This window comes from Helianthus annuus, chromosome 10 (genome assembly GCF_002127325.2).
Source record: "Helianthus annuus cultivar XRQ/B chromosome 10, HanXRQr2.0-SUNRISE, whole genome shotgun sequence".
Taxonomy (NCBI): Eukaryota; Viridiplantae; Streptophyta; class Magnoliopsida; order Asterales; family Asteraceae; genus Helianthus; species Helianthus annuus.
Window position 1 is genome coordinate 105295954 of NC_035442.2, and position 72089 is coordinate 105368042.

Consider the following 72089-nt stretch of genomic DNA (forward strand, 5'->3'; position numbering starts at 1 on the left):
GGCCGTGTCCAGCCGACATGGGGCCGTGTCCAGCACGCTGTCGTTTTCTATAAATGAAGCCAAGAATTCTTCACATTTGGACCATCTAGGGACAGAGATTTGAAGGAATCTTCTCTCAACCATCCTAGGTATGTTCTAAAAGAAGGTTCCAACAACCATCTTGTCCTTTCCTCTTTTATCCATTTCCTTATTCTTCATCTTTCTCCAAAAACCTCCATTAAAGTTTGAAGTTTCAAGCTTTATGGCAAGGATTATTGAGTTTTGTTCAAAGAATCTTGTTGAAATTAAGTTGTGTAACATTGTTTTAAGCTACTAATGTTCAAAAAGGCTTCACAAGTTAAGAAAATAACTTAGAACTTCAAGATTCCTTGTTTCAAAATTCTGCAGAAAGATGAACACGGGGCTGTGCTCATTGAGCATGGGGCCGTGTCCAACCACTGTTTCAGCAAAATAAGCTATTTTCAGTTTATTTTCGTAGAATGTCAAGTGAAAACAGCGAAACATCCTCCGTGCATTCATCAAACAGTCGAAGAGGGAGAAGGCCTTCCATTGAGGCTACACTTGTACACTATGTCATAGCGTTAAGGGAAGCTCTCGATGAAATGACTTCAGTGGAGGAGGTCCTAATTGACCGTATCAACTATCTTACGGTGGGGCTGGAGAATAGCTTTCAAGAAATTAACATCTTGTACCAGAGGTTAAATATTCTTGTAACACCTCCGATGGAACCCGTCCTCCCTCAAGAGGATTGGAACCTAGCGCTTGGAGTTAACAACCCTACCGGGTGGGACGACATTCCAGCGGAACCTCCCGTTGAGCATCTACAAGAAGTCCCGGTGGAAGTCGCAACTCCTCAAACCAACGCTAACGAGCCCTCTTTTCTCCTCCCAAGGGAGATAGAGGAGTGGCTCGCCGACATATAAGGAGACCATGCTCGGAAGAAGGAGTTCTATAAAGCCACATCCAACCAAGACTATTAGCTTCTTGGAAATTTTGCTAATTAAAATAACTTGTAGGCTAGGACTCCATGGTTTATGCTTCTTGTGCTTTCTTATCTAACTTAATAGCATTTTAGGACTACGTATCTCTCTATGGTTTTTAATGAAATGATGGCTTTAAGGTTTGGATGGTGTTGTAATAAATAAAACACACTCGGGATGGTAAAGGATAACAAGGGAAACGAGAAACATGGCCCCATGCACAAAAACAGGGCCATCCGACAACAATTTCTTCATTACAGTAAGCTCAGCACGGGTCGTGTCCAGCCAACACGGCCCCGTGCTGAACGTCCTGCAGAAAATTGCCCAGTTCAGGTAACTGGACATGGGTCGTGTTCATTGAACACGCCCCCGTGTCCAGGCTTCTGTTTCTTTTCTTTAATTCTTGTTACTGGCACCTGAACACGGGGCCGTGCCCGGTCACCACGGGGCCGTGTCCAGACTGCCAGTAACATAAAATTTTGCTTTTAACACCATTTTACACATTCAATCAACCTAAAAACTTGTTTTTGGGACACATTGAGGACAATGTGTAATTTAAGTGTGGGGGGATGCTAAAACCTTGAATTTTGCAAGTCCTAATAACAAGCCTTACACAAAACTCTATTGGAACCGCTAATCACCCCAAATTTTTTCAAAAATTTTCAATTTTTTTTACTTGTCTATGTTTAAGTTGGGAATTCAAATTCTAACAAGGTTATATTTTTATAAATTTACAACCGATAGCGTCGTGATAAAAAGAACCAACATAAGAAAATTATGAAACGGCATGACAAACTTAGTTAAAATTTGATTATAAATACTTGACCACATAAAAACCCATTCCCACAAAAGTGAGTTTTGAGCCTTTATTGAGCATACAAATATACATCTTTACACTAAATGCTCATTTTTCGTTTCTTGTGTGAATAGCCGCTTGGTTCTTACGACTCTAGAACTTGCCACGACAATTCATTCCCGGTCCTTACCAACTTAAACCCAAGTAAGTAAATGATGGAGGCATTAGGACTAACCCTTTTTCTTTCAACACCATTATTTTCATTTTTTTACCTACCCAAAAATTCCCCCTAGTTAACCCCTTTGAGCCTAAACCTTTTCATTTCTTAACCCAAAAACCCTTTTACCCACCAAAACCCCTTTTTCATTTTTAACCTTTTATTTTAGTAACAAAGCTCGGTTTTCGCGTGACTTTCTTATCGAAAAAAAATATATATATATATATATTTGATGATGAAGTTGGAAATAAACAAACAAAGCTCCTAAAACAAAGGCTTGTTTGAATAAATACTTCATTAAAAATAAAAAGTCACAAAAACAAAATGTTTTACGAAAATCGACGCTTTTTACGCCTTTCGCCCTTTTCTACTAACCACTAACCCAACCACCCACCTTTAACCCAAGCCTAACCCTTCACCCAAAAAATCCTCTTGATATTTACAAAGGTATAAAGTTAAAAAGGAGGAGGATTGATTGCTTGGCAAGCTTATGGTAGGAATAAGTTTCATGCCGCTCTCGAGTGATTCACTAAAAATACACCTTCGGCCGAGTGTGATTGATTTCCTCCGTGAGGTATGTGAACTTGTATATAAATGTAATTTTAAAAGGTATGTTATGACTTAATAAATAATTTATCTTATGAAATGTTTTTAATAAATCATGACAAATAGGATTGTAAATAAATAAAAATAAAACCTAGACGATCTTGGAAAATCCCGACACTCTATGACAAGCCCAAAAACGTTCTCTTCTACCCATTCCATTTGGGAGTGAATAAAGCCACATTATAAAGAGTTTTGCTTGAGGACAAGCAAAGATTCATGCGTGGGGGTATTTGATGTGCACAAAATGCAACATATAAATTACATCAATAATGGCTTAAAACTAACCCTTTTTTTAGTACTAATGTTGGAAAAAGTGTGCTTTTGTTTTCCCTTTGCATTTTCAGGATTAAATGAGCTCAAAATAACAAAAGAAGCAAAAAGACAGCAAAATCCAACATAATTACAAGAAAAGGAACAAAAGTGATATGCCGACCCTCCCGACAGCAGCTTCCCAAGCAAAACAAAGAAATCAGAAGACTGAACACGCCCCGTGCTCAACGAGCACGGGGCCGTGCCCAAGAAGCAGCAGAAAAGACAAACCTATAGACGCTTCTACTGCCCACCACGGGGCCGTGCCCAGTGGACACGGGGGCGTGGTCAGAATGTTGCAAGCGCATTTATTGTAATTGCGAATTACAATTAATGAAGAGAGAGAGAGTGTCAGACGGACACGGGGCCGTGCCCAGGCTTCTGTTCAGCCTATAAATAGGAGTGCTTGGAGCCATTTCAACTCATCCCTTGGCACACCACCTCTCTCACACTTCACCCACCACCCACCACCATCACAACACCATCATCCACCACCATCATCCATTGTCCATCATAGAGTGTGTGAGTCGTCTCGGGATCCAAGATTGATCGTAAGAGTTCTTGACAATCAAAGGCCATGTTTGCCCAAGTCTCTTACATCACTTGGTGAAGACAAGTGTTTAGTGTAATACTTTTATTTTTAATCTTTTGCACTTTTTAATTGGTTTTGTATTAATGACTTTAATTACTAGTTTCTTATGTTGAAGGTGATTCTTCCTTATCGTTTGTCCGTGGTGTCTTGGCATTATTTTACTGTCTATATAAAATAAAAGATTTTCACCATTCATATCTCCACGGTCTATATGGAGGTATGTTGGCTACCTGGTCGGGGGTTAAGTGAACGGTTTGGTAAGAGTCTTGCCATTGTTCAGTGTATAGATCCTGCAAAGGACCTGGGTCAAATTTAGTAGGATCTCCTTCAATACCCAAAGGTATTGGATGGCGGGGGTCCAAACTCTTTGATCCCCTCATAAGTTAAACTACTATTAAAACTTTAACCCAGCTACTTAGGACTGTATCCCTGCTGACTTAGACTACTTAGCTGAGGGTAACGTCACCTTCAAAAGAGGGGCCTACAACATTATGCATTAATAACTTAATTAATTATCTTTCAATAATCCAACCCTTTAGGATTGTATCCTTGCTGACTCAAACTACTGGGTTGAGGGTAACGTCACCTTTAAAAGAGGGGCCTACTACAATAACTAAGATAATCTCTTAAACAAGTGCAAAAGTGCGAAAATAATCAAAGGTTACACTAACACACGAGTCGGATCCAAGTGATTCATCTTGTCTATCTGTTTTTATTTTTATTTTCTTTTTCAGCATTTTAGTTAGTTTTATTTTCTTAGTTTAAAATCTTTTTCTAACATTTTGATCTGATTAGACGTTGAGGATAAACCGGTACTAAAAGCTCTTGTGTCCTTGGACGACCTCAGTATCTTACCAACACTATACTACGTCTACGATGGGTGCACTTGCCCATATGTGTGTTTAGTGTTAGTAAATATCGTGTTTTATAAATTTAAAACTTGGCTAAAAAGTGTAAAAGGGCTTAAAATATATACCTAAAACATAACACACTTTGCACGCATCAATTGCTTACTAATTAGTGGAAGAATCTCGTTCCATATTTTCTCCTTTTGCTAGTTCTTGAAGAATCTCGTTCCGTATTTTCTCCTTTTCTAGTTTTCGAAGAATCACATTCCGCATATAGATGTCAATCATAGTTACACAAGGCAATTAAACCTTACAAACATAATCTAAAAACTTATATAATATGCTTCATATATTAAACATAAAATAAGTAAAATATATTCCTCCATTCATTTGCTTCACTTGACCTAAAAGATGATAACTTTCACCAAGGAGTTTATAATAAAACTTCAAGCATTCTGAACCCTAACTACAAACAACCCAACAAACCCTAGCTAGAAACGATTCCCATAAACTAACTTATACGCGATGAATCCTCTGTTAATCAACTTATTCCCACCGACGTAAAGTTCACCGTTATCTGCTCCATGTATTGAATAGTTGATATGATTAGACCATGAAAGTACTCCATCCAGTAGTTAACAGACGATCATCACAAATTTCAATATCATTTTGGTGAATTTCTGAATGTTTGAAACCTTCCTCTGATTCGGAAGACGATAACTCGTTATATGTATTTTTATGTACCTAAATAATACAACAAACGCTATCTAAACAATTACTAAAACATATTAAACGGTTGTTCGGTATTACAAAAAAACATATATAGGACTCAAGCTGTTGTTTACTATTTTAGATTAGACCAAATTGTACCTATAAAGTCAACCCAAACATCCATTATGGATATATAACACTACACTTAAGCCCCCCATGTTACGATAGGGGCATAAAGCCATGCTAACTAGCACAAATGCCACACTATCAACAACGAACCTGACAATTGGTAAAAAAAAGACGTAAAAAGGTTGAACCACACACGCACGTTACCCTGTGTTAACTTGCAAAAATTTAGAACGAGAGGTAAAGAGAAACATAAAAACATTGAACCGCACACGCAATTTGTGCCTTGTTAACTCGCAAAATTTAGAACGAAAATTTGCGAAAGATGAAAAGTATAGAGGAACAAAATTGAAACTAAAAAATTGTGAGTTTAAATTGAAGAAAATGGATAATTTGGGTTCTGTTGTTTGTGAGTTTACTTAAGGAAGGATAAGAACAAAAAAAAAGATATTTCTCTTTTCTTTCATTTCTCTTCTCTTCTCCTCCTATCACTTTTTTCCAAATTGGAAAGATGAAATTCAGCATTAAACTTCTCTTCCTTTCTCTTCTTTGCATTTATCTAAAAATAAATTTTTTGGGTAAATTATACTTTTCGTTCTTTGTGTTTGTAGCGAGTTGTAATAGATAGCCCTTACCTTCAATAATTACACTCACAATGTTTTATTTGTAAAACCATTACACCCTACGCCCTTTATTATTAATCAGGTTAAAATTTTCAGTTAAGTCTATTCATACAAGGGCGTTTAGTATTTTTACTTAATTATATATAGTATTAAAAATCATAGAATATGACATTTAAAAAATTATGAAAACAAAAATATATACCGTCCCTGCTTCTCTCTCTCTCATCTCTGGTGAGCCAGCGAACCGCTCCGGCGAGTTCCCACGGTGTTTACCTAACAACGGATAACCTACAGAGAGGTTAAAAGGGTATAATTAGTCTTCCAGGCATACAATTTTAGTTCTGCATACAATTTTAGTTCTGAATGAATTCTATACGAATGTCTTTATGAAGATCAGATTTGTTATGTTCCAACTTTGGGACAACACACATCAGTTGCTTCTTGACGGAGCCAAATCATATTTCATGTTGTTTAATACGTGATCAGTAAACCATCAAGTACACACATGTCAAGTAACATTGCCAAAATATATTAAGCCACCTAATTAACAGAATCACCAACAATGCCTAACCTAAAGAGAGGTTAAAAGGGTATAATTGGTCTTCCACAACAAACGCATACGATTTCTTACCGGAGCTTCGTCGGAGAACCTGGACGCACCACCGGAGCTTGTGGCCACCATGTTTAGCCCTGCCGCTTCTTGGTGTCACGGTTACAACCAGATCCGAAGGTTGTGACCCGAAAAACAAACTAGGGCTCGAACTCCACTCTAACCACCTATCAGATTTCAACTCACCCTCAAACATTACTTAACCACCATCGCATACCACCACTACACACCCACACACGACTGCACGAGCCAAATCCCACTCCATCGCACACCCCTCCTCCTCGTCACCATCACCCCTGAAACCCTCGCTCCGCCCCAGCCGCACCCCAGTGCCCCTGACCAGTGGTGGACCCAGGATTTTATTTCAATGGGGTCCATTTTCGGGTCGGTCCTCGTTCGGGTCGAGTTAAAGTGAGGTTTGAACTAGATTTAAAAAAAAAATAAGAAAAATGGGCTTATAAAGGATTGAACCCATGACCTCTTGGTGGAAAAGAGGGAGATTTACCACTACACCAGCTTTCTTTTTATTTCTATGGTGTCCACCTAGTTGTATTTATGGGGTCCATATACAATTTAATATACCGAATCTACAATTTTTTTTAAAAAGATTGGGGTCCGGGGACCCCGGTGGCACCAATGTGGGTCCGCCCCTGCCCCTGACATACCACAGCCACTAGCTGGGACCACCACCAAGTGTGGTGGCCGGCATTTTCTAGAGAGAGAGATACGAGAGAGAATAGAAAGGGGATATAGGTTTGGGACGTGTTGTGAAAATGAAAATGAAAAAAATATATTTTAAATGTATAGTAAACTTACTAACCTATCCTTGTGCAACACATATGTTATATTTAATTGAAAATTTTAACTAGGTTGGAACCAAAGGACGTAAGGTGTAATGATTTTTATAAATAAATGATTGTGAGTGTAATTATTGAAGTTAAAGGCTATCCATTGCTACCCGCTACAAACATAAAAGACGAAAATTGTAATTTACCCAAAGTTCTTTAAAACACAACCCTTTTTTCTTTCCTTTCACTTCTCTCTAAATAAAATATCTAGAACACAACTAATTTTTTCTTTCATTCCAATTCCCTCAAATGAAACTTGGAACATAGCGTTAAAGTATTTTTTTAAGACTAAATTACAAAAATCAACCTTTATGTTATACCCAAATTGCACTTCGTACATTTCACTATGAAATCGGCAAAAACCAACATTTCTATAAAAGCAAGGCCATAAAGTAAGTGAAGTTGCAAGCCTAAGCCAAGAAGGTACGAACGAAGTGACGGGCCCTTTTAGAGATAGGGGGCGGCTTTCTTGTGTTCATGTTTTGCTACAAGTCCAACCTTTAACACAAACACTGATTGTTTCCTGAACCATAATCTTCCGCTGTTTCGTTGAGGTGGTATGGTGATGTTTACTTTTGATAATCTCACTTGCAAGTTCATAATTTCACTCACCTCTATCAGTTTACTTTTTATAAACTAGAAATTCTCTGTTTGTATATTGATTTTTATTGACAATTTATATTTGTATGATTGTTAGTTTTACAAGGATTGAGTGTGTCCACATTTCACGAATTGTGCCATAGTGCCAAGAAAGATGATAGAGATGATTGTGAATTTGGTTTTGGAAAATGGGTGGGGCATGATGTATTATTTTTAGATTTATGTTTTATCAGTTATTATTTATTATATATATTGCTATCCATGTTAATTTAATTTATAAGTTAATAAAAAAAGACATGGTTAAAAAGACCAAAATACACTCACATGCAATGCATTTGAGTTGCATGTGAGGGGTGTTAACCAGAAAAATAAATGGTGTTTGTGTTAAACGTTGAACCTGTAGCAAGACATGAACATAAATGTTGGTTTTTGCTAATTTCATAGTAAAATGTATGAAATGCAATTTGGGTATAACATAAAAGGTTGATTTTTGCAATTTAGTCTTTTTTTAAACACCTTAAGGATGAGACGCAATACACCAATGCATAAAAAGAAATTACAAATTGATACTAGTGAGAAGTTATCTATTAAAATGAATAACAGAAAAAGGCAAAAAACTGAAATAAATCAAAGGGGCTGTTTGACAACATCTGAATGGTTAAGTGCTGAACCAGTAAGAGGTCTGAACCATTAAGTGCTGAACCAGTAAGAGGTCTGAACCATTAAGAGCCTGTATAATGGTTAACCGTTCAGAGGCAAATGTCTGACCAATTCAGATTAGAGGTCTTAACCATTCAGACTCTGTATAAATCTTAACCATTTAGAGGCAAATGTCTGAACCATTCAGACATCAGCTCGTGAAACAAACAGTTTGAACCATTAAGTGCTGAACCAGTAAGAGCCTCATAAAGAGGTAAACAAACAGCCCCTTAAACTTTTACCGAAAGTGTGCAATCAAAATAAGAAGGCATTTGGGAGTAGTATCCACATATGTAAAAATTTGTCATTCTCAAAGAAGTAAAGGATTTAATCACACTAATGAATACCAACTAGGTTTATCACCCTAGTCGCGTTGCAGCGAACTTCTTTTGTTATTTAGTCTGTGTTTACATGTGTTTTAAAATCACTACGAGCGCGTTGCACACGGAACCACTAACAAGAATAAAAAGAAAATGTAAAAAACTGTAAAAAATAATCTAAAGAAAATCAACCAAAAAAGTTGTATGTTAATGATGTTGTTTTGTATGAAACCCGTGGTCAGAGCTGAGCAAATAATATTCGGTACCGGTACCGAATTTCCCAAACAGAAGGATCCTAAGTACCAATTCGGTACCGACTTTTGGCGTTTCTAATACCGGTTCGCTATCGATTTTTACCTTGATATACCTGTACCGACGTACCGTAACCGGTATTTTCGGTATCGGTTGCCACGGAGCTCTGATCAGGGATGAGCAAATGGTACCGTGTAGCAGTACCGAATTTCTCGAACTAAAAGATTTTCAAACTCAATTGGTATCGACTTTTGACGTTTTCTGTATCAGGCTGGTACCGATTTTTACCTTCATGTACCGATAATGAACCGGACCGTATCGGTATTTTCGATACCAGTATTGATTGACACCAAGCTTATCCAACTTAGAAAGTAAAGAAAATAATAATAATTATTAATAAATTAATATATGATTATAATATATTATAATAACGGTTCATTTCAATAGTAATTTTAATTAATAATTAATAATTAATAATTAATATCTAACTTATAATAAAATACTTCAAATAATGCCACATGGCATTCTCTCCTTCAACCTCATAAATTATTTTTATATTTGTTTAATAAATTCCTTTTAATATTAATATTAATTAATAACAAACATATAGATATCACTTATTTTTATCCTTATCTTTATCTAATATTAATAAATAACTTCAATTTTGCAATTTAGACCCTTTGTTTTTTTTTTTTTTTACTTTTAACCCAAGGTTTTCATCTTTTGCAATTTAATCCCAACTCTTTTTTATTTTCAATTTTGTTCCACCATACTTTTCATCTTTCCTAAGTTTTTCGTTTCGTTCTAAATTTTGTGAGTTAACGCACCGCAACGTGCGTGTGGAGTTCAACATTTTTTCGTATATTTTTTTCCTGTTTGACTGGCCCATCACGTCACATCTATTTTTCTGCGTTTGACAAGTTCGTCCAACACGCGGGTCCTGGATGAACTTGGTTATTTTTTTCTATGTTTTACGTTTCGGTTTAATTTTTCAGCAACGAGCATGCGTGATTCAAAGATTTTACGTCTGCTTTTCACTCGCCGTTATTTTTTTCCGTTTTTATTTATTTTGTTTTTTCGAGCTTTTCCGGTGTTGGTGGTCGCTGCAATGGTATAGTATTGCTACTATTTAACACAATTTTATGACAACCGCTGCAACGCAGGGGCTTAATACTAGTATAGTAATAATGTCTAACTGCTAGAAGTAGATTACATTGTAAATTAAATAAAAACCTAAACTCTAAAAATAATTTATTCGAAAATTCAAGATATAGCTACAATACAATATTATAATTTCCACAAAGATAATGATACAAATTTTGATTAGGTCATGAACAAAAAGAATAACATAACATAACTATAATCCAATTCCAATTGCAAACCCACCCAAAGCACTGTTAAATTGACCAACACAACAACATATTATTACGTTCAAGGTAAAACTCCCACTCCAAAATCCAAATCCCCCCCATCTTCCTCATCAAATTTCATGCTTTTCGATCCTCAATCCGGATAACAATGCTCCCAAATCACACGCCTCACAATCCTCCAATCAATATCCTGTAAAAAAAACCCTCGCAATTTCACCTCTCTCCTTGATTCTTCGCTCCACTCGTCATTGGTTCGTTTTCTGTTACAAAACCTATTTGATTATTTATTTTTCAATGAATTGTTTCGATGTTTTCTTGTTATGTTCGTAATTGTTAGAAATAAAGTATGGAGATTGAGGAGAAGGGGTATTTTGTTTATTAGGGCACGGTTTGGGGTTTAGAAATTGGTTAGAGAATTGGAGGTTTAGCTGTGAATTGATTGCTATCGGTTTCGCTTTCGGTTTCTGATATGAGAATAGTTTTGGAGGTTAGCTTCTGATTTGATCTGGTTATTGACATGATTTTGTTGTAATTGGTATATAATTGTTGGTTTAGCATACCTTTTTGACAAAATATCATGTGCATGAGCTAGGTATTATAGAAAGAGTAACATAGATAGCTTGTTATTATGTTTTTGCAAAGAGGTATCCGGCTATGTTTCTTCTTTTGTAAATAAATGTGGTTAATTATCTTTGAGACACCCCAAAACTAGGTTTATTTATGGCGATGATCGGAAATATAAAAAGTTGTGTGAGTTTGTAAGAAATTATGTATCAAGGTGTATAGCTAAAGTGTTAGGTATGAGGTTCAACTCTAATAACTGATAATGTTTATCTTCTTGGAACAGAAGAGTAGATGTTTAGTTTAACATCGTTATGTAAGAAAACGAATATTTGCAGTCTCTGTTAAATAATGAGTTATGATATATCATAGTTCTTGTTATTAATAACTTTGTTGTAGGAGTTGTTTAATGGTTAGTTTATCCATACAAATGTCTTACACAAACTACATTATGAAAAATGCATGATAGATGTTTACATGGTTTTCAGATATATTGTGGATTCTGTGCGCAGTACGTATTCTTTGTTCAGGGTGGTAAACTGATGGAAAACAGTCCTTGATACTGTATTGAGCACCATCTTTGTCGGTAGAGAGTCTGATATGATTCCTCGATTTCCGGTGTCTAAAACTCCTGGCATTAGCGGAGACAGTATGGAAATTGACGGTGATCCTTTTCATCACGCAGTAAGATTATCTTTTTATAACTGCCAATCTGTTTAATGTAATGCATTTGTTCTAATAGGTTGTATACTATGTCTATATAATATAACATGATATGATATGTATGTGTGTATTCATATGTAAATGGATGTCTCTCTATTGATACTTAACAGGAGGCGGTTCCAAAGATACTGGATGCTGACGTGGAGTTATCTCGCCATCGCATATCCGTATTTCTTTCTACACATACTGCATACGAGTTGCTACCAGAATCTGGCAAGGTTTATTGTCTGAACCACCCTCATTATCAAGTTATTTTGACGCGTTTGAATTGCTGCTATCGTTGTTGATTGTTTACCCTTTGCATTCTGTAGGTTGTTGCCTTGGATGTCGCCCTACCAGTTAAGCAAGCTTTCCACATTCTGTATGAACAGGTAACACTGCATGAATCGTCTTTTTGATTCCTACATAGAACATGCTTTTTTAAGTTATGCCTGCTATATAGAAGTTAACCTTATGACTATATTTTGGTATGATGGGATCAAAGAAGTGTCGGTTTCTTACACATTAGGTGTAATGAAGTTTAAGTGCGCATTAGAGCTTAACCAACTTTCAGTTGGTTAAGTTCGTTGCTCTATTTTACAACTGGACCCTATGCTACTAAACAATTACCATCAGACCTCTAATCCTAAATTTACCATACCAGATCATGTATTACATCGTTTGTTAAAGTAATTATTGCCAACATACCATCCTTAACATTTATACAGGATCAAACGTTTCTTTGAATTTCTTTTTTATATATGCGTAACGCCGCACATAAAAATAGTGCTGGAATATATGATCATCAGATCATGTGAAGTGTAACAAGACCACAAATTAACTTTTATTCATTACATTACTGGTATTTTGTCTGTTTGGTTTTTAGGCTTCATGTTATGTTTGACTAGCGCTTGCTACTGTCATTAATCACGTACATGAGAATAATGAACATCGAATCTGATTGATTTGTGTGTGCAATGAAAAATTACATTTGCATGTTGGTAAAAGATGAATATACAATTGAGTACTAAACATACAAACTTTTGTAATCATACAATCAAATACCATTCTGTCAGTTGCGACCATATCTCATGATTTCATCATGTATTAGTAACATTTGCATTCATTTGAGTAAATTTGATAGTTATATTAAAATTTAAGCATGTGGTTTATCTAATGTTGGTTGATCAACAGGGAATATCAGTTGCCCCCCTTTGGGACCATGACGTTGGTCGATTTGTTGGAATACTCAGTCCATTAGACTTCATCTTAATACTTAGAGAGGTATACCCTCTCGGATTAACTTGTTATGCAATTGCTCGATTAACTTGTTATGCAATTGCTCATTGATCATTTACTGTTGGAAATTTGGTTACCAACACTGAAATTTGACTAGAGTCTTCAGTCTAGTTATACAATGTAAACAGTTTTAACGCGAACCCTGATGAGATACATTATAATATTAGTATCTGATATTTTCACATGAATTGGATCCTGTTGCATTAACAAAGTGTATTTAATTGTTTTAATATTCAGTTGGGGAATCATGGATCAGACTTGACTGAAGAAGAGCTTGAAACCCATGCTATATCCGCTTGGAAAGAGGGGAAGTTACAGCTTACCAGGAAATTTGATGGTAATGGATCATTGCATCCAAGACGTCTCATTGATGTAAGTTCCTCTTTTTTTTAGTGTAAACTGCCATTTTCGTCCCTGTGCTTTGGTCGTTTTTGCCACTTTCGTCCAAAAGTTTTTTTTTTCTCGCATTTGGGTCCTTGTGCTTCAAAAAGTTTCTGTTTTCATCCACTGCGTTAACCCCATCCAATTGAACTATAATTTTGAGGAGTAGAACCATAATGTGGGACGAAATCAGTCGCTGGAGACTGGACGGGAAAGAAAGCCGGAAATGGATGACAGCGGTGGTTGTGGCTGATCGGTGGTGGTGAGGTGTTTTAGAGAGAAAGAGAGTGTGTGTGGGTTGGGGGGGGGGTAATTATGCAATAAAAGTTTGTTCCCTATGCATTAATACATTGTACATAAACCAACATGACTAATATACCGTTTAAATTAACTGGATATTTGGATGGGCTAACGAAGTGGATGAAAACAGCAAGCTCTTGAAAGTAGGGATGAGCAAATGGTACCTGGTACTGGTTTGGAACCGGTACCGAACCCATTTTTTGGGATTTTCGGTGCCGGTTGGTACTGAGCTCATCCCTACTTGAAAGCATAGGTACCTAGATGCGAGAAAAATACTTTTTGGATGAAAGTGGCGAAATGGTCAAACGACAGGGACGTTTACTCTTTTTTTAAATTATGATAATTATTCATTTACACTAGGGGTGTAAATGAGCTGGGCTGAGCCCCAAGTTGCCTAAGCTCTATCTCAGGTCATTTGTTATTTATTGCTTGCTTATATAATGATTTTCTTTATATCATAGCTGTCAATAGCGATCGCTAGACTCGCTATAGCAAATAGCGTAGCGTATCGGTCTAGTCTCGCTATAGCCTCTGTAGCGATAGATAGCGATGGTAGTGACCTTAATTTTTTTGTTTTGCTTTTTTTAATGTAAATAGCAATTAAGTATAGCTATAAAATAGCTGGATTTTAGGTTTTTGTTAAATATACATGTAAAATTTCGTATATACCAGGGTATTTTGATGTAATATACATATAATTTTTTTTCTAGTGTATCGCTATGTATAAAATAGCCGCCCGCTATTTATCGCTTATCGCTATTCGCCATTAACAACTATCTATTGTAACAGTATTTATAATATGATTATATTTATTATATAAATAATAGACTCTTTTAGGCTCGTGGGCCTAGTCAAGCTTGGTATACGAAGCTCAGGCTCGAGTTTGTTTATTAGTTAACTTTAATTTAATTTAGGAATGTGCTTGGGCTAAACTTTAGCGACGCGATCTCAAGTAGCTTGCCTGGTTTACACCCCCTTGGCCCTAACTTACACGAATAATGATTATAGGGCTAAACTAGTGTTTGCATGCAGGCTGGGCCTCACGATTCACTAAAAGACGTTGCTTTAAAACTGTTGCAAAACAAGGTTGCTACTGTTCCAATAATCACACATGATGGTTCTGTCCCTCAGCTGCTACATTTGGCATCCTTAACTGGAGTTCTAAAATGTATTTTTTTTTCTTTTTCTTTTGTGACATATTGGTTCAACACATACGCATACGATATGTCTTACGAACAGAAAGCAACCACTTGCAGGCATCTGCAGACATTTTAAGCATTCACCAGCCTCCTTGCCAATTCTTCAACAACCAATCTGTTCAATTCCGTTGGGCACGTGGGTCCCCAAGATTGGGGAATCAAACGGACGACCCTTTGCAATGTTGCGACCAAATGCTTCACTTAGTGACGCCTTGTCTTTATTAGTTCAAGGTGCTTTGTTGCTCATATGCAAATTAAAGCATATCTATTAAAGTATTATGCTCTTCACTCAGTTTCTTTTCTTTATTTATTTTTATATGTTTTTCTTATTTCTTATCACAGCTGAAGTGAGTGCAGTACCTATAGTGGATGATAATGACTCTTTGCTTGATATATACTCCCGCAGGTAAATTTTTGTGTACTGCAGGAATGTTTAATATCTTGTCTCTATTCTTGATGCATTCATATGGTTTTTACTTATTTTTTTGGACACTTGACCTTGACAGTGATATCACTGCTTTGGCGAAAGACAGAGCATATGCACAAATTCACCTTAATGAACTCAGCATTCATCAGGTATGTATTTTTGCTTCAACATATATTTTGATGTCATTTATTTCATGAACTAGTGATTTTACCCTGCGCATTGCGCCGGGAGTCAGGTTGGTTCGTCACTTTAGCAAGGAAAAAACACTAAAAGGAATAAAAGTAGAGTGACTAAACATGTATAGTACCAAAGGTAAAGTAGAGGGACTAAATATGCATATAAGGAAAGTTAACTGATAAGGAAAAAAACATTATTAAAGTAGAGGGACTAAACATGTATATTAGGAAAGTTAAAGTAGAATGACTAAACATGTATATTAGCAAAGTTAAGGGTCTAAACAGAAATACCCACCCTGTGCGTCGCGGCTGTATCAGTATGATACTTGACACGCGGTGTAGTTATCAAGGAACGAAAAAGTAGCTTTATTGAAGTTTAGGGCTGTATGATAACTTTAGTATTTAACTCTGTGCGTTGCGGCATTATCAGTACATTACTGACACGTGGACTGGAGTAGTCGTCAAGGAACAAGGAAAAGTAACCTTATTGAAGTTTAGGGGTCGTATAATATTTTATTAAGTGCACAGGATGCAAACGAAAATAAAAACTAAAAGACAAGAAATAAAAAAAGTAAAAAGGGGGGGGGGGGGTGGCGGCATGCCATTTGCTAGATGAGTAGTGAGTGTGAACAGGTTGGTTTTTAATATATATATATATATAGTGAACTTGTAATGTACAATACGCCTTAACGTACGAGGGTACGAAATTTGAAGTTCACATGTTATAAATTTCATAATTAAAAACTCGCATGTTGTGAAATATAAAAACTCGCAAGTTGAAAACAAAAAAGTCGCATGTTGAAAGATGAGAAAATAGCATGTTATAAAAAAAATCGCATGGTGAAAATGAAGTTCGCATGTGGTAACTCAATCTCGTACGCTGCAAAGTGCGAACGTTAACCAACCCCTATATATATATAATATAGTTGCACTTCTATGAAAATAATATTTTATATTGTCTGACCCGTGCAAAATGTAATGTTATATCATGTTGGTTTATATCCTAAGCTGAAATTTATATCTAGAATGTCGGTATTAATTTATCCTAATAGGCATATATACTTTATATATTCAGGCATTACAACTCACTCAAGAAGCAAGTGCAACATACGGCTTTTTTAACGGTCAAAGATGTCATATGTGTTTGAGATCTGATCCACTGCATAAAGTTATGGATAGGCTCGCTATTCCTGGTAATTTATTTCTGCAGCTAATGCTAGAATCCTCACCTCAATGTTGCGGTAGCAATTTCGACCCATTTACCTCTGAATGGGTTAGTTTTGACTGTATTTCATCTCAACCTGGTCAACTCAAACAATTGGGATGAAATGGGAATGGGTTAAGTGGATCAAAGTATTAAATCAGTTATAAAGTTGCCTAATTTTCAATGGATACAGCCTCTTAAATCTTGTTGTAGTAATAACTTTTTTGTATCACGTGATAAATTTATAGATGTTAAACTTAACAAATATGTGCTCACGGGTCAACGCAGCCTGTTTTCACTTGTACTAAAGATGTCTCGTTTCACAACTTGCGCATCTTGCCAGCTCAATTCAGATTTTATTATTTTAAAGTTTTCTATTTTGTCACAATCTCATTGTTTATTAATAAATTACTTACAGGAGTTAGGAGACTTGTTATAGTGGAAGCAGGAAGCAAGCGCGTAGAGGGCATCATTTCCCTAACCGATTTATTCAGGTTTTTGCTTGGGTAACCAAACAATTTCTGTAGTCCTCATCATAACTGCTAAAGGAAATGAAAGTTCTTTGGTATGGCGGGTAGTCTTCGGTTGTTACAAGTCCTGAGCTTTCGACTCTCAAGTTTTCTTTTTCTTTTTTAATCTTATTGCACTAGTTCAAACAGAAATTTCTGTAAATTTCAAGAAGATTCAATGTTTTTTTTGTTGTCCTGGCTTTAATGTAAGGCATCATTGTCAAGTCTGGCATTAATGTATTTTATTTTATTTTATTGTGTTAGTTCAAAGAATTTTCTGTAAATTTAAAGAGGGTGCAAGTGCAATTTTGTGGTTTAGGTTGTAATTGGGTTGACATGTCTAGCGCGTTTAATAAGTGGATTGTACTAAATGTAATTTAGTTTTATTTTTATTTTATCGTGTTAGTTCAAAGAAAGTTATGTAAATTGCAAGAGGGTGCAACTTTGAGGTTTAGGTTGTGACTTGTGATTGATTGGGTTGACATGTCTAGCGAGTTATATAAACATGATGTACTAAAAATAATTAAACCGTTTAAAAGAATTGAAGTATGTAGTTTATAAGTTAGTTCAATCCGTTAAACGGGTGATATACGTAGTGTTCGTGTTACCTGGTTTTAAGTGTGCTCAAGCTAAGTTTGATGTTTTTACACAAATATGGTTCATGTTTAGATTTATCATATCAAACCTGTCAACTTATAGAAATTGCATACTTAATAGTATATTGTAATTGTGAAAGGAGGGTTAGTGTAATTACTACTTCTATAAATAAGGCATTAGTCATTATAGCAAGGGAGGAAGAGAATTAGTTAGTTGTGAAGGCTCATTGCCATGTGCATGAGAAGGGCATAGCCCTAGGACCACTTGTTATTTTTTCTTCTAGATCCTTTTGGATCATCTTCATCATCTCCACCATTGTTATATGTTTTAAGCTTCGATTAGTATCAATTCCTATCATTGGTCCGACCTGCCTTCCTCTGTTCTATCCAGTTCATTTCAATTTCCAGTTCTCAGATCTCACTTCGATTTCTACTTCCAGATCTATAATTCCAATTCCTCCATCTGTTTTTTTTCCGATTCCGTCATCTTCACTTCTCGGTTTCTGATCCAATTTCATTTGCGTTCCTGCTTCCATTTTCCGAATTAATTTCCGATTCAACTGCCGTTTCTGCTCTATCACGAATCGATCTCAGATTCAACCGCCAATCGATCTATCTCAGATTCATTCTTCGATTTAATTTCCGACTTCATATCAATCGCTAGTTTCAATTTCATTTTCTGTTCAGTTAGATTGAAATTGAGCTATGCAGACTGATCTGACTTCGAGATTGGATCTTCACGACCAACGGATCCATCAAATTCACAGTGATATGACTGAAATTAAAGCAACGTTGCAGGTTTTGAAAGCGGATCAGGAAGAACAGAGAGAATTCCAAAAGTTTTTTCTAAATTGGATAAAACAACAGAATTCGAGTGCAGTGGTGGATTCTTCATGTGCGGATGTCCAATCTTCGCCTTCGTCTTCACATTTGGCTGCCGTGGACTCGTTATTTGCCGCATCATCCGTTCGTCATGGCAAATCGGTAGCTCCGGTCACTTCAATTACCTCGTCAGATCTGGACGACTGTGTAAAGGATCGTTCCTCAGGTTTAACTTCTCGATCCTCGTCTTCCTTTGTCAAATTGGCTACCGTCAGATCTGAATTTGACATTCTTTCGGTTGGCCAAGAGAACTCAATAATGCAGAATGCAGATAGGGCCATGTCATGGGATTTTACATGAGTGTTGGGCTCAGATGCTGTATTGGGCCTTGGTAATTTCAACATTCGACTAGCCGACTTACCGCCTAAGTTGTTTGATCTGGACCCTGATCCAGAACCACCTGACCGTCATACACCTTCGCTTTCAGCTCCTATTCGGGTTCCTTCAAGTCAACTATGGGTGGTGCACGGGCAGTGTTGGCCTCCTGAAGACTCAACTAAGGAGATCTTAGTTTGCCTTTGGAGCTCGTTAACGGATTCCAGTCTTGAGGACAAGACTGTTTTGAAGGGGGGAGTATTGATAGAAATTGCATACTTAATAGTATATTGTAATTATGAAAGGGGGGTTAGTGTAATTACTACTTCTATAAATAAGGCATTAGTCATTATAGCAAGGGAGGAAGAGAATTAGTTAGTTGTGAAGGCTCATTGCCATGTGCATGAGAAGGGCATAGCCCTGGGACCACTTGTGGTTGTTATCTTTTTCTTGTAGATCCTTTTGGATCATCTTCATCATTTACACCATTGTTATATGTTTTAAGCTTCAATTAGTATCAATTCCTATCATCAACCCACTAAAAGAATAACTCAGAAACATGACACAATTGTCACCCCTTTACCAAATGCAATTAATATTCATAACCACGGTTGTAGAACATGCCTCTCATATTTTTTTTTGTTTTATTTCCCCACCTAAATCACACACCTACTAATTATACCTCTAAATCTACACTTTTTATCCACTCTGATACTTCAACTCTCAACATCATAAAAAGACGGTTTTCATCACACATTGATAACACTAGGCTACAAACATTGGTTTATTGTACATATTTCAGCCTATATTGGTGGCACATTGCATTGGTGATTGATAGTTGATTTAACAATACCCTTATTAATATGACTAGAGATAGTTTGATGTACTAAATAAATAACGAGTTCACCATAACTTTTTTGTGGGTTAACCAAATTTTTTTGATCAATTAACAATATATAAGGTCATCACTGTCGAATCCCCGAAGTTCAGAGCCTAGTTGCAGAGACTCGTCTGCATCCAAAGAGGTCCTTCAAAATGATCTACAAAAAGAATACCGTTAGCCTCGCCACGGAGGGCCCCGAAGAGGAATCTGTGACCAAGCTCCGGCGTAAGAATAAGAAAGCTTGTCGGAGAACGAACAAGATTCCGACACAATGAACTGGCCGGAGTAAATGGTGTGGATTCTGAGTTGTGGGTATTCAATGAGTTTATCAGAGAATGTCTATCAGTAAATGCTTCTTGAGTCTGTGTGTGTGTGTTGTAGTTATGAGATTGCTTACCTTCCTGTGATCGTTCCCTTGGCTTATGTAGAGCCTTGTGCTTATCGGATGGTTATTACTCTGCAGAGATCTAACGGTCTTCCTCTAGTCAGGGAAAATCTCTGCTCCTTTCAGTCTCCTGCCCTCTGCTGAGATACGAAAGGATCCTTGCATTCAATGCGGATCGTAATTTCCTCGTACCATCGCCGCTCTGGCTTTCTCTCTCCTGCTCATGCAATTAATGCCATTGATGGGTTCTGTCGGAGGTCATCTCTGACCGGAACATTGGTCAGAGATGCTGGTCACTCAGGTCGTCTCGTCACGTTCTTTCTCTTGAGGCCCAATCTTTGTGCAAGGGTTAATGGGCCTTTTAGTCCTTTATGTTGGAAGCCCAGACGAGGAGCCCAATCATGGGCCTTCGTTGACAATCACTGAATACTTATTTTACACTATTATTTTAAGACGGCCTATTAAAATTCAATAAAATAGTTATAAGTGAAGGTAACTCTTATTAATGACAATTATGATTGTTTTCCCGTTAAAAGTAAAAGTGTATTGTTAGTTAAAAGGGTGTAAGTAACTCTAACCACCTTTTTCATGATACTTGCCATGTTTGACGTTGTATCTATTTAAGTGCTACAAATAGTGTTTCTTGGTCTTGGTAACATTAAAAATTTTCATAATATGACCAGTCATAACTTATAACTATTTTTTACCAGCTTTCATCGAGTTTTCCTTAATACTTAAGTGTTAGGCTGGTGGGTGTGGTATAAAGCCTCTAGGGACTTTATCACGCCACATCAGCGCTATGTAGGCTCCATGTCACATAGGAGGCTTTAAAGCCATTCCCTTTAACTTGCACGCAATGGTTTAAAGCCCCTATCATGATTACCTAATTATTTGTTTTTTTATTTTGTATTTTTTAATTTATATACCAGTTTTATTTAAAACAAAATTAAAAAAATATTTTCAATAAAATAATTAAAAGATTACAAACTACTTAAAAATAAAAATCTACAAAGTTATTTAAAAAACAACTAACTTAAAAATAAAAATAAAAACCTACTAATAAAACTACATATGTTTTGCTCGGATTTTTTTGCCTTACAAGCCTCTAAAATGACTCGGTCCTCCTCTGGTAGGTTGGAAAAGTCTTTCTCGAGAAACTTCATATCTTTCTCGAGAGAATAGATGGAGAACGATAGAATGTATAAAATTTAAGGAGAATAGATAAAAACATTGTGTGAGTATGATAGAATGTATAAAATTGATGGAGAATAGATGGTAGAAATGGTATGGTTTGAGTAAAACGGTAGGATATATATATATATATATATATATATATATATATATATATATATATATATATATATATATAGGGTAGGGTTCATGCGAGAACCACCCTTATTGCAAGAACCAATGTGAACAGGGGGCAATTTTGTAAATACCAAACAACTTTAAAAAACCCCGCTTACCTGCTTCCCTTTACTCTCGAAATTCAATAATAAATTAAATCACATTTAGTATAAACTTTCACGTCCATTCTTCGAAACTCTGATTACATCCAAGTTTCTCAACATTTCTGTGACACCTGTGCCTCCGCGGCCATCAAACAAATAACAAATAAAGGAAATATTATGTTTCATACCTGGGATTTGTAAAAATATGTGTATCGTTTGCACATATCAATTCTTGTCCGATTTCGGGCTTTAAATCGCTTTCTGGAAGGTTATACGCGATCTGATGCGTAAATATAACTAGTTTAATGCAACAAACACTCTGGAACAGTGAAACAGGCTTAACATACCTTAAATAACCTTTACATAACTTAGAAATAAGTTTTGGATGGTTTGGTATGCCGAAATCAAGTTTATTCGCTTACAAGGATTAAATTCGACAAACTGCGAAAGTATGCCGATTATTGCTGTAACGGACATTCTGGAACTTGATCATAAGTTAAACACATCCTAAATATCCTTTACATAACTTAGAAATAGGCTTTGAGGGGTTCGGTGTGCTAAAATAAACTTTATGCTCATTCAGGGACTAAAAGCGTCAAAAAGTGCATAAGTTTGCATTTTCGCGCATATCTTACGTTCTTAATACATCCGGACATCCAAAAATTTTTGTAAGCATTAAAATATTTTATTTTAGTGATTGGCATGATAAAATTCCATTCGTCGTGTAATTTGGATCGTTTTTCGCATTCGTTCGTGTTTCGTCGTAATTAACCGAACAACACAACCGTACGACCAAACGAACCGACATCCGAGATATTTTTGAGCATGTTTCATGTTCCCTATACTTTAAATTCATTTTAGAGCCTTGAAATGGGATTAACGGGCTTAAACGTGTCAAAAATGCATCAAAAACCATGTTTTGCACATTCAGGGACCAAAATTGACATTCTGCCATAGTTATCTTAGGAAGGGACCAAAATGAAAAATTTAAATTCCAGCTTGTTCCCCTCATTTTAACATGGTTTTAATGAAACTAGGGGCTCCCATGGTTTCACAAAACCATGGGCACATGTGTACGGATGAGATCGAAGCTCGATTTACGATGAACGATCTTAACGGTTCTTGCTTTCCTATAAATACCCAACCCCATTTGCTTCAAAACCCACACCTTGATCTGATTGCTCTCTAAGTTGAAGTGCTTACACTTCATACCTGAGAATAATCAGGTCACACTTCTGTTCTTGGACCTTCTGTAAGTATTCTTTCGTTCTTTTTCTCGTTTTTAGCATGAAAGTCAAACTTTGTTTGACTTTCTGCATTGACCAGTTTATGGTCAACACGAAGTTCGTTTGAACTTCATAACGTGAGCGTGATCAAGATGGTTATAGTCCCTAGTGACTATACCTACTGATTACCACGTTATCTAGGCTTAGTGACGAGTCGTAGTTTCGGCCAAAATGCGTATTCTTGCGTATTTTGTAACCAAACTACATTTGGGTATCAAGACCCTTTGTCTTGATATCAAACTTGTTTCAAACCTCGTTAAACATGTTTTTAACATGTTTAACTCGTCACTTTTAGATTTGTGCTTATATAGGGTCGTAAGGTAAGCGATCTAAACAATCGCTTATACTTTCGAACCCGACCCGTTTGGTCGATCATTAGGATCCGACCAAACACTTTAGGTGACCATAGTTGTATAGGGAATAACCTTCCAAGGTTATACCTTATGGTCACTTCGTTTAAATAGTTGTATGATAGATAGTTTATATGCCTTAGGAAAATTACCAAAATGCCCTTTTTACGCATAAATTCATTTTAAGCATATGTAACATAATTTTTGACATCTAAACTGATTAGGCAACATTGTTAGACATGTTAAGGCATATAATACTTATCATAGGGCTAGTTAGGCGGTCCGAACGCGTTTTACGCGAACGACGCGTTAAAGTAGCGTAAGCTACCTAAACGAGTCGTAATGGGTCGTAAGCACTTAGGATAGGTTTTCCTTTTAGAATGTAGGCTTTGTTAAATCATATTACACGAGTTTCTATACTCATTTGGTTTACGAAACCTCATTCTATCCGATCTCCCGATTTAGGTCCGGTTATTTACATAGTTACCTATATTAGGTGCCGTTTGATTCCGTGATCCCTCTAGCTTTGCTTGGTTGTTATTCAAGACTTCTAAGCACCCTCAAGTGAGTACATAGTCCCCTCTTTTACTGTTTTCAAACTGTTTTGGGGTGAAACACATGTGCCTACTTGTTACTTTATTGCTTTTCATGTTTTCATATCATAGACTTGCAATGTTCATAGTACACTACTAGTACATGATTTCATTATGTTTTATGCTATGTATGTCCATTCAGTGCATACTTAGTACATTGATTTACATCACATTTCTGCTATGTATGTTGACTAAGCATGTTAGTACATTGTATTACATTACATTTTATGCTTTGTATGTTAACTTAGCATACTTAGTACATTGTTTTACATTGCATTTCACGCTATGTATGTTCATTTGTCGCATATGCTTGTCTAGTATATGGACGCATTGTTTCATACATTTTGAACCATTTGAAGCTGACTGATCTATGTGAACCATTTGTAACCTTTTCATTTATGTGAACCATTTGTAACTGTTTGAACCATTGGGATTAAGGGAAGTGGTTAGGTAACGGGGCGGGTGTAATGTGTTAAAAGCATGGTGGATACGCCGCCGGTACTTCCTATATATAAGTGCTTTTAACACATTATACATTGTTGCGTTATCTAGATCACTTGGGCAAATGTTATCAAAACAAAGTTATAATACAAGGTTTTTCTATCAATGCATATATATACCATTTGAGTTTTATTTCACAAAAGATTTATAATTTGGGTTTATATAAACAAATGTTTTGGAGTTAAGAATCATGGCTACGAGATTTTATAAATTATAATCAACTTGATTTGAGTTGGTTAATTATGTCGCAACACTATACTTTTCAAAACAAGGTTTTTATATAAGTATTGCAACATGTAAAACGAGCCATGAATCTGACACTCAAATAAAACCTATGTACTCGCCGGCATTTTTATGCAGACGTATTTTCACATGTGTTTCAGGTACAGTAGTTGATGATATTTGATGATGATACTTGTGTACACTCACATAGGAATGGACGAGGCCTTAGTGACTTAATAACAATGAAAGTTTATTTGTTCCTGTTTGTTTCTAATTCCAATGTAATGTAATACATTTAATTCAATAAAACGAAACTATTTAATCCATGGTTGTGAAACAATGATTCTGTTACAACACTCCCCGACGTTTCCGCCACATTTTGTTGTTTTACGTGGTCGGGGTGTGACAGAAAAGTTGGTATCAGAGCCAATGGTTATAGGGAATTAGGTTATTAATAATTCTTTGACCTAGACTATAACCTTCCTAGGACCCTAACACAAGTTATCTTGTGTTTAGATTTTAAAACAATACCGTCACTTGTCCTTAGGTGACAACCACAATAAGAACATAAATTTGAATCTGCTTTGAAAACTAATCATCTGTGCTAGGATGATTTATTATATGGTTTTGAACCTTCAAAGTTTTCAAAATCTCGTCAGAGTTTGGGTCTAAATAATGTGAACACGTGTAAACTGGAAGGGTGGGTGCCTGTACCCTGAGTTTGCTGTCTAAGGCTAGAGTGTTCGTACAAATCCGTAGTATCGGACCTGTCACTCTTACCTTGGAACTCTTGGGGTGAGTGTCCACTTATAGGCGAGCATGTCTTCGCAATACATTATGAGGACCTATTTACTTTGATTCAGCCTTTGTGTGTCGTTTGTTTGCTTCATGGTTCGAACAAATGACCATCACCCATGCCTCTTTGGTCGGTAATTGTAACATCCTTACCCAATGCCATTTCACTTGTTTTTCTCTCTTGCCTCCCTTTTAGAATGCCTCCATGACGCAAAAACCAGGTACCTAATGAAGAACTGGCAGCTATCATTACGCAGCAAATGACTGCTGCAATCCCGAACATCGTTGCTCAATGTAACCAAGCTCTCAACAATAATAATGCCCCCTGCAACTTCAAGACATTCAACTCAGCTAAGCCATCAAAGTTTTCAGGGTCTCAAGGAGCGACTGCACTTCTGCAATGGTTTGAGAGTCTAGAGAGCACCTTCAGACATGTTCAATGCCCAAACAAGCGAAAGGTTGATTTCGCATCTAGTGTCTTTGAAAAACGGGCTTTGACATGGTGGAATGGTGTGATGAGAGATAGGGGTGCCGATGTGGCACTGGCTCAAACATGGGAAGAGCTTCGAGCTCTGATGATGAAGGAATTCTGTCCTCGTCACGAGATCAGGGCCTTGGAAAGGGAATTCGACGATCTTAAGCAAGACAGTGGTGAACATCGAGCATACACTGATCGATATGAGGAGCTGAGCCTGTTGTGTCCTACCATGGTTACGCCTTTGGATAAGACGATCGAAAAATACATTGATGGTCTCCCTGACTCAGTTCAGGACATTGTTACTGGTAGTAATCCTACCACAGTTAGACAGGCCATTGAATTATCTGCTACCCTAACCGAATCTCAGATCAGAAAGGGCAAACTTTTTCGGAAAGGTGACAAGAAACAAGCAGCTAATGTTCAGGAGGAAACCAAGGAAAGCAAAACCGAACCTTCTAAGAAGCGTAAGGCATCGCAGAATTGTGCGATTGTTGCTAAACCCAACCAAAACACCCAAAACCAACCAGCTCAACCTCCTGCAAGGAAACCTTATGCCGGTACTGCACCGATATGCAACAAATGTAATGCACACCACTTAGCTCACCTACAGTGTCGTTTGTGTGCATCATGTGGGCGACTCGGTCCCCTGGAAAATGCTTGTCGATTTACCCCAAACCAAGGTGGTCCAAACCAACCTCAAGTAAATCCTGCTCAAGCTCGTTTTCCACCAGGTTCTTGCTTCAACTGTGGCGAGATGGGCTATTTCCGAAGAAATTGCCCAAAGCTTGCTAATGCGAATCCAGCGCAGGGATAAGCATCGGACCGAGTAGAAGACAATGTTGTTTAGAAATAATCAAGCCTTATGTATTATTTTCTTTTGTTGTCAAGGTCCATGAAACAGTTGTTGTTGTTTATAAATAAATCTTTTTATTTTACATTGCAATGTACAAATGTGATGGCATGTATGAACAACGTATCCCCTACAAAACCGATAATCAAGGAGCCGTATTCCTTGAAGAACAGACTACCCCCAAAATTCTTCCATTTTATAATCTCTTGCGTTTTCCACAAAAATCCTAAGTACCCGTTTCTTCCAAGGAAACGAAGTACAAGGCGCAAGTTATAATTCTGTACGAATACCCAAAGTACCACTATAAATTCTTAATAGGGTACCCAAGGGTATTTCCGTCTGTCCTAAATTATTGTGTACCTTAATTCGAATATTGCGTTTTCTTGAAAACGAAATCGAATTTTTGGTAGATCATCCTATCTTCATAGATAGTTCTTGAAATGATTAAAGTGCCAAATGAAATCAACGGATTGGATTCCTGGTGTGCTTTAAGTATCCACGTCCAAAGATAACAAATTAAAGGTCAAGTTAAATAATTATGTGATTATGTGCTTATGTGTTCCCTTTTATGTTTTTGTGTGATCCAAATTTTTGTTATCCAAATCCTCGTAGAATCTTCCATATCTTCGTATAAGGGATTCATAGTAGGATATCCAAAGGTACTACCTTAAATCCTTAATGGGCTTCAACGTTATAGTTAAAACCCTTGGATTATAAAGTACTATTCCAAAGTTTAAAGACATCATGTGTTGATGTAGTTAAAAGATTCCTCTTGGGTAGTTTAGTTAAAGAGATTGAATCGTCAATCTAGTTAAAGACATCCTCCATTGATGTAGTTAAAGATTCCTCTTGGGTAGTTTAGTTAAAGTGATTGATTCGTCAATCTAGTTAAAGACATCCTCCGTTAATGTAGTTAAAGAGATCATTCGTCGATCTAGTTAACGAGATTGAATCGTCAATCTAGTTAAAGATATCATGTGTTGATATAGTTAAAGAGGCCTCTGGTGGTCTAGTTAAAGAGATCATTCGTTGATCTAGTTAAAGAGATTGATTCGTCAAATCTAGTTGAAGATATCATGTGTTGATATAGTTAAAGAGGCCCTCTGGTGGTCTAGTTCAAGAGATTGTTCGTTGATCCAGTTAAAAGATCCTTTGGTGATCAAGTTAAAAAGACTCTCTGGTAGTCTAGTTAAATCACCACAGGATTATTCGTTTGTTTTTCTTCCCCTACAAAGTACAAGATCAACTGTGCGGACTGTGCAAGGAATTACGTGATTATGGATGCATACATAATTATGAAATTCAATGGCCGGAGACCACAGTAAGATTTATTATGTGTAAGAAACGATAGTGGCAACCATAACGAAATGTGAACAATGTAATAGAGGTACGGTGGACGCACCAATAATGCTTTATATACTTGCATATAAGTGTCCCTCTTACATTGCAAGCATGATGTTATTTAAAGTTACTAGAAGTTCAGGACTCTAACCAGTGTTGTTTTATCATTTCAACTTCATGTTTTAAGCCTCTCACAAGTTTCCTCTAAAATAAATTTCGGGACGAAATTTCCTAAAGTAGGGGAGACCGTGACACCTGTGCCTCCGCGGCCATCAAACAAATACCAAATAAAGGAAATATTATGTTTCATACCTGGGATTTGTAAAAATATGTGTATCGTTTGCACATATCAATTCTTGTTCGATTTCGGGCTTTAAATCGCTTTTTGGAAGGTTATACGCGATCTGATGCGTAAATATAACCAGTTTAATGCAACAAACACTCCAGAACAGTGACATAGACTTAACATACCTTAAATAACCTTTACATAACTTAGAAATAAGTTTTGGATGGTTTGGTATGCCGAAATCAAGTTTATTCGCCTACAGGGACTAAATTCGACAAACCGCGAAAGTACGCTGATTAGTACTGTAACGGACATTCCAGAACTTGAACATAAGTTAAACACACCCTAAATATCCTTACACAGCTTAGAAATAGGCTTTGAGGGGTTCGGTGTGCTAAAATAAACTTTATGCTCATTCAGGGACTAAAAGCGTCAAAAAGTGCATAAGTTTGCATTTTCGCGCATATCTTACGTTCTGAATACATCCGGACATCCAAAAATTTATGTAAGCATTAAAATAGTTTATTTTAGTGATTGGCATGATAAAATTCCATTCGTCGCGTAATTTGGATCGTTTTTCGCATTCGCTCGTGTTTCGTCGTAATTAACCGAACAACGCAACCGTACGAACAAACGAACCGACATCCGAGAAATATTTTTGAGCATTTTTCATGTTCCCTATACTTTAACTTCATTTTAAAGCCTTGAAATGGGATTAACGGGGCTTAAACGTGTCAAAAATGCATCAAAAACCATGTTTTGCACATTCAGGGACCAAAATTGACATTCTGCCCAAGTTATCTTAGGAAGGGACCAAAATGAAAAATCTAAATTCCAGCTTGTTCCCCTCATTTGCACATGGTTTTAATGAAACTAGGGGCTCCCATGGTTTCACAAAACCATGGGCACATGTGTACGGATGAGATCGAAGCTCGTTTTACGATGAAAGATCTTAACGGTTCTTGCTTTCCTATAAATACCCAACCCCATTTGCTTTAAAACCCACACCTTGATCTGATTGCTCTCTAAGTTGAAGTGCTTACACTTCATACCTGAGAATAATCAGGTCAAACTTCCGTTCTTGGACCTTTTGTAAGTATTCTTTCGTTCTTTTTCGCGTTTTTAGCATGAAAGTCAAACTTTGTTTGACTTTCTGCATTGACCAATTTATGGTCAACACGAAGTTCGTTTGAACTTCATAACGTGAGCGTGATCACGATGGTTATAGTCCCTAGTGACTATACCTACTGATTACTACGTTATCTAGGCTTAGTGACGAGTCATAGTTTCGGCCAAAATGCGTATTCTTGCGTATTTTGTAACCAAACTACTTTTGGGTATCAAGACCCTTTGTCTTGATATCAAACTTGTTTTCAAACCTCATTAAACATGTTTTTAACATGTTTAACTTGTCACTTTTAGAATTGTGCTTATATAGGGCCGTAAGGTAAGCGATCTAAACAATCGCTTATACTTTCGAACCCGACCCGTTTGGTCGATCATTAGGATCCGACAAAACACTTTAGGTGACCATAGTTGTATAGGGAATAACCTTCCGAGGTTATACCTTATGGTCACTTCGTTTAAATAGTTGTATGATAGGTAGTTTATATGCCTTACGAAAATTACCAAAATGCCCTTTTTACGCATAAATTCATTTTAAGCATATGTAACATTATTTTTGACATCTAAACAGATTAGGCAACATTTTTAGACATGTTAAGGCATATAATACTTGTCATAGGGCTAGTTAGGCGGTCCGAACGCGTTTTACGCGAACGACGCGTTAAAGTAGCGTAAGCTACCTAAACGAGTCGTAATGGGTCGTAAGCACTTAGGATAGGTTTCCTTTTAGAATGTAGGCTTTTTTAAATACATCATCACTTCACCATCATCATCAAATACATCATCACTTCACCATCATCAGTTCATCATATCGAAACATCTGGATTGAGATTTTATCTCAGATTTGAGATTTTACCGGCAGATATTTCATATTTCGTCATATAATCAAAGTTAGTTCCCAAAATTCGTCCAGTGATTATAAGAATAGATGATTCAATGAGTGTGTCACTACGACGGTATCGTCGGAAATCAAGCGCTGTCGGAATCGCCGCCGCCAACGGAATCGTTGACGGATTTGTAATATAGATGTTGTCATATAAATCGAGACACAGTTTGCAAGTTTATACAATTCTTTTATACTGTTATATGATAGATAATTTGTCGTTTGTACTTTTATATGATTTATAATTTGTCAATTCAAATTTCGTTTTGTATTGTATTGTGTGATATATAGTTATGCACATGTGTGTATTTTTCCATCACATGTTTAACATAACTGGATATTAAGGTAATTTTTGTGTAATATATAGTTATGCACATGCGCATAGATTGTAATAATAAGTCAATATGCACATGTGCATAGTGTGCAATAACATGTGAAATAGACTCAAGAGAAGCTGTAGGCCTTACTGAGCTAGTTCAGTAAGCTATTCAAGCTCCTAGACCTCCGTCTGCCAGCTGATCTTCTAACAAACTATGACACGTCAGCATAACGATCTTGGGTTCCGAATAAGGTAGTTAATGTTGATGTAGATGACATTGAAGGAGGACAAATAAGGGGAAGTATACATTTAGAGAGGACAAAGGAAACAAATTGTAACATCCCAAAAATCAGATTAAACCATCGTAACATGATGCTACACAGTTATGTGAATTTGTAAGTTTATACAATTTGTTTTTGCGCTTTCATATGTTAACATGATGCTTAATTGTCGTTTCAGATGTTTTAAATCGTAGTTTCATATTTGAATTAGCAACAATGGTTTGATGTATATAATGTTTAAGGGATTCGAGGTGATTGTTGTGATACACCAAATTGTAATGTGGTAACTATGTGTGTGTGTTTTGTTTTTGTATGTAGGTTTTGTTACTGAATAAGTTTAAATATATTTGGTGGTGATACAGAATTTAAGTTGGTAATGGGTAGGTTGTTCGATTGAATCAAACATTACCTGTTGATACTGTTAGTCATTGTAACATTTGTGCCTGTAATCATCATGAACAGTTCAATTATCAATAAAATAATGTTATTTGATCCCAATGCTTGTTTGGTTGTGTTTTGCATTTTTCATGTTTTAACTTTTGTTCAATTTCAAACTCTACATCGCTTTCTGGAGCATTATACGCAAACTGGTGCGTAAACGTACTCAGTTTAATGCGACAAATACTCCGGAACATCAACATATACTCAACATACCTTAAATAACCTTTACATAACTTAGAAATAAGTTTTGAAGGCTTTGGTATAGCAAAAACAAGTTAATTCGCTTACAGGGACTAAACTTGACAAACTGCGAAAGTATGCCAATTTGAACTGTAACGAACATTCCGGAACATTTCCATAAGTTAAACATACCATAAATATCCTTTACATAGCTTAGAAATAGGCTTTGAGGTGTTTGGTATGCTAACACAAACTTTTGGATCATTCAGGGACTAAAAGTGTTAAAAAGTGCACAAGTTTGCACTTTCGCGCATAACTTACGTTCTGAATACATCCGGACATCCAAAAATTTATGTAAGCATCCTTATATTATGCCTTAGTGTTTGGCATGAGAAAAATCCATTCGTCGCGTCATTTGGATCATCTTTCGCGCTTATGCGCATTCCGTCGTAATTAACCGAACATCGCGATCGTACGGCCAAACGAGCCAACATCCGGAACATTTTTGAGCATGTTTCATGTCCACAATGTTTAGGCATCATTTTAGGGCCTTAAAGTTGGCTTAACGGGCCTTAGAAGTGTCGGAAATGGCTTAAATACGCAACAAGGACCAAAACTGTCATTTTTCAAAGTATATGCAGATCAGACGGGCTCAGGCGGCCCGCCTGAGTTTTTGCATATCCTGACGCGGGCCGCGTGGGACTGTCAGACAGATTCAATGTATGCATTTAATGCAGTTGGCCTTTCGTTCGATCAAGAGGCAATGCCCTTTCACCCAATCAAGAGCCAAGGGGCATTTTCTGACTTACCACAACATTTCGACAAGTGTACGCACGAGATCGCGGCACGATATTCGATAAACGATCCTAACGGTTCCACTTTTCCTATAAATACCCCCCCCCTTTTGTGTAAAAACCCACAAGAATCAGATCTAAAGCTCTAAGTTGGAACCATTGTTTCATACCTGAGCTATTTGATCTAGATTAGCACTCGGGGACCCTCCGTAAGTCTTCTTTCGCTCTTTTATTCGCTTTTCGAGTCCGAAAGTCAACGTTTTGTTGACTTTCTGCATTGACCAGCTTATGGTTGATGCGAAGTTCATGGAACTTCATAACGTGAGCGTGATCACGATGGTTATGGTCCATAGTGACCATACCTACTGATCACCACGTTATCTAGGCTCAGTGACGAGTCGTAGTTTCGGCCAAAATGTGCATTCTTGCATATTTTGTAACCAAACTACTCGTGGGCATCAAAGCCGTTTGTTTTGATGTCAAACCTGTTTTCTAAACTTAGTTAAGCATGTTCTAAGATGCTTAGCTCGTCACGTTTAGTATAGTGCTTATATAGGGTCGTAAGGTAAGCGATCTAAACCATCGCTTATACTTTCGAACCCGACCCATTTGGTCGATCTTTAGGATCCAACCAAACACATTAGGTGACCATAGCTATAACCTTCCGAGGTTATACCTTGTGGTCACGATGTTAGGCGTTCCGAACGCGTTCTACGCGAACGACGCGTTAGGGTAGCCTAAGCTACCTAAACAGGTCGTGATGGACCGTAAGCACTTAGGTTAAGTTTCATTTTAGTATGTAGGCTTTGTTAAACCATATTACACGAGTCTCCATACTCGTTTGGTTTTCGAACCCACGTACTGTCCGATCCTTCCGATTTGGTCCGGTATATTAACATAAACTACCTATTAGGTGCCGTTGATATTCCGTGATCTTTACCACTATCTCATTATTATACAAGGAACTCAAAGCAATCTCAGGTGAGTACATTGAACCCCTCTTTTACTGTTTTCCAAACTGTTTTGGGGTGAAACACATGTGCCTATCTGTTACTTTCATGCTTTCCATGTTTCCACATCATATGCCTGCTATGTTGTTAGTACATTATAGTACACGATTTCATTACATTTCATGCTATGTATGCCCATTGTGTGCGTACTTAGTACATTTGATTTACATTACATTTCTGTTGCATATGTTTACTCAGCATATGGACACATTGATTTACATGAACATTTATGTTGCATATGTTTACTCAGCATATGGACACATTGATTTACATGAACATTTCCGTTGCATATGTTTACTCAGCATATGGACACATTGATTTACATGAACATTTCCGTTGCATATGTTTACTCAGCATATGGACACATTGATTTACATGAACATTTCCGTTGCATATGTTTACTCAGCATATGGACACATTGATTTACATGAACATTTATGCTTCGTATGTTTACTTAGCATACTTAGTACAATTGTTTACATCACATGCCTTCATTTTGTTATGACATTTGGTTTGTTTAACATGGGACAATACATTCATTAACATTAGCTACGCCGTTCGTTAGTAGGTAGTGGTTGTCACACCCCCAAAATCCACCTGCGGATAACACCCGCTTCGAGGGCGTGACCGACCAGGATCCAGCCACCAATTATACCGAATACTTAAGTTAATAACAAAAGTAATACTTACTATTCATAAGCTTAGTAAATATTAAGTTCAGAGTTTAAAGTTTTAAGTTCCAAAATAGCAACAAGTAGCGGAAGCATAAGTACGGTAGTTTAAAACAAAGTTCATGATTCAAAATAAGGTAACACCCAACACAAGGGTGAACAGACACTACACATTCCCAAGCTGCAAGCTCCATCGTCACTGGTTACCTGCAAAGCATGCAGAAAGGGGTCAACAATAATGCTGAGTGAGTTCACTAGTTGTCCAGTTTTATTTATCAAAAACTTGTTTCACCGGTTAATTTATCCGTTTATACATGCCCTGGGGAGCTACCCCAAAAGTTAGCGACTAAACTGTTTTTCCAATACCGAACACTAGGTAACCGTTGCGTATCCGCAGGATGCCCCGATGTCAATGTTCTATCATCATTGACGAATATCTGAGTACATTAGTTCACGACCGTCCCAAACCAGGGCACGGTGTGAGGCTGGTAAACACCTAAATAGCGCTATCAACTAATAACCCGTTCGCCTAACCCGGCGACTAATCGGTATTTGTAGTAGGGACTTGAGTGATAGAGTTTCGTTTAGTGCCGTTAGTTGCAGTCCGTATAAACAGTAATTAACCAAAAAGGTTTCCCAATACCAGGGAAGGAAAAGTAAGTTTGGTTCCCAATAACTAGGGAAGGTATGTAAATGGTATCCCCTTTTACCAGGGGATAGGATTGTTTTAGTCTCGTGTCCCAAACCACCGGGACGCATGCTTTTAAGTTGTGAACTCACCTTGGGTTGCTCGGTAGGTTTAGGTTACTTGTCAATCACGTTGGTCACCACGTCCTAACATGGTTACCGGTATAGGTCAGGTTCGGTGAACAAGCATTCACGTAAAACACATATAAGTACGTAATATGCACACAAGTAAATAATCCTGGGGTTATTGGGCCGGCCCTAACAGTAACACAGTCAAACAGATCACAGCAACACATAGTCCATTTAACAGACAGTCCAAGTTAACACAGAATGGCCCAATAACCAAAATGGACAGCCCACTCGCAACCAGCTGGTCTCGAGTCGCAACCAGGTGGTCTCGGCTTGTCACGCTGTGGTTGCGAGTCGCAACCGTGGTCTCGAGTGGTCACGTTTTGGTTGCGAGTCGCAACAGCGTGGTCTCGAGTCGCAATCTCGTGGTTTCGAGTTGTCCTGCTATGGTTGCGAGTCGCAACCGTGTGGTTTCGAGTCGTAATGCCGTGGTTGCGAGTCGTAATCTGTCACTTTCATACACACGTGATGATGCAGATATGACAGTCCACATTGTACATATAAAATCAGGCCCAGATTAGGAAACTACCAATAAGGTTTCACTAACACCTTTTCCTAATCTGAATACTAGTAAAGATAGATCAAACTTTGCCATTTTTACATCTTCAAGTCATATTCAAACAAGTTCATCTTGTGTTCATCATTTTCTAGGGTTTTCATATCAACATAATCATACATTCTTGAACCAAAACTTACATATTTTTGACAAGGTCATCATACAAAACAATAAAACATACATTATATGGCCGAAATCTTATGTTTAATCATCATCATTATTTCTTGCAAGAACAATAAAGCATAGATTGAACACTTTTTAACTATCATTTTCTAGCCATTTTAACATGTCAACACATTTTACAAACTTTTACAAAACAACCTAAAAATCATGCATGAACTACTAACCAAGCATTTTTCTATTTCATAAACATTTCATCCAAGCCAACATACAAGGCATTTATTACACACTAACCGGTTTGTGTAGAAGGAGCCGAAAACAAAGGAAGAAGGTGAGGGAAGATGAAGTGTCCGGGTGATCCGAGCTTGACCGAGTCCTTGTCCAAGATCCTTGTTTGAACCGAAAGTTGGAGGAGGTTGGGATGATGTTTGGGGTTTCTTGTTGAGAGCAAAGAGTAGAAGTGTTGGTGTAACAAATGAAGGGAAATGGGGAAAGTGGGGGATTATATACCAAGTGTCAACAAGACTAAGGGGGTTTCGGGTTGGGCTTGGGGGTTTCGGCCCAAACCGGTTTCGGCTCAACGGCCCACTCGAGACCGAGTGGCCCACTCGCAACCGCCCGGTTGCGAGTCATGGTCTCGGGTCGTGGTTTCGGCTCTTATATATATATATATAATACATACATACATCACATATCATGCACAAAGGTCACGTTTTCATTTAATAATATTTATATACACAAAATATTACAAGGTGTTCGTATGGAAGAACCTCGAGTGTCACATTATCCCCAAGTTTTAAGAACTTTCGTCCCGAAAGTTGAAGCAGCCACTGCCAAGCTAGCGTGTTTCAACGGGGTGTCACATCATCCCCCCGTTAGTTTGGAATTTCGTCCCGAAATTCGGTTGTAGCTTCAGTGCTGGGGTTTTCGTTTGGGAATAACTGGGGATACTTGGACTTCATCTGGTCCTCCCGCTCCCAGGTAAACTCTGGGCCGCGCCGTGAGTTCCAACGAACTCGCACAAGGGGTATCTGGCTACGTTTGAGAGTTTTGATTTCTCGATCCGTAATCTCAATCGGTTCCTCAGTAAAGTGTAGCTGTTCATCAATCGTCAGTTCCTTAAAAGGAATCACAAGTGTTTCATCCGACAAACACTTCTTCAGGTTAGATACGTGAAAAACGTTGTGCACTGCACTCAGCTCTACAGGCAGGTTTAATCTATAAGCAACCTTACCGATTTTCTCGGTAATTTCGAATGGTCCAACATATCTTGGATTCAGTTTGCCTCGTTTACCGAAACGAACCACACCCTTCCAGGGTGAGACTTTAAGTAGAACCCGGTCCCCGACCTGGAATTCTAACGGTTTCCTACGCTTATCGGCGTAGCTTTTCTGACGGTCACGAGCTGCCGCCATGCGTTGCCTGATCTGTGAAATCTTTTCCGTTGTGTCCACCACCAGTTCTGGGCCTGTGAGTTGACTATCACCGACTTCCGCCCAGCAGAGAGGTGATCGGCATTTACGACCGTACAATGCCTCAAAAGGTGCCGCCTGAATGCTAGTGTGATAGCTGTTGTTGTAGGAGAATTCCACTAGCGGTAGATGCTTCTCCCAGTTTTTGCCAAAGTCGATCACACATGCTCTAAGCATGTCTTCCAGGGTTTGGATGGTGCGTTCAGACTGCCCATCCGTTTGCGGGTGATAAGCGGTGCTCATGTCCAAACGTGAGCCAAAGCATTTGTGCATAGCTTGCCACAACTCGGAAGTAAAACGAGCGTCTCGGTCGGAGATAATAGAAGTTGGCACCCCGTGCCTGGAGACTACTTCCTTTAAATAGATTTCTGCTAAGGTTGAGAACTTGTCTGTTTCCTTAATGGCCAGGAAGTGCGCAGACTTAGTCAATCGATCTACTATTACCCAAATAGTGTCATTTCCGCGTTGGGATTTAGGTAATCCTGTGACAAAATCCATGGAAATTTGCTCCCATTTCCATTTCGGGATTTCGGGTTGCTGGAGGAGGCCTGCTGGTTTCTGATACTCGATCTTGACTCTTGCGCAGGTCAAACATTTGCCAACGTAGGCTGCTATGTGGGCCTTCATGCCAGGCCACCAGTAAGTGGTCCTTAAGTCGTGGTACATCTTATCTGCACCAGGATGTACTGAATAACGGGACTTATGAGCTTCGTCCATCACAAGCTCTCGTAGATCTCCGTAAAGTGGGACCCAAATGCACCCTGCCACATAGTAGGCGCCGTCTTCCTTCTGTTCTAGTTGTTGTCTCGATCCTCGCAGGGATTCAGCCCTGATGTTTTCCGGTTTCAGAGCTTCCATCTGAGCATTTCGAATCTTGGTAGGGAGACTAGACTGGATGGTAAGTTGTAATGCTCGCACGCGCTTTGGTACAGTGTCTTTCCGGCTGAGGGCGTCTGCCACGACATTGGCCTTGCCCGGATGATACTTGATGGCGCATTCGTAATCGTTTAGAAGTTCGACCCATCGACGTTGTCGCATGTTTAACTCCTTTTGCTTGAAAATATGCTCGAGACTCCTGTGATCGGTGTAAATGGTGCACTTGGTACCGTACAGATAATGTCTCCATATCTTAAGCGCAAATATCACTGCTCCCAGTTCCAAGTCGTGTGTTGTGTAGTTCCTTTCGTGTGTCTTGAGTTGTCGAGAGGCGTAAGCAATAACTTTCTCGCGTTGCATCAACACGCAACCGAGCCCATGAATAGACGCATCGCAGTAAACCACAAAGTCGTCCGTTCCTTCAGGTAACGAGAGAATAGGAGCACTGCAGAGGTTATCCTTAAGCCTCTGAAAAGCAGATTCCTGTGCTTCATTCCACTTGTAGGTGACGCCTTTCTGAGTGAGCGTAGTGAGGGGTTGTGCAATCTTTGAGAATCCCTGAATAAATCTGCGGTAGTAACCTGCTAATCCCAAGAATTGGCGAACTTCAGTGGGAGTCTTAGGGGTAGGCCAATTCTTTATAGAGTCGATCTTTGCAGGGTCGACGTGGATTCCATCCTTGTTAACCACGTGCCCAAGGAAATGGACTTCTCGAAGCCAGAAGTCGCATTTCGAGAACTTGGCATACAGTTGCTCATTGCGAAGGAGTTCGAGGATAAGGCGTAGGTGCTGTTCATGCTCTTCCTGACTTTTCGAGTAGATCAAGATGTCGTCTATAAACACGATCACGAATTTGTCGAGGTAGGGTTTGCATACTCGGTTCATAAGATCCATGAACACTGCAGGGGCGTTGGTCATTCCAAAGGGCATAACGAGGAATTCATAATGACCGTAACGAGTTCTGAATGCAGTCTTGGAAATATCTTCATTACGGACCCTTAACTGATGGTAGCCTGATCGCAGGTCAATCTTAGAGTAGTAGCTTGATCCTTGCAATTGATCGAATAGGTCGTCGATTCGAGGGAGAGGGTAACGATTCTTGATGGTAACCTTGTTCAACTCACGATAGTCAATGCACATTCGGAACGTGCCATCCTTCTTCTTAACAAAGAGTACCGGTGCTCCCCAGGGTGATGAACTAGGGCGGATAAATCCTTTATCCAATAGTTCTTGTAGTTGCGTCGAGAGTTCCTTCAATTCTGTGGGAGCTAGTCGATAAGGCGCACGAGCTATAGGCGCTGCCCCGGGAGCTAGCTCGATTTGGAATTCGACCTGACGATGGGGAGGGAGTCCAGGTAATTCCTCAGGAAATACCTCGGGGTAGTCACGCACTACTGGAAAGTCTTCAATCCTCTTTTCCTTTTCCTGCGTGTTGGTAACAAGTGCTAGGATAGCGGTGTGCCCTTTTCGTAAACACTTCTGGGCCTTCAAGAACGAGATAACGCCGGAGATTTCTCCACTTTTGCCACCCTGTACAATGAGGGGTTTGCCAGAACGACGGGGAATACGAACTGCTTTCTCTTGACAAAGGATCTCAGCGCGATGCTTGGATAACCAATCCATACCAATAACGACGTCGAAGCTTCCAAGAGTAACAGGGAAAAGGTTGATACTAAAAGTCTGACCAGACAACTCTAGTTTGCAGCCCTTGACAACATGTGAGGCCTCGATGTTTCTACCATTAGCTAACTCGACGATATGAGGAGTATTTAGTAACGAAAGCGGACGCTTAAGCTTCTTACTAATACGTAGGGATACATAGCTAGCATCGGCACTAGAATCAAATAACACAGAAACATAACGATCATCGAGTAGGAACTTACCCGCCACGACATTGGGGTCATTCCTTGCTTCACCGGCTCCAATCACGAAAGCCCTTCCTCTAGCACCATTCCCAGCATTGTTGTTCTGATTGTTGTTCCCAGCTCCCTGATTATTGTTGCGGTTCTGATTCAGTTCAGGGCAATCCTTCTTAAAGTGCCCCTCAGCTCCACACTTAAAACATGCCCGGTTGTTTCCCTGCTGCTGTTGCTGTTGGGGTTGTTGCTGATTCTGTCTAGCTGGGAACTGACTTCTACAATCCTTGGCTTCGTGCCCCATCTTGTGGCATCGCTGACACTGGCCCTTGTTACATGCCCCATTATGGTGTTTGTTACACTTGTTGCACTTTGGGTAGCTTCCCCGGTAGCCACCCTGTTTGTTGTTTTCAGTTTTCCTTTGTTGTGCTGGGGCCTGAGTGGGGTTAGCATCCTTGCTTTGACTTCCTTCCCACTTACGCTTGCTGTCACTAGAAGTTCCGACAGTAGCACTGATCCTTTTGGGCAACCTGCCCTCTTCTACGGCCTGATCAGTAAGTTTGTGAGCAAGTCGAACGATCGGCTGAATGGTAGTGTGGTTGGCTGAAGTTACATGGCTTCGAATCTCTGGAGCCAAACCCTTGATGTACAGCTCGATTCTTCGGTACATTGGTCGAGACATATTTGGGCAAAGAGCAGCATAATCGTTGGACAGCTTGGTGTAAGTTTCGATTTCCGACCCAACCATCTTGAGCTCATAGTACTCGTTCTCAAGCTTGTGGATGTCATCCCGATGACAGTATTCATCCTTGATCATATCCTTGAAATCCTCCCACGCAGTAGCATTTGCAGTTTCCAATCCAAACATCTGAATCTGCGCCTTCCACCAAGAAAGCGCGCTCCCTTCAAGCGTAGCAGTAGCAAACTTCACCCAGTTTGCAGTGGGACACTCGCAAACAGCAAAAACCGCTTCAATTTTCTCAATCCAATGCAGAAGACCTATGGCACCCTCAGTGCCGTTGAAAGGGAGAGGCTTGCAATCCATGAAAGTTTTGAAAGTACACACTGGTGGTTGCGCAGGTGCATGCTGACCTGTTCGTGAGAAGCGAAGCGTATAGGTTTAGAGGCGAAAAGTCGATGTGGCGGTAGGATCTAAACATCCTAAAGCAACGAGCTTACCTATAGGGTGAGCTGCAAAAGCCGCAGCCACTGTGTTGAGCAGGTTAGTGAACTGAGCCTGCGTCATGTTAATGTTTCCTCTTCCGCGTCCACTCATTGTCTTCATAACCAGAAAACACAGTATGAGTGTGATGCCGTAGTGTAGCGAGAATGAGATAGAAGAGAGAGGTGTATCTATCTAGTTTAGGCACACTAGTACGTATAGCATATCAGGGACATAAAGTAAGCAACAAGTAAACACTGGTCCGAGCTATGAGGTCAAAAGTGTCGAGCCTTGCACTTGGAGTGTAGTGTCGTTGCGAGTCACGGGTTATAGTCTGGTTTTCTCCAAAAAGATTTTCCCCTTTTTAAAACCAAGTTCACTATAACCAATGGCTCTGATACCAATCTGTCACACCCCCAAAATCCACCTGCGGATAACACCCGCTTCGAGGGCGTGACCGACCAGGATCCAGCCACCAATTATACCGAATACTTAAGTTAATAACAAAAGTAATACTTACTATTCATAAGCTTAGTAAATATTAAGTTCAGAGTTTAAAGTTTTAAGTTCCAAAATAGCAACAAGTAGCGGAAGCATAAGTACGGTAGTTTAAAACAAAGTTCATGATTCAAAATAAGGTAACACCCAACACAAGGGTGAACAGACACTACACATTCCCAAGCTGCAAGCTCCATCGTCACTGGTTACCTGCAAAGCATGCAGAAAGGGGTCAACAATAATGCTGAGTGAGTTCACTAGTTGTCCAGTTTTATTTATCAAAAACTTGTTTCACCGGTTAATTTATCCGTTTATACATGCCCTGGGGAGCTACCCCAAAAGTTAGCGACTAAACTGTTTTTCCAATACCGAACACTAGGTAACCGTTGCGTATCCGCAGGATGCCCCGATGTCAATGTTCTATCATCATTGACGAATATCTGAGTACATTAGTTCACGACCGTCCCAAACCAGGGCACGGTGTGAGGCTGGTAAACACCTAAATAGCGCTATCAACTAATAACCCGTTCGCCTAACCCGGCGACTAATCGGTATTTGTAGTAGGGACTTGAGTGATAGAGTTTCGTTTAGTGCCGTTAGTTGCAGTCCGTATAAACAGTAATTAACCAAAAAGGTTTCCCAATACCAGGGAAGGAAAAGTAAGTTTGGTTCCCAATAACTAGGGAAGGTATGTAAATGGTATCCCCTTTTACCAGGGGATAGGATTGTTTTAGTCTCGTGTCCCAAACCACCGGGACGCATGCTTTTAAGTTGTGAACTCACCTTGGGTTGCTCGGTAGGTTTAGGTTACTTGTCAATCACGTTGGTCACCACGTCCTAACATGGTTACCGGTATAGGTCAGGTTCGGTGAACAAGCATTCACGTAAAACACATATAAGTACGTAATATGCACACAAGTAAATAATCCTGGGGTTATTGGGCCGGCCCTAACAGTAACACAGTCAAACAGATCACAGCAACACATAGTCCATTTAACAGACAGTCCAAGTTAACACAGAATGGCCCAATAACCAAAATGGACAGCCCACTCGCAACCAGCTGGTCTCGAGTCGCAACCAGGTGGTCTCGGCTTGTCACGCTGTGGTTGCGAGTCGCAACCGTGGTCTCGAGTGGTCACGTTTTGGTTGCGAGTCGCAACAGCGTGGTCTCGAGTCGCAATCTCGTGGTTTCGAGTTGTCCTGCTATGGTTGCGAGTCGCAACCGTGTGGTTTCGAGTCGTAATGCCGTGGTTGCGAGTCGTAATCTGTCACTTTCATACACACGTGATGATGCAGATATGACAGTCCACATTGTACATATAAAATCAGGCCCAGATTAGGAAACTACCAATAAGGTTTCACTAACACCTTTTCCTAATCTGAATACTAGTAAAGATAGATCAAACTTTGCCATTTTTACATCTTCAAGTCATATTCAAACAAGTTCATCTTGTGTTCATCATTTTCTAGGGTTTTCATATCAACATAATCATACATTCTTGAACCAAAACTTACATATTTTTGACAAGGTCATCATACAAAACAATAAAACATACATTATATGGCCGAAATCTTATGTTTAATCATCATCATTATTTCTTGCAAGAACAATAAAGCATAGATTGAACACTTTTTAACTATCATTTTCTAGCCATTTTAACATGTCAACACATTTTACAAACTTTTACAAAACAACCTAAAAATCATGCATGAACTACTAACCAAGCATTTTTCTATTTCATAAACATTTCATCCAAGCCAACATACAAGGCATTTATTACACACTAACCGGTTTGTGTAGAAGGAGCCGAAAACAAAGGAAGAAGGTGAGGGAAGATGAAGTGTCCGGGTGATCCGAGCTTGACCGAGTCCTTGTCCAAGATCCTTGTTTGAACCGAAAGTTGGAGGAGGTTGGGATGATGTTTGGGGTTTCTTGTTGAGAGCAAAGAGTAGAAGTGTTGGTGTAACAAATGAAGGGAAATGGGGAAAGTGGGGGATTATATACCAAGTGTCAACAAGACTAAGGGGGTTTCGGGTTGGGCTTGGGGGTTTCGGCCCAAACCGGTTTCGGCTCAACGGCCCACTCGAGACCGAGTGGCCCACTCGCAACCGCCCGGTTGCGAGTCATGGTCTCGGGTCGTGGTTTCGGCTCTTATATATATATATATATAATACATACATACATCACATATCATGCACAAAGGTCACGTTTTCATTTAATAATATTTATATACACAAAATATTACAAGGTGTTCGTATGGAAGAACCTCGAGTGTCACAGTGGTACCATAGGAATTGACAACTCCCATTCCTGAAGTCCTGGGTTTGATAGGACTGGAAGGAATGACCGAATTCGATATACATAACTTAGATAAACCTTTAATTTGTTTAAGGGTTTATCACCGCAGTCTCAAGGCTTGGATGTATGCATAGTTTACAATACCGCATAAATGTTAATATCAATAGAGCATGCATTTTTCCACAGAACATAACGTTGATTTAAACCACGTGTTACTTCAACGACTTGTTTTGTGCATTTTACATATGGTTTAAGTTGATACATTTCGCTTACCATACATGATACATTTTGGGATGCACATTACATGATTTACATTGAACATAAACACGTTGACATTGACATACACATTTGGTGGCTTACATTTGAACATAAAACATTTGACATGGTTTACACAATAACACTTGACATTTGGTTTACACATGAACAATTTACATGGTGGATTGGTTTGGGTAAATGATTTAAGTAACGTGGCGTATATAATATGATACAAACATGGTGGATACGCCGCTGGTACTTCCTATATATAAATGTTTGTATAATATTACATATCGTGGCGTTATCTAAGTCATTTCAGTTTAGACACATTACATTTTACATAAATAACATATTCTTCACAAGACATTATTTTCACTAACAACTTATCATATTCAACTCATTTTACTTGGTTATTCGTTTAGCCTTGCACTTATCTATACATATCATTTGATGTTATCGTTTTTCAAATGGTTTACAAAGCAAGACAAATTACAAGGTTCATGACTGACTGTTATTAAGCATTCTTTAAACTCAAGTCATGAATCCCATTTTCACAAAACCTATGTATCTCACAGGCATTTTTATGCTGACGTACCTACTTTCACATGTGTTTTCAGGAGTTGTTCCATAGGACGATGAACACGACACTAGGGCGGACCTGTGCCTTAGAGCCTAACAATGAAGATAGGCTAGTGTAAATATGTTTTGAACTTGGTATTTCTTGTTTTGAAACAATGTACTACTCTTGTTTATAAATAAAATACAACTTTGTATGCCATGGTTATGAAACAAATTAATTCTGTTCACAACACTCCCCGGCGTTTCCGCCGCGGTTGCATGTTATACGTGGCCGGGGTGTGACAGAAGAGTTGGTATCAGAGCCAATGGTTATAGGGAATTAGGTTATTAGTAATGCTTTGACCTAGACTATAACTTTCTAGGACCCTAACACAAGTTATCTTGTGTTTAGAGTTTAAAACATGCACATCACCTATCCTTAGGTGATAACCACAACGGGAACTTCGGTTCCGAATCCGCTTTGAAAATTAATCATCTGTTCTAGGATGATTGATTACTAGGTTTTGAACCCTCTGTTATAAGGTTTTGAACCCTCTGTTATATGGTTTTGAACCTCTTTGGATTTCAAAAATCCCGTCAAAGTTTTGGGTTAATAGTGTGAACACGTGCGAACTGGAAGAGTGAATGCCTGTACCCTGGGTTTTCTGTCTAAGGCTAGAGTGTTCGTACAAATCCACATAATCGGACCAGTCACTCTTACCTGGGAACTCTTGGGGTGAGTGTTCACTTATAGGCGAGCATGTCTTCGCGATACACTAATCCTGACCCATTTACTTTGACTAGACATTTCATGTCGCTTATTTGCTTTGCGATGCATAACCGCCATCTTTGCTTTTGTTGATTTTGCTTCATCTCATTCTCTTCATCCAATCATCTCACTCGTTTCATTTCATGTTTTTCTCTTCTAGAATGCCTCCTCGACGCGACAACCAGATAGCTACTGCCGAGCTGGCGGAGATTATTGCGCAACAGATGGCTGCTCAATTCCCAAATCTCTTTGCTCAATGGAACCAGGCCAATAACAACAACAATGGTACATGCAAATACAAGGATTTTAACTCGGCTAAGCCACTCAAGTTTAGTGGTTCTGAGGGAGCAACTGGGCTTCTTCAGTGGTTCGAAAGCATCGAGAACACTTTCCGTCATGTGCAGTGTCCTGACAATCGCAAGGTCGAGTTTTCTTCGAGTGTGTTTCAGAAGAGGGCTCTTACATGGTGGAATGGGGTTATGAGAGATCAAGGTGCAGAAGTTGCTCTAGCTCAGACATGGGCTGAACTGAGAGCTCTTATGATGAGGGAGTTTTGTCCTCGTCATGAGCAACGAGCGTTGGAGAAAGAATTTGATGTTTTGAAGCAAGATAGTGGCGAGCACAGGGCTTATACGGATAGGTTTGAGGAGTTGAGTCTTCTTTGCCCAACTATGGTTACCCCACTCGATAAGGCCATCGAAAGGTACATCGACGGCCTACCTGACTCAGTACAAGACATCCTTACTGGTAGCAACCCTACCACACTCCGTCAGGCAATCGAGTTATCAACGACACTGACTGAGTCGCAGATTCGAAAGAATAAGCTACACAGGAAGGGTGACAAGGGCAAGAAACAGTCGGCTGACAAGGAAGATAGCAAGAAAGGTCAAAACAAGAAGGGAAAGGATTCTGGTTCCTCAAGGGGGTCAAGGAAGCGTAAGGCTTCCCAAAACTATGCTGTCACTGCCCAAACAAACCAGGCAGCTCCCAACCAGCCTCCAGCAAAGAAACCCTACTCAGGAAGTGCACCTTTGTGCAATCGATGCAACAGTCACCACCAGCCACAATATCAGTGCCGTTTCTGTACTAACTGTGGGAAATCGGGTCATCTTGCCGATGTTTGTCGGTTTGCTCAGAATCACGCAGTCCAGAACCCTGCTCAACAGGTTGCTCAGCAACAGGGTTAGGCTGCACGACCAAACTACCCACCAGGTGCATGTTATAATTGTGGGGATCTGACCCACTACAGAAATCGGTGTCCAAGACTAGTCAACCAGAACCAGAATGCAAACCAGAATCCGGCACCGGCTCGAGGTCGAGTCTTTAACATGAATGCATAAGAAGCACAAGCAGACAACGAGGTGGTGAACGGTACGTTCTTTATTAATAATCAGCCAACATCTGTTCTTTTTGATTCGGGTGCCGACAAGAGCTTTGTGTCATTGTCTTTTGAGACAATGCTTCGCGTGTCTAGAACAAAACTAGGTAAACCTTTGACAGTAGAGGTTGCCAGTGGTGAACCCATTGTTCTTAATTCTGTTCTACGCAACTGCTAGTTGAATCTTAACGACCATATTTTTCCTATTGACCTCACGCCAATGCAACTTGGAAGCTTCGACGTTATAGTGGGAATGGATTGGTTATCCAAGCATCGCGCAAAGATAGTTTGTTCTGAGAAGATTGTTCGTGTGCCGCTGTCTACAGGCGAGATCCTACAGGTTCGTGGTGAGAAGCCTGCCGGTGGTCTCAAACTTATGTCTTGTTTTAAAGCACGGAAGTATCTGCGAAAGCACTACGTGGCTTTCCTAGCACATGTTGCAGCAGATAAAGGCAAGGGTAAGACTATTTCAGATATTCCTGTCGTTCGGGATTATTCCGAAGTATTCCCTGAAGACTTACCTGGTCTACCTCCAGCACGCCAAGTCGAGTTTCGTATTGATCTCGTACCTGGTGCAAATCCCATTGCCAGAGCTCCATACCGTCTTGCACCGTCTGAGATGCAAGAATTATCTAAACAGCTTCAGGAGCTCTCCGACAAAGGTTTTATCCGTCCTAGCTTTTCACCTTGGGGTGCTCCCGTTCTTTTTGTAAAGAAGAAGGATGGATCTTTTAGGATGTGTATCGATTATCGTGAGCTTAACAAGCTTACCATCAAAAATCGATATCCCCTACCTCGCATTGATGATCTCTTTGATCAATTACAAGGCGCATCTTATTTTTCAAAGATTGATCTACGATCTGGATATCATCAGCTTCGTGTACATGAAGAAGACATTCCCAAGACAGCGTTCCGTACTCGTTATGGACATTACGAGTTCACAGTCATGCCATTCGGTTTGACTAATGCTCCTGCTGTTTTCATGGACTTAATGAATAGGGTCTGCAAGCCTTATTTAGATAAGTTCATCATCGTTTTCATTGACGACATTTTGATATATTCTAAGACGCGAGCTGATCATGAGCAACATCTCCGTCTTACTTTGGAACTCCTAAAGAAAGAACAACTTTTCGCCAAATTCTCCAAGTGTGAATTCTGGCTTAAAGAGGTTCAATTCTTAGGACATATTGTCAACGAACAAGGTATTCATGTAGATCCCTCCAAGATCAGTGCGATTAGGGATTGGGATACACCTACTACTCCTACTGAAGTTCGTTCTTTTCTTGGTCTAGCGGGTTATTACCGCCGCTTCATAGAAAATTTCTCAAAGATTGCAGTTCCTCTAACTGCTCTAACTCAGAAGAACAAGCCATTTGATTGGGGAGTCAAACAAGAGGAAGCGTTTCAGACTTTGAAACAAAAGCTTTGCGACGCGCCTATCCTAACATTGCCTGAGGGCAACGATGATTTCGTCGTTTATTGCGACGCATCTAAATTAGGACTTGGCTGCGTCCTGATGCAAAGAAACAAAGTCATAGCATACGCATCAAGGCAGTTGAAGATACATGAGAAAAACTACACCACTCATGATCTTGAGTTGGGTGCAGTTGTCTTCGCTCTTAAGATTTGGAGACACTACTTGTACGGTACAAAATGTGTGGTTTTCACTGACCACAAGAGTCTTCAACACATCTTCAACCAGAAAGAACTCAACATGAGGCAAAGACGTTGGGTTGAACTTCTAAATGACTACGACTGCGAGATCCGCTACCATCCTGGTAAGGCGAATGTCGTAGCCGATGCATTGAGTCGCAAGGAACGTACTAAGCTTCATTGTGTACGTGTCCAATCTGTTATTCAAACTGATATCCAAGCCCGTATTTCTCAGGCTCAACAAGCTTGTGTTTCACAAGGTTTAATGGATAAGGAATTACCTTATCACATAACTCCTGCTCTAGAGCTAAAGGACAATGGATCGTATTACTTCATGGACCGTTTGTGGGTCCCAAGCCAAGATAATCTTCGTACCTTGCTTATGGATGAAGCCCATAAGTCTCGTTATTCTATTCATCCTGGCTCAGATAAGATGTATAAGGATCTTCATATTCAGTATTGGTGGCCTGGTATGAAGAAAGACATTGCCTTATATGTATCAAAATGCCTTACCTGTCTTAAGGTTAAGGCTGAACATCAGCGTCCTTCCGGATTATTAGAGCAACCGGAGATCCCAGTTTGGAAATGGGAAAACATTACTATGGATCTCATTACTAAACTTCCGCGCACAAAGAAAGGTCACGATGCCATCTGGGTAATCGTTGATCGTCTTACCAAATCAGCGCATTTCTTGCCAATCCGTGAGGATTTTTCGGCTGACAAACTTGCTCAAATCTACGTGGATGAAATTGTAGCTAGACATGGTGTTCCTTTGAGCATCATTTCTGACAGAGATGCTCGTTTCACTTCTCACTTTTGGAGAACCATGCAATCTGCTATGGGGTCCCAACTTAATCTGAGCACAGCTTATCATTCACAAACGGATGGTCAATCTGAAAGAACAATCCAGACACTGGAGGATATGCTTAGAGCTTGTGTGATCGACTTTGGTGGTAGTTGGGATTCACATCTTCCGTTGATTGAATTCTCCTACAACAACAGTTATCACTCCAGCATCAACATGGCTCCTTTCGAGGCTCTCTATGGTCGAAAATGTCGTTCACCAGTCTGCTGGAATGAGATTGGCGAGGCTCAACTTACTGGACCTGCCCTCATTTTAGAGACAACAGAAAAGGTAAAGAAAGTTCGTGATAACCTTCAGACAGCTAGAAACCGTCAAAAGAGTTACGCGGACCTAAAACGCAAACCCTTAGATTTTCAAGTCGGTGATCGTGTATTACTTAAGGTCTCACCTTGGAAAGGTGTGATCAGATTTGGAAAGAAAGGAAAACTTGCACCTAGATACGTTGGACCATTCAGGATCGTCGAAAGAATCGGTAAGGTAGCCTACAGACTTGAGTTACCTCATGAACTTGGAAATGTTCATCCAACCTTTCATGTGTCCAATCTCAAAAGGTGTTTAGCCGATGAGAACCTCTACATACCGCTTGACGAAATTCGTGTTGATAAAACACTAAAATTTGTTGAGAAACCGGTGGAAATCATGGAACGTGAAGTCAAGTGGCTTAAACGCAAGCGCATTCCTTTGGTCAAGGTTCGTTGGGAATCTAAGCGTGGACCCGAGTTTACTTGGGAACGTGAAGATCAAATGAAGGCAAAATATCCGCATCTTTTTCCACGAGTTTCCTCTAAATAAATTTCGGGACGAAATTTCCACAAGTAGGGGAGACTGTAACATTTGTGCCTATAATCATCATGAACAGTTCAATTATCAATAAAATAATGTTATTTGATCCCAATGCTTGTTTGGTTGTGTTTTGCATTTTTCATGTTTTAACTTTTGTTCAATTTCAAACTCTACATCGCTTTCTGGAGCATTATACGCAAACTGGTGCATAATCGTACTCAGTTTAATGCGACAAATACTCCGGAACATCAACATATACTCAACATACCTTAAATAACCTTTACATAACTTAGAAATAAGTTTTGAAGGCTTTGGTATAGCAAAAACAAGTTAATTCGCTTACAGGGACTAAACTTGACAAACTGCGAAAGTATGCCAATTTGAACTGTAACGAACATTCCGGAACATTTCCATAAGTTAAACATACCATAAATATCCTTTACATAGCTTAGAAATAGGCTTTGAGGTGTTTGGTATGCTAAAACAAACTTTTGGATCATTCAGGGACTAAAAGTGTCAAAAAGTGCACAAGTTTGCACTTTCGCGCATAACTTACGTTCTGAATACATCCGGACATCCAAAAATTTATGTAAGCATCCTTATATTATGCCTTAGTGTTTGGCATGAGAAAAATCCATTCGTCGCGTCATTTGGATCATCTTTCGCGCTTATGCGCATTCCGTCGTAATTAACCGAACATCGCGATCGTACGGCCAAACGAGCCAACATCCGGAACATTTTTGAGCATGTTTCATGTCCACAATGTTTAGGCATCATTTTAGGGCCGTAAAGTTGGCTTTACGGGCCTTAGAAGTGTCGGAAATGGCTTAAATACGCAACAGGGACCAAAACTGTCATTTTTCAAAGTATATGCAGATCAGACGGGCTCAGGCGGCCCGCCTGAGTTTTTGCATATCCTGACGCGGGCCGCGTGGGACTGTCAGACAGATTCAATGTATGCATTTAATGCAGTTGGCCTTTCGTTCGATCAAGAGGCAATGCCCTTTCACCCAATCAAGAGCCAAGGGGCATTTTCTGACTTACCACAGCATTTCGACAAGTGTACGCACGAGATCGCGGCACGATATTCGATAAACGATCCTAACGGTTCCACTTTTCCTATAAATACCCCCCCTTTTGTGTAAAAACCCACAAGAATCAGATCTAAAGCTCTAAGTTGGAACCATTGTTTCATACCTGAGCTATTTGATCTAGATTAGCACTCGGGGACCCTCCGTAAGTCTTCTTTCGCTCTTTTATTCGCTTTTCGAGTCCGAAAGTCAACGTTTTGTTGACTTTCTGCATTGACCAGCTTATGGTCGATGCGATGTTCATGGAACTTCATAACGTGAGCGTGATCACGATGGTTATGGTCCATAGTGACCATACCTACTGATCACCACGTTATCTAGGCTCAGTGACGAGTCGTAGTTTCGGCCAAAATGTGCATTCTTGCATATTTTGTAACCAAACTACTCGTGGGCATCAAAGCCGTTTGTTTTGATGTCAAACCTGTTTTCTAAACTTAGTTAAGCATGTTCTAACATGCGTAGCTCGTCACGTTTAGTATAGTGCTTATATAGGGTCGTAAGGTAAGCGATCTAAACCATCGCTTATACTTTCGAACCCGACCCATTTGGTCGATCTTTAGGATCCAACCAAACACATTAGGTGACCATAGCTATAACCTTCCGAGGTTATACCTTGTGGTCACGATGTTAGGCGTTCCGAACGCGTTCTACGCGAACGACGCGTTAGGGTAGCGTATGCTACCTAAACAGGTCGTGATGGACCGTAAGCACTTAGGTTAAGTTTCATTTCAGTATGTAGGCTTTGTTAAACCATATTACATGAGTCTCCATACTCGTTTGGTTTTCGAACCCGCGTACTGTCCGATCCTTCCGATTTGGTCCGGTATATTAACATAAGCTACCTATTAGGTGCCGTTGATATTCCGTGATCTTTACCACTATCTCATTATTATACAAGGAACTCAAAGCAATCTCAGGTGAGTACATTGAACCCCTCTTTTACTGTTTTCCAAACTGTTTTGGGGTGAAACACATGTGCCTATCTGTTACTTTCATGCTTTCCATGTTTCCACATCATATGCCTGCTATGTTGTTAGTACATTATAGTACACGATTTCATTACATTTCATGCTATGTATGCCCATTGTGTGCGTACTTAGTACATTTGATTTATATTACATTTCTGTTGCATATGTTTACTCAGCATATGGACACATTGATTTACATGAACATTTATGTTGCATATGTTTACTCAGCATATGGACACATTGATTTACATGAACATTTCCGTTGAATATGTTTACTCAGCATATGGACACATTGATTTACATGAACATTTCCGTTGCATATGTTTACTCAGCATATGGACACATTGATTTACATGAACATTTCCGTTGCATATGTTTACTCAGCATATGGACACATTGATTTACATGAACATTTATGCTTCGTATGTTTACTTAGCATACTTAGTACAATTGTTTACATCACATGCCTTCATTTTGTTATGACATTTGGTTTGTTTAACATGGGACAATACATTCATTAACATTAGCTACGCCGTTCGTTAGTAGGTAGTGGTACCATAGGAATTGACAACTCCCATTCCTGAAGTCCTGGGTTTGATAGGACTGGAAGGAATGACCGAATTCGATATATATAACTTAGATAAACCTTTAATTTGTTTAAGGGTTTATCGCCGCAGTCTCAAGGCTTGGATGTATGCATAGTTTACAATACCGCATAAATGTTAATATCAATAGAGCATGCATTTTTCCACAGAACATAACGTTGATTTAAACCACGTGTTACTTCAACGACTTGTTTTGTGCATTTTACTTATGGTTTAAGTTGATATATTTCGCTTACCATACATGATACATTTTGGGATGCACATTACATGATTTACATTGAACATAAACACGTTGACATTGACATACACATTTGGTGGCTTACATTTGAACATAAAACATTTGACATGGTTTACACAATAACACTTGACATTTGGTTTACACATGAACAATTTACTTGGTGGATTGGTTTGGGTAAATGATTTAAGTAACGTGGCGTATGTAATATGATACAAACATGGTGGATACGCCGCTGGTACTTCCTATATATAAATGTTTGTATAATATTACATATCGTGGCGTTATCTAAGTCATTTCAGTTTAGACACATTACATTTTACATAAATAACATATTCTTCACAAGACATTATTTTCACAAACAACTTATCATATTCAACTCATTTTACTTGGTTATTCGTTTAACCTTGCACTTATCTATACATATCATTTGATGTTATCGTTTTTCAAATGGTTTACAAAGCAAGACAAATTACAAGGTTCATGACTGACTGTTATTAAGCATTCTTTAAACTCAAGTCATGAATCCCATTTTCACAAAACCTATGTATCTCACAGGCATTTTTATGCTGACGTACCTACTTTCACATGTGTTTTCAGGAGTTGTTCCATAGGACGATGAACACGACACTAGGGCGGACCTGTGCCTTAGAGCCTAACAATGAAGATAGGCTAGTGTAAATATGTTATGAACTTGGTATTTCTTGTTTTGAAACAATGTACTACTCTTGTTTATAAATAAAATACAACTTTGTATGCCATGGTTATGAAACAAATTAATTCTGTTCACAACACTCCCCGGCGTTTCCGCCGCGGTTGCATGTTATACGCGGCCGGGGTGTGACAGTCATGTTAATGCACATGTGCACATAGTTATGCAGATGTACATAGTTAATATGGTGATGATAAAGTTGATGCATAGGTTGTTAACAAGGTTGTTTATGTTGATGCACATGTGCATAGTTAATATAGTGATGATAAAGTTGATGCATATGTTGTTAACAAGGTCGTTTATGTTGATGCACATGTGCATATTGTATATGGTGATGATAAAGTTAATGTTAATGCACATATTCATTGATAATTTATGTTTATTGATCTTATTTTTTATTATTTTATTATTTTTGTTGGTGTTTTAGTTAATTATGGAATAATTATGTTTTTTTATCATTGATGATTTGTTGTATGTATGAGTTGTTGATTTGAGAAACTGTGTTTTTGATCAAGGATGATTTGTTGTATGTATGAGTTGTTGATTTTGATGATTTGTTGTATGTATGAGTTGTTGATTTTGATGATTTGTTTTATGTGTGAGTTGTTGATTTGACATTGTTTCAGATGTTAGGGCTTGGATTAGAGTTAGCAAATGATGAGTCGGTTCAAAGAGGAAGAGAGAAATGAGAAAGCCATAAGGAATCTGCTTAAACTTCCAGAGAATAGGAGGTGTATTAAGTGCAACAGTTTGTTAATTTTCCAATTGTGTTATTGCCTTTGTGTTGAGTATTACTGTACTAGATCGCCATTTATACAGAATTTTGCTACCAATATTCCTAATATATCTCATGTTGTTTACTAAAGAGGGACCACAATATGTATGTACAAACCTATAGACATTCGTTTGCACTACTTGCAGTGGAATCCAGTAAGTACTTACATGTTTTTTTAGAAACTAAGTGCATTAATGTGAAATTTTAGTTTGTATGTTAAGTATGTCGTTTAAAATTTCAGCTTATATTGCTTATAGAATTATGTTATCTATTCCGGTAACTATTATGTCGGCTGAAAGAAGTTTTTCTCAAATTATTTTTTTTTGGAGAAAGGCCACAAGCTTTAAATTCGCCTTAGAGCATTCACATCCAGTCCACTAAAAATATACATACATTTCACTAAAAAACAACTCCTATATCAATTTATTTCCACTAAAAACAAATACTTTTTCTCTATCCTTTCAATATATATTACATTTTTCTCTCTATTTCACTCACAACCATTTTCAATATATATTAAAAAATTATAGTGGGTGAACAGTGTCCCCCCAAATATACAGATGAACAGTAATATTTTCTCTCTCCTCGACTCACAACCACTTTTTATACTCTTTACATTTTAAAAACCCCACACACTACATATGATGGATTGGATGGGAATGCTCTTAGGCCACCAAAATGGTTAAGCCGAAACTGGTAATATGTTTACTGCACATGTGCATACATGATATAATTGATAATATGTTTACTGCACATGTGCATACATGATATAATTGATGTAATATATGTAATGTATGCAGGAAAAAAATATTCGAAACTGCTCATGGATTGACAACAAGGACGTATTTGATTAATAGGTTGACCGATGAAAAATATCAGGGAAATGATAGACGAACAAGCGTTGAAATAGGAGGAGTGTTGGAAGATGGTTAGTAAATGGAAAGAAGAACAGAATGTGTGAGGTTGTGAACTAATGCGAATGTTATATGTAGGTAGTTTGTGGATATGCAATTCATAAAGACAATTTTTTTGTTGTCTTGATGTCTTTTGATGGTAATATGTAGGTAATTTTTACGATAACGGTTAATATAAAAATTTTGACGTATATGATGACTTATATGGTGGTTGATGGGTTAAAATTATATTTGTTTGTTCAGGTATATTGGTAATGTATAACGTATTACGAATGATAATGTTTGTTAATATATGATGTATTACGTTGTTTGGTAGAGGATATGTTGGTATTGCACATGTGCGAAGTTTGATATAATATATCATATTACGTATGTGGTACCATATTACGTATGGGGTACCATATTGCATAAGATGATGTATATGTAAAGGAAACCGTATTATATACAATTAAGATATTCATGTATGCACATGTGCATTGGTCGAAACAATAAAAATATGTAGCGAAACATTAAACATGTATGCACATGTGCATTGTTTGAAAGAATAACCATGTGGATTGAAACAGTAAACATGTATGCACATGTGTATTTTTCAAAATAGTAACCATGCTGGTAATATATGTTAGGTGGTCAATAATGAAATTACATACACTTATGTCTAATAAGTAATTGATATCAAAGTATCATGATCGCAATCATAACCTATGAATACGTATACAGACAGTGCTACATGATTGTAAACAAAAAGAATAATGCTTATAAACTGTTTGTCATTATATATAGGATAATCAAGAATTGTTGAATGTTTTATGACGTCTGGATGAATGTTTATGAGGTTGATCAGGTTCATATATATATATATATATATATATATATATGAAGGGTCTTTAGCGTCATCATCAACATCTTCATCAGTATCATTGGAATCAACATCCTCCTAACAGTTAAACGTAATGTTTATAATAGGCATGTATTCAGCATCAACATCGGGTATCCAATATGGTGTGCCATTAGGTGTAGAAGTCGTAGTTGTTCTTGTATAAAGAAAAAGAAAAACATATAATATTGTGATTAATATGGTATATGGTGTGTATACGCACGATGTATAAATGTGTAACAATTCTTTTTTGGTGATTAGTATGGGGTGTTGGTAATTTGATGCACATGTGCATAATTATGTATTGATGGTTAATAGTTTATTTGTGATGATTATGGATTGTTGGCAACATAATGCACATGTGCAGAATTATGTAATGTATGGAAATAGAAGTAATGAATGTAAAAAAACAGTGATTTGTTTAATGCTTATTAGTGATGAATATGGGGTGTTAGTAATGTGATACACATGTATATGTCGGCAATGCACATGTGCATAATGTATACATTGCAATGTATAATAGGTGTGTTGAAAATGGAGTACATGTAGTTAAAACATAATGACATTAAAAACTATGCATCGATAAGTTTAGATGGTATGGTTTCAATGTTGAAAACGGTGATAACATTATGAAAACAAACAAGAATTGATGAACAAGAGGATCACCGTATACCTCTGAGGTTGAAGTAAGCAAAATTCAATAAAGAAAAAAGTTTAACAAGATAATCCAAAGTTCCAAAATTATAGAACAATCTTTGAACCTTATGCCAACTTTCTTTGCAAGACCAAGCATATTTAGCGTGCCAATCACGTTTGTCTTTATTGTCTGTCAAGAATTACACATTCCTTAAGGTTCCGTTACAATCATTTTTGGAGGCATTAAGTGAAAGGGACATAACAAATTGTTGTAGTTGCTAGCTGCAATGAGGATGAGGATGAATACACACCTTTACAGCATTGTATTTATAGAAAATCGATGAAGCAGGGCATGTAAGATGGTATATTTGATCGACCTCAACCAGGAATGGTTCTGTGACATCTGCAACAGTGTATATAATATGATTACTTTATAAGTAATAAAGATCTTGTATCAATACAAAATCGTATGATTTATGTATATATTTTCAGAATAAGATTACAAGTTAGCACAACTTCAGAATCATATGTAGCAAGACAAATGTAATGGTTTGACTTTATGGTCAACTCTGTTACAGAAAACTATACATGAACAGCTTTAGTTGATATGATCCCACAATTTAATGTCAATCCACAAGTTGCAAACTAGCTTAGAAGAATATGGGTTGAAAATGTATCTATCGCACATAAAACTTTGATTTATAAAAGTTATCCATTTTGACCCGTTAACAACCCGCCCACTAAATGAAAATCGAAACTGTTACCATACCTTACGTCACTTAAGTCGGGGTATTTCGTTATGTCATCTGTAATGTCATGTTCTGCGGTTGAAGATGTGTAGGTAATCACACAAGACATTCCAGCTTTTGTTGTTGCCAGCAGAGTTTATTCGGTTTGAATCCATTATTCATTGAAAAAATAGTTGTAAGCAATCAATATTGCAGACTGGATATGGCAAATGGTCAACCTGTAGGCCAATAACACTATCTTCCACCACTAAGCAGGCTTTCTCAGAAACACCTAGCATCTGGCAAGGTAAGAAAAACATTCAATCAAATGGAAGCACAAGTCCCGATTACATTATTAACAAAAAAAGTAATACAATGATGCACATGTGCATAAACTCAGATTTAATTACTAAAAAAATATAATAATAATACTAAATAATCAACAACTTCTAACCTTCTTATTTAACATTTACATATTCGTCTTTTGTTGAACATGTGCAAGACGGTGTATTTATACAAAAATCACGTTCGACACTCTAATTGCATCAACAATGATCAGCTTACAGGCATCGGCAGTTCTCAGTAGTTCATCTTCGTCCCGATTACATCAGCAATTCGTCTTCGTCCTTGCGATAGAGGTACACCATAAACCGTTTGTCGTATCGATTTTACCATCTGATATCCAAAATTCATCGTATATATAAAGTTAGTGCTCCAAATTTCGTATTGTATTCGATATTATTGTAGTAAAAACTTAATCATATATCATATATTCTTCATCCATTCGTAATCGAGTAGTCCATTCATAATTAGGGCAACACGATCAGAATCATTGAGGAGTGTGGCGCGATTAGGGTTACAATAGGAACAATGGTAGGAGGAACGGTGGTGAGGAAGCATGATGGTGATTCTGGTCGCAGTGACCAACGTAGACAGTGTTGATTCAGTGATTCTGGTCGCTGGTACCAACTTAGGGTTACAGTACAAGTTATTGGAGAAGCGTGTTATTGGAGAAGTATAATATAATTACAAAATTGCCATGCGTTCACACTGGTTCTCGCGGTTCTCGCAATAAAGGGAGGTTCCTAACGGATCCTTCTCCTATGTGTATATATATATATATATATATATATACACGGGATCGGGAGAAAACTCTCAAAAGTGTGAGAGCGCTTCTTGGCCCAACACGTGTCACGCCGCTTAGAAAAGGGCGGAGGGGCTTTTTTTGTCCTTTCATCTTCTGCTTTTCCAGTTCCGCTTTTTCCCAATGTTGTTTTAATTTTTGGTTTTTAAGATTTTTGTCGTAACCAAATTCAATAATTAATGGCGTTTTAATGGTTTCATTGTATCAACATTTTGGCGTTTATGGCTTTTATGGCATTTATTCACATCGTATGCCATTGAAACCCAGGGGGCAGGAAATCTATTTGAATGGCGTTTTCCAAGGGGTTTTAAACAAGATGGCCTGTTGTTCTATTATTTTTTATAAACATTTTGGCGTTTGTGGTATTTTGGCGTTTTACTATTGTTAAACTATATTTCAACCACATGAAAAAAAAATACAAGGGAAGGAAATAAATTAAAAATCCTAATCGGATCTATTTTCCCAATCTTCACTGTCATCAGTCTCTCTCTTCTTTAATAGTACAAGAACTGTCACCAAATATATGGCGTTTTATGTAAAACTTAACAAACCCATCGGTTTGATTTTTTTTTGCCTGCTCGTCTGTTGAACTGGCTTTTTTGTGGATGTTTGGGGACATAAATCTATGGCGTGTGAGTGGGTTTTTCGCTTTTTCTTTATCTGGATCTTGATCTTTATAGTGAACCCACTCTTCAGTGTCATTGATCTCTTCTCTTCATCCAAACCTTTTTCAAGATCAAAAAATACAAAATGCCATATGACTGGCATCAGTATCTTTTTCTTGAAATTTTGTCCATCTCATGCAGCAAAATCTTTTCTGAGTTACTCCCCTCTGATAACAATTCATTCAGTTTATTTGTTGGCGTTTTACAGTGGGTGGTATTTAGTAGTATTTGGCGTTTGTTTTTTTGGTTTGATTAAATGGAAGTTGCTGAGACATATCATTTTATAAGATGTCTTTTTGGCGCCTAAATTAGGCGGTGCATTATTATAATAAAGTATTCGTCTGTTTAGTTACTATTTTGTAATTAATGTTTTCGATAAGCTTTATCTCTGAAGTCTGTAACACGTCCCATCTTTCAAGTTTGGCGTTTTAGATTCTTCAGTATTACTGATTTTGTATTTACTGTTTCTAGTTACATTTTCAAGTTTGCTTTTTGTCACACCCCCAAAATCCACCATGCGGAGTACCACCGCTTGGAGGCGTGACGTGACCAGGATCGAGCCACCAATCATACAGAACAACGTATTTAAGTAAATAAAGCCAACCACAATACGATTGGTGACTAAAACCTAGTTATCCAAGTTTTAAATTAAACAGCGGAAGCATAAGCGTAAAGTCCAAAACATAAGTCCATAGTTTATAAGTTAAAGTTCAAAACGCAAGTTTAATAAGTTCATAAGGATTTAAATATTAAGCACGGAACATAACAGTCCGTACACCACAACGACTCCTTCCTCGTGCAAGCTCCAAGCATTTAGCGACCTGTAAGGCATGTAACAACGAGTCAACAACAAAGTTGAGTGAGTTCACGTTTGGTTGTTTAGTTTTAAGTTGTTTTCTAAAAACGTGGTTTGTCTTTCGTTGGCGTAATTGCCGTGGGGGTTACCACGTAGTTGAAAGAAAATTTAACCAGTTCATTCTTTATTACCCATACCCTGTCCATGATTAGTGGGGGCTTCCCCATGTGAACTACTAGACTGTATGATATCGACTACTACGCAAGTAAGTTGTGCCCTACATCAGTGTCTATCATCACTGATGGTTTGCCATAGTCCATTAGTACACGCCCGTCCGACTGGCACGGTGTGAGGTTTGTTAAACCTAATAGCGCTATTAACTAATGACCCGCTCGCCATTGGCCTCGGCGATTAAGTCGATATAAAATGAGGGACTTATGACAGAGTTTTGTCTAGTAAGTTTAAGGTTGTTGTCCTACACAAGGAGGATGAACGTACGTAGTTCTACTAAAGAGAATACGCAGGATCAATACTGGCATCCTACCCGAGGAGGATGGCCGTACATATCCTACCTAAGTAAGATATGTAGATTCCGTTTTAATTCTTTAACCCATTCCCAAACCCCCGGGAATCCCATGCCTTAGAAAGTGTGTGAACTCACCTCGGTTTGCTCGGTTAGATTCTCAAATATAACTAACAGTCAAAGTCGGTCAATCACGTCCTAGTAGGATTACCACTTAGTTTATTAGTGACTTCAAATAAGCACAAAATTCCTACACGCATCTAACACATATCATGCATCACTTTAACAATTTATGCCCATATAGACTCCCCACCTATTCCCGTTCACAAATAAACATACAACATTGCATATAACACTTTTATCGACACATAACATGTTAGATCATTCACAGATAACATATTCGACATTTAGACACGCAAATCACTACTTATGCCGTTTCAACTTAATTATCCGAAACTGGGCTGTTTTCGAGCATTTTAATAAAATAGTTATCTTATTTCAAAAATTCCCAAATTTTTATACAAGATGCTAAACGACCCAAATATTATTTTGTAAAAATCTCGGGATCTAATTCAGCATCAATATTTTATTAAAAATCATTTTCCGGACTGCAATCAGATTCATTATTTTCTGACTGCAGCCCACGGAATAATTCACTAAAAATTCATTGTAAGTCGGATTGACGAAATTCCAGTGGGACAATTACACAGTATCTATCTACAGTACCAGTTTCATGACCCAACTGTACACAGAACTCAAGTTACGACAGAAAACAGAACGTATATTTTCAGCAGAAAACTGCAGCTCTAGCTGCTGTTACGGAATGACACTTTAAAAATAGTAAAAGAAGTCCAAAAATTATGATTCCGGTGCCATTAGAACCGTATTTCATAGTACATAAATCTAGAGTTCAGAAAATACATTTTTCATTAAGTTATGGTCCTGTTACAGCCAGTTAAAGGCGGCTGGAAATGCAGATCAGCAAGCTGTTTTCAGCCTTTTAACATTATGAAGTGTGTTCGATTGATTCTGTTAACATGTTTAGTGATCACAACAACATCAAACATCAATATTAACAAGTAATCTCAGCAAGAAATCAGCAAGAATCATAACAACATCATTCTAACATCATTTCATCACTAGACTAGTTTATGTTCAAGACTTGTTTAAGGTTCTTTAGAGTTTCATGGATTCTCATCATCAAATAACTATTAACCACTTAAATAAAATGAAAAATGAACGGATCTAAGTTCTTACCACTAGCTCAAGGCTAGGGAAGTTCGGGAGTAGAAAAGTGGTGGTTTATAGCGAATAGAGAAGGTCCTTCCACTTCCGAGAGCACCAAGCTTCGTTGTATGACCCGTAGCACCTTTGTATGCATGGAGATGACTTGGAAATGGCTTGAAGGTGGTGGTATGGTGGTGTGATGGTGGCTGCCGAACAAAGGAAGAAGAGAAGAGAGAGTTGTTTGTTGTAGGATGAAGGTGATATGAAAATTATGAAGATCTAGAGGTTATAATATAAGTCTTCCAACACACCTTTAACCACTAGGTATTATGGTCCTTAAGTACTAAACATGTCCAATTAAATATTCAATAAAATCATGGGGGATCTTCTAGTGTTCATAACCGGTTGGGGGGGGGGTTATAGTTGGATTTCAATCGAATAGTTGGTAACTAGTTAAGTTCCAATGGTATTAATTAGAGTATTATGTGTGTTATGTAATATAACGGGTGTTAGGGTATTCGGGGACCCTAATTGGCTTAGAAAAGTATAAACAATGTTATTGGCAATATTTTTATGTTCTGGGTAAAGTCCGGTTGTTCGGTTTGATACTGTTCCATTAAAGTGTTTAATTAATCGATAAAGTGTCTTTTATGTATATTTTTGTAACACTTTTAATTTCTAACACTTAGGAAATTATAACGGACTATTTAGTGACTTTTCTGCATACTACTAGTATGTTAACAAGCACATGTAAGCATAACACAGATATCAGAAAGCAGTTAAGTAATTCCACACAGTCGTCAAGCACTTTCATTATCAATAATAAATTGTACGGAATACATGGAATTTTGAGGGTTGTCACATTCTCCCCCTGTTAAGAAAATTTCGTCCCGAAATTTAGCTCGTGGTTACTGAGGAAGCTAGTTATGTTGCGTTGGTTTCCTGGTTTTCCTGGGGTGTCACATCATCCCCCCGTTGATTTGGAATTTCGTCCCGAAATTCTGAAGTAGCTTCAGCCTCAGTAGTGGTTGCATTTTTCTTAAACAGCTGGGGATACTTGAGTTTCATCTAGTCTTCTCGTTCACTGGTGTACTCTGGGCCACGACGAGAATTCCATCGAACTCGGACAAGAGGTATCCTGGTACGCTTGAGAATTTTAACATCACGATCCGTAATCTCTTCTGGTTCTTCGACGAATCGCAGCTGGTCGTCGATAGTGAGCTCCTTGAGAGGAACTATGAGGGTCTCGTCTGACAGACACTTCTTCAGATTTGACACGTGGAATACGTTGTGAACTCCGCTGAGTTCTTCAGGTAGATTCAATCTGTAGGCCACCTTGCCAATCTTCTCAATGATTTCGAATGGTCCGACATAACGCGGCTTGAGCTTGCCTCGTTTGCCAAAACGGACTACACCTTTCGAAGGTGAGACTTTGAGTAGCACTCGATCCCCAACCTGGAACTCGAGTGGCTTTCTTCGCTTATCAGCATAGCTTTTCTGACGGTCACGAGGTGCCGCCATTCGTTGTCGTATCTGAGTAATCTTTTCTGTTGTTTCTACTACGAGTTTTGGGCCAGTGATTTGGCTGTCACCAACTTCTGCCCAACAGAGAGGTGATCGGCATTTCCGTCCATACAATGCCTCAAACAGAGCGGCTTGGATGCTGGTGTGGTAACTGTTGTTATATGAAAACTCCACTAACGGGAGATGCTTTTCCCAGCCATTACCAAAATCGATTACACATGCCCTCAGCATGTCTTCAAGGGTTTGGATGGTGCGTTCAGATTGCCCATCCGTCTGTGGGTGATAAGCGATGCTCATATCTAAACGTGAGCCAAAAGACTTGTACATAGCTTGCCACAGTTCAGAGGTAAAACGCGCGTCGTGATCAGAAATGATGGAGGTTGGCACTCCGTGCCTTGATACCACTTCCTTTAGGTAAATGTCTGCTAGAGTAGAAAACTTATCCGTTTCCTTGATAGGCAGAAAGTGTGCAGACTTGGTCTGTCGATCCACGATCACCCAAATGGTATCGTTTCCGCGTTGAGATCTGGGCAGGCCCGTAACGAAATCCATGGATATTTGCTCCCATTTCCATTTAGGTATCTCTGGCTGTTGGAGTGGGCCTGATGGTTTCTGGTATTCGACCTTGACCCTAGCACAAGTTAAACATTTTCTGACGTAGTTTGCTATGCTGGCTTTCATACCAGGCTACCAATACGTAGTCTTGAGATCGTGGTATATTTTATCTGAACCAGGATGTACCGAATAACGAGACTTATGTGCTTCATCCATCACAAGCTCGCGTAGGTCTCCATAAAGTGGAACCCAGATGCGTCCGTTAACATAGTAGGCGCCGTTCTCCTTTCGTTCCAGCCGTTGCCTCGATCTTCGTAAGGACTCAGCCCTGATGTTCTCTGCTTTCAATGCTTCGACCTGAGCATCGCGAATCTGAGCGGGAAGGTTAGATTGGATGGTAAGCTGTAACGCACATACACGCTTAGGTATAGTATCCTTTCGGCTGAGGGCGTCGGCCACAACATTGGCCTTGCCCGGATGGTATTTGATAGCGCATTCATAATCATTCAAGAGTTTTACCCATCGGCGTTGTCGCATGTTCAATTCCTTTTGCTTGAAGATATGCTCGAGACTCCTGTGATCGGTATAAATGGTGCACTTGGTACCGTACAGGTAATGTCTCCATATCTTAAGTGCGAAAACAACTGCTCCCAATTCCAAGTCGTGTGTAGTGTAGTTCCTTTCGTGAACCTTAAGTTGACGTGATGCGTAGCCAATGACCTTGTCACGTTGTATCAACACACAACCAATTCCTTGGATGGAAGCGTCACAGTAAACCACAAAATCATCTGTGCCTTCAGGCAATGAGAGGATAGGTGCGCTACAAAGTCTCTCCTTTAAGTGCTAAAATGCGGACTCCTGTGCATCACCCTAACGATAGGTGACACCTTTCTGAGTCAGTGAAGTGAGAGGTTGTGCAATCTTGGAGAAATCCTTGATAAACCTTCTGTAATATCCTGCCGAACCCAAGAATTGGCGGATTTCTGTTGGTGTGCGGGGTGCATGCCAGTTCTTGATCGTGTCAACCTTGGATGGATCAACATGAATTCCATCCTTGTTTACCACGTGGCCTAGAAAGTGGACTTCGCGAAGCCAGAAGTCGCATTTCGAAAATTTGGCATACAACTGCTCTTTTCGAAGAAGTTCCAGAATAAGCCTCAGATGTTGCTCGTGTTCTTCCCGACTCTTAGAATAGATCAGGATGTCGTCAATGAAGACTATGACGAATTTATCTAGGTAAGGTTTGCACACTCGGTTCATGAGATCCATGAAGACCGCAGGTGCATTCGTTAACCCGAAAGGCATAACCATAATGGCCGTAACGAGTTCTGAATACTGTTTTGGAGACATCCTCCTCCCGGACTCTCAGTGGATGGTAGCCTGACCTCAGGTCAATCTTGGAGTAGAAACTTGACTCTTGCAACTGGTCGAATAGGTCATCAATGCGTGGGAGAGGATAACGATTCTTCACGGTCACCTTGATAAGTTCGCGATAGTCAATATACATTCTGAAGGTACCGTCTTTCTTCATCACGAATAACACTGGAGCTCCCCAAGGCGAAGAGCTAGGACGTATGAATCCCTTTTCCAAGAGTTCTTGTAGTCGCGTAAACAGTTCTTCGAGTTCTGATGGAGCTAGACGATATGGTGCTCGAGCTACTGGTGCTGCTCCAGGAGCTAGCTCGATTTGAAACTCAACTTGGCGATGAGGCGGAAGACCAGGTAATCCCTCAGGAAATACCTCTGGAAAGTCGCATACAATAGGAATGTCTTCAATCTTCTTTTCTTCCGCGGATGTATCCTAAACGAGGGCTAGAATAGCGGTGTGGCCCTTTCGCAAACACTTCTGGGCCTGAAGGAAAGAGATGATGCCTACAACAGCACCACTCTTGTCGCCACAAATCACGAGGGGTTCTTTATCAGAACGAGGGATACGGACGATTTTCTCCTTGCAAATAACCACCGCTTGGTGTCGAGATATCCAATCCATCCCAATGACAACGTCAAAACTACCTAGAACCATAGGAATGAGGTCGATAGAGAGGGTCTGACCAGCTAAGACGAGGTTACAACCCTTAACTGCGTATGTGCCCTTAAGACTTTCACCATTAGCTAGTTCTACAAAATGTTTGGTGTTTTAAGGGTAGTGGGGTACGCTTAAGCACCTGACTAACTCTTAGGAACACATATTTGTACCTGAATTAACTAAAATAGAAACAAAGAAATTGTCTGGTAGGAACTTACCCGCCACAACGTTGACGTTGTTTCCTTCTTCCTCTTGTCCATTCAGAAGCTCATGCTTACCAGTCCTGCGGTTATCCTTATTGTCTCAGTTATTGTTCCCGTTGCCCTGGTTGCCGTTGTTGTCACGATTCTGTCTCATCTGGGGACAGTTCCTCTTGAAGTGACTCTCAGCACCGCACTGGTAACATCTCTCATTACCCTGCTGGTGTTGCTGTTGGTTCCGGTTTGCAGGATATGGGCTCCTACAGTCTCTAGCCATATGTCCCAACTTCTTGCACCGATGACAACACGATTCCGCACATGACCCGCTGTGGTGCCGTTGGCACTTGCGGCATCTCGGTTTATTCCCTAGGTATCCCCCCTGATTTTGGTGGTTCAGCTCGAGTTTCCTGTGCGGTTCCCGTCGTATAGAGCTAGGACCCCCACCTTGGTGCTCACCCCAAATATACTTGTTACTCATAAGAGCATTTGCATTGGAAGAGCTACGCTTGGGCAACTTGCCCTCTTCCACCGCCTGATCGGTGACTTAGTGCGCCAAACGAACGACTTGCTGGATTGTGGGAAGGTTGGCCGCACTCATAGACCCTTGGATTTCCGGGACTAAGCCTCTGAGGTATAGCTTGATTTGCCTAGATATGGGTTGTGACATGTTAGGACATAAGGCAGCCAAGTCGTTGGACCTCTTTGTGTACGCCTCAATCTCTAATCCTTCCATCTTCAAACCATAATACTCTATTTCAAGTTTCAGAATGTCGTCCAGGTGGCATAATTCTTCCTTAATCAAATCCTTGAAGTCGCTCCAGAGGGTGGCGTTCGCGTCTGCCAGTCCGAGCATCTGAACTTGTGCGTTCCACGAAGAATACGCTTTCCCTTGCAACATGACAGTAGCGTACTCTACTCGTTTGCCAGCAGGACTTTCACTTTCTTCGAACGTATATTCGATTCTTTGGATCCAGTGTAGAAGGTCGATTATCCCTCCAGTGCCATCAAAAATGGGAGGTTTACACTCCAAGAACGCCCTGAAGGTGCCCATGCGGGATTGGGTGTGCATGGGTTGACTCCCTGATTGGGTTGCCAAGGCTTCAGCAATCCGTTCGTTAATCAAGGTCGTCAGCTGATCCTGGGTCATGTTGAGACGCCCACTCATGATCTTCACATCGAGGGGAACACAGGTTAGAAAGGTATCGCAACGTGCGTAAGTGTGGGGTGACAGAAGAGAGTAAGCACACAAGGTTCAAATAGCAATTATCACGTTAACTAATGCACAGTGTAAACTATCTAACCGACAATATAACATAAATCATACCACCTATGGTGTCGAGTCTTGCACGTGGAGCGAAGCGTCGTTGTGGATTGTTGAGCACTGTACCGATTATAGTCTGGTTTTATCAAAAACTTTTCCCTTTTTAAAACCAAGTTTGTGACAACTCGAGTTTCCGAGATTCCACTTTCGCATTTATTGCACGTTCACTGTTTGTTTAGTTGTTTACTTGCACAATTGGTTTGCTTTGTAACTGTATACGTTGTGATTTGATAAAGTGTATTGTGATTATTGCATGGTTATGTGTTATTTTGCGAATGATATGACAAATGCATGAACTTGGTGATGAAACTGTAAATTATGTTGTGATGGGTGTGCTTTATGTAAACGGTGATACTTAGGGGTGAGTAGAGTAGTTAGTGAAATGTTTAGTAACTCTTAACCCTAACCTTCCTCACAAATCATTTCACAAATCATCATACGTACCTTCAAGATTTCTCTACAACCCTCTCCTACAATCATCTTCTTCCTCATTGGCACAAGTTCTCTTGCATCAATCTTGATCTTCCAATCCATCTAGAATCAATCCAAGGTAATCGTTTAATGATTTCTTGTTATTAATCTTTGATTATGTGATTCATGCAAAACCCTAGTTCTACATATAATGGCTCTATGTTTTGGTCAATTCTGATTATTGTGAAATGGTTTATGATTAGTAGTGTAATCAAATGCTTGACAATGAGATGCTTGTAAGATAGAGATGTTTGATTTGCTGATTAGATTACTGCACTTTGAATGTATGAAAACTAGGGTTTCTTGATCGTAAAAACGTAACTGATACAATGAAGTTGAATGTTCGCATGATTGATAGTTGGCCCGACTCTTGATTGCATGTAAAGTCCGAGCTTTGTTTACTTGATGCTATCCGAACTTTGTTTACTTGATGCTGTCCGAGTTATGCTTGATGATTTAGTCCGAATTTTAGAATGATATACACAAGGGTCCGAATTTTATATACATCACAAGGGTCCGAATTTTATACATATCACAGGGGGTCCAACTTTTGTTGATATTAGTGTGGTCCGAGTTTTTAAGGACAATGCCTTGTCTGACTTTTTAAATGATACAAGGGGGCCCGACTTTTAAATGATTTACTTAATGTCCGAATTTTATAAGTGGGGGGGGGGGATATGTCCGAACTTTTATAAAGAGTTAAAGGGGCCGACCCTTATGATATACAAATGGTCCGAGTTTTAGGGAGTGTGCACATGTCCGAGCTTTATACCACATGATGGATCCGAGTTTATGCTTGAAATATCTAGTCCGAGCTTTATGTTATCCATATGGTCCGACTTTTGCTTGTTATATATGGACCGACCTTATGCTTGATGCCATGTCCGAATTCTTATGCTTGATGCCGTGTCTGAGTTTTATGCTTTGATGGTGGTCCGAATTTCATATGATATATATTCCGAACTTTACAAAGTGATGTATGATCCGCGTTTACTTGTAAACACCAGTGTTAGAGCCTACTGTATGTTTCTGTATATTACAACATGCTACTGTATGCTACTGTGTATGACTGTATGATACTGTGTTGTATGCTACTGTGTATGACTGTATGATACTGTGTGTATGAACAACCTATGTCACGTTATTCTGTACACGATTATCACACGGAACACATTGTTTGGACATCAAGGAAATTGTAAACCCTAATTGAACGTAAGCACTTACATTGGGTTTATGTGCAATGTACCTTAGGTCGTGTGTAACGGACCTAACCATTAACTAACACTAGAAGCAATAACATACCGAGCAAACCAAGGTGAGTTCACACTCTTACCAAGGCATGGGATTCCCGAGGTTGGGAATGGGATTGAAGGATTAGATTTGTACTTACACTGTTACTAGACTATCTACCATCGTCCTCGGATGCGCAGGATACATACGTAAAACCTACGTATATTTGTACTCATCACTGTCCTCAGGTTGTGAAGGACACTTACGTAAAACCTACGTAAACTTATACTCACTACTGCCTCGGGTTGTGACAGGCACTTACGTAAAACCTACGTAAACCCCCGCGTACCACTGTTCTCGGTTTGTGAAGGATACTTACGTAAAACCTACGTAAACCTTGTACGTACTACTGTTCTCAGATTAAGAAGAACACTTATGGTTACAAATAGTCTAGTGTATATGCAAACATGGGAAGCCCCCACTAATAGAACATACTATCGGCCCAGTAGAGCCACACGTTACGAAACGAACTTACTTTTACAAACTTACTTACTGTGAACTCGCTCAACTAGTTGTTGACTCTCTGTTACATGCCTTGCAGGTCGTTAGGTATACATGGAGCTTGCATGGGGAGGCGCGGTCGTTGTAGACAAGGATCGTGATTGCTTGGATCAAACATTATGACATTACATACTTTATTTATGTTGGGTTTTTACTCATATGCTTCCGCTAAACGTTGAATTTATACTTATGTTTTGAACACCTTTCATATGGATTGGTTTGGTTAATTTACATTTACTTTTACTATATACATTGTTCTATATGATTGGTGGCTTGATCCTGGTCAGTCACGCTCCCAAGCGGTGATACTCCGCGTGTGGATTTTGGGGGTGTGACAAAGTTCACTATAACCAATGGCTCTGATACCAATCTGTCACACCCCCAAAATCCACCATACGGAGTACCACCGCTTCGAGGCGTGACGTGACCAGGATCGAGCCACCAATCATACTGAACAACGTATTTAAGTAAATAAAGCCAACCACAATACGATTGGTGACGAAAAGCTAGTTATCCAAGTTTTAAATTAAACAGCGGAAGCATAAGCGTAGAGTCCAAAACATAAGTCCATAGTTTATAAGTTAAAGTTCAAAATGCAAGTTTAATAAGTTCATAAGGATTTAAATATTAAGCACGGAACATAACAGTCCGTACACCACAACGACTCCTTCCTCGTGCAAGCTCCAAGCATTTAGTGACCTGTAAGGCATGTAACAACGAGTCAACAACAAAGTTGAGTGAGTTCACGTTTGGTTGTTTAGTTTTAAGTTGTTTTCTGAAAACGTGGTTTGTCTTTCGGTGGCGTAATTGCCGTGGGGTTACCCCGTAGTTGAAAGAAAATTTAACCAGTTCATTCTTTATTACCCATACCCTGTCCATGATTAGTGGGGGCTTCCCCATGTGAACTACTAGACCGTATGATATCGACTACTACGCAAGTAAGTTGTGCCCTACATCAGTGTCTATCATCACTGATGGTTTGCCATAGTCCATTAGTACACGCCCGTCCGACTGGCACGGTGTGAGGTTTGTTAAACCTAATAGCGCTATTAACTAATGACCCGCTCGCCATTGGCCTCGGCGATTAAGTCGATATAAAATGAGGGACTTAAGATAGAGTTTTGTCTAGTAAGTTTAAGGTTGTTGTCCTACACAAGGAGGACGAACGTACGTAGTTCTCCTAAAGAGAATACGCAGGATCAATACTGGCATCCTACCCGAGGAGGATGGCCGTACATATCCTACCTAAGTAAGATATGTAGATTCCGTTTTAATTCTTTAACCCATTCCCAAACCACCGGGAATCCCATGCCTTAGAAAGTGTGTGAACTCACCTCAGTTTGCTCGGTTAGATTCTCAAATATAGCTAACAATCAAAGTCGGTCAATCACGTCCTAGTAGGATTACCACTTGTTGATGCATAGAATGTCTGTTGACTACGTCTACAAGAAGTCTGAGGTCAAGTCTGGTCAACAGGTGGTCAAAATGTCAATATTATGTAAATTAGACATAGGTCCGCTTTTATGGTCGTTAGTAAAGAGGTCCGCTTATAGGGTTTAATGTGGTCTGCTTTTATGTCAATATGTATCAGGTCCGCTAATATGACATGTCATATTAGCGAACCACTAAGTCTATATATAGGGGTCTTATCAGCGGATCTTAGTGATGTATGTGTGTGTTTAGGAGCCGAAACTCTGTCAAAATTACATTTGAAAGCAATAAAAGCAGTGGAATTGAAAGGACAAGCTGTTGTAACATCATATGTACTGATTCCGCCTTTATATGTGATGATGAGCTACCTTGACTGACGTTTTAGGGTCAAACAACGGTCCAACAAGTGGTATCAGAGCTCAGGACGAGGAGTTCATACTACTACAGCTTATATCTACAGAAATTTCTCTTTTCTACTCACTTTCTCTCATACTTTTTCGGTTTTCAGTGGTTCCTACGGTTGAAATTGTCTGAAAATTGAATATATTGTGTAAAACATACTAATAACAAACCCTAGAAAGTCTCAGGCTAAAATTCGGACTAAAAATGGTCAAAATCGGTTAAAAACTGTGGTCCGCTTTTACGGACATCACGAGATTTTGGTCTGCTTTTGTGACACTTTCTGGTTCGCTGTTACGTACCTTATCAGGTCCGCTCAGACGTACAAACACGGTTCGCTTTTACGAGCATAGTCTGGTCCGCTCGAACGGACATC

At 39.0% G+C, this 72089-nt stretch overlaps 2 protein-coding genes across 3 annotated transcripts; one reads left to right on the forward strand and one right to left on the reverse strand.

Annotated features, from left to right (window-relative positions):
• Nucleotides 1-4732: 4732 nt before the first annotated feature.
• Nucleotides 4733-6752, reverse strand: LOC110882132. The gene is made up of 3 exons (XM_022130217.2): nt 6440-6752; nt 6011-6096; nt 4733-5092 (listed from the first exon to the last, which is right to left on the reverse strand). Exons 1-3 carry the CDS (start codon nt 6612-6614, stop codon nt 4955-4957), a joined length of 399 nt encoding a protein of 132 aa, XP_021985909.1. The 5' UTR covers nt 6615-6752; the 3' UTR covers nt 4733-4954.
• Nucleotides 6753-10543: 3791 nt separating this feature from the next.
• On the forward strand, nt 10544-17549 carry LOC110885337 (sucrose nonfermenting 4-like protein). Of its 2 annotated transcripts, none has more exons than XM_022133022.2 (12): nt 10544-10758; nt 11557-11752; nt 11902-12009; nt 12103-12162; nt 12965-13054; nt 13307-13441; nt 14783-14918; nt 15007-15180; nt 15292-15355; nt 15456-15525; nt 16628-16825; nt 17175-17549. In XM_022133022.2, the coding sequence occupies exons 2-12, from the start codon at nt 11669-11671 to the stop codon at nt 17193-17195; spliced, it is 1140 nt and encodes a 379-aa protein (XP_021988714.1). In that variant the 5' UTR covers nt 10544-10758; nt 11557-11668; the 3' UTR covers nt 17196-17549. The 2 variants fall into 2 exon arrangements, with proteins under 2 accessions (XP_021988714.1, XP_021988716.1); XM_022133024.2 differs by having other exon boundaries at nt 10547-10758; nt 16628-16745.
• Nucleotides 17550-72089: the final 54540 nt, after the last annotated feature.

What these genes read in the sequence shown, in the direction of transcription:
- LOC110885337 (XM_022133022.2), top strand. Translation starts at nt 11,669, where the DNA reads ATGATTCCTCGATTTCCGGTGTCTAAAACTCCTGGCATTAGCGGAGAC. An exon ending in TCATCTTAATACTTAGAGAG is followed by an intron (nt 13,055 to 13,306) that starts GTATACCCTCTC and finishes TTTAATATTCAG; the next exon opens with TTGGGGAATCATGGATCAGA. An exon ending in ATGAACTCAGCATTCATCAG is followed by an intron (nt 15,526 to 16,627) that starts GTATGTATTTTT and finishes TTATATATTCAG; the next exon opens with GCATTACAACTCACTCAAGA.
- LOC110882132 (XM_022130217.2), bottom strand. Translation starts at nt 6,614, where the DNA reads ATGTTTGAGGGTGAGTTGAAATCTGATAGGTGGTTAGAGTGGAGTTCG. An exon ending in GGTTCTCCGACGAAGCTCCG is followed by an intron (nt 6,097 to 6,439) that starts GTAAGAAATCGT and finishes ACCTCTCTGTAG; the next exon opens with GTTATCCGTTGTTAGGTAAA. An exon ending in GAGAGAGAGAAGCAGGGACG is followed by an intron (nt 5,093 to 6,010) that starts GTATATATTTTT and finishes TGTATTATTTAG; the next exon opens with GTACATAAAAATACATATAA.